Source organism: Ylistrum balloti, unplaced genomic scaffold (genome assembly GCF_031769215.1).
Source record: "Ylistrum balloti isolate Yb309-2 unplaced genomic scaffold, AGI_CSIRO_Ybal_v1 Utg370450, whole genome shotgun sequence".
In the NCBI taxonomy this organism is placed as follows: domain Eukaryota; kingdom Metazoa; phylum Mollusca; class Bivalvia; order Pectinida; family Pectinidae; genus Ylistrum; species Ylistrum balloti.
Window position 1 is genome coordinate 242,582 of NW_026782299.1, and position 72,089 is coordinate 314,670.

General features: G+C 34.7%; 3 protein-coding genes across 3 annotated transcripts; 2 read left to right on the forward strand and 1 right to left on the reverse strand.

Moving 5' to 3' along the window:
- The first annotated feature begins 2,144 nt into the window (after positions 1-2,144).
- On the forward strand, positions 2,145-12,233 carry LOC132555018 (DNA polymerase beta-like). Its single transcript, XM_060219350.1, has 13 exons — positions 2,145-2,251; positions 3,184-3,308; positions 3,746-3,820; positions 4,812-4,870; positions 5,244-5,293; positions 6,072-6,123; positions 6,584-6,638; positions 8,150-8,222; positions 8,495-8,565; positions 9,315-9,401; positions 9,789-9,853; positions 10,445-10,584; positions 11,793-12,233. The coding sequence occupies exons 1-13, from the start codon at positions 2,188-2,190 to the stop codon at positions 11,885-11,887; spliced, it is 1,011 nt and encodes a 336-aa protein (XP_060075333.1). The 5' UTR covers positions 2,145-2,187; the 3' UTR covers positions 11,888-12,233.
- Positions 12,234-14,355: 2,122 nt separating this feature from the next.
- LOC132554921 (UBX domain-containing protein 8-like) lies at positions 14,356-40,792 on the reverse strand. Its single transcript, XM_060219251.1, has 7 exons — positions 40,478-40,792; positions 39,425-39,553; positions 39,086-39,171; positions 33,592-33,711; positions 20,795-20,926; positions 19,811-19,927; positions 14,356-16,191 (listed from the first exon to the last, which is right to left on the reverse strand). Exons 1-7 carry the CDS (start codon positions 40,539-40,541, stop codon positions 16,018-16,020), a joined length of 822 nt encoding a protein of 273 aa, XP_060075234.1. The 5' UTR covers positions 40,542-40,792; the 3' UTR covers positions 14,356-16,017.
- A 172-nt stretch (positions 40,793-40,964) lies between these two features.
- LOC132554917 (S-adenosylmethionine synthase-like) lies at positions 40,965-47,424 on the forward strand. The gene is made up of 7 exons (XM_060219246.1): positions 40,965-41,128; positions 43,100-43,300; positions 43,659-43,771; positions 43,904-44,047; positions 44,616-44,834; positions 45,125-45,307; positions 46,086-47,424. The coding sequence occupies exons 1-7, from the start codon at positions 40,993-40,995 to the stop codon at positions 46,326-46,328; spliced, it is 1,239 nt and encodes a 412-aa protein (XP_060075229.1). The 5' UTR covers positions 40,965-40,992; the 3' UTR covers positions 46,329-47,424.
- Positions 47,425-72,089: the final 24,665 nt, after the last annotated feature.

Here is a 72,089-nt window from a genome sequence, read left to right on the forward strand (position 1 = left end):
ATCACATTCCGAGATAAGGGTATCTTACTACTTAACTGTGTGATAAAGATGCATGCATCAAGCTTCCTAACGGGAATTTACCAGATCTTTATATAACGATGTCGATAATACTTCCCTTATCGCAGTAACCTTACAAGGTGTCTCAAGAAAGTTATGGAACCTTTCGCGGTGTCATTGTCGAAATCTTATTTTCTTGCGTGATTTTTTTTGCAATAAATTCTTTTCTTTTCATTTGGTTCACGATCGTTTTAAAATATCGAGTCAGGGTTGGGATGTTGTTTCCACGTCTGTATTTACGTTTTTATTATCATTTTAGCTAATTCTCGCTTCCCACCCCCCACCCCCCACCCTACGTCACCCTTTCCCTCCATTCTCGACCCCCATCGGCTAGCAAGCTTATCTCTATACATTTGTGTACTGACAGAGAGAAAACAAAGGGCAATAACTCAGAAAATCAGAACGCCTCTCGCTTATCCCACTCTAGTCTTAATTTCATTCACCAAATAAATCTCCGAGGTTGATGAAATTCCATAATTACATGTAATAAGGTGTCAGTTAAATGTAATTACGCTACTCATTTCAACTTTAAATGATCAGCGTAACCACAATTAACATAGCCGACACATGCAATGTCAGAGACATAATTGGTAAAAAGTATACATTTGTACACCAATCGTAAATGACTGATGGTTATCCCGTCACATGCTCGATAACCCCTATACCTTCACATTCTACGTATACTATCAAATCTGGACTTTAAAAAAAGGTCATTCTATTTCACCTTTAGACACACTGATAATGTCTTATTTTTAAAAATTCACGATATCCATCGTATATATCTACCCGAAATGGAAATCAAGGACATGACACACTCTACTTCACTAGCCGTTACGATGATCTTTTCCAACAACAAAACCATCAGGGAAAGATTGTAACCAACTTGATACGGTGTCATTCCGATTTCCTAATTGTAAATGTTCAATTCCTAGAATATGGTGTTTATAATTAGCAGTTGATTCAATCTTCAAGGCCCAACTGTTTCCAATATCACTTAAGTGAACAAATTTAATGGTTTATACTTTAAGAGAAAAAAGGATTATATGTTAAAACGGCTTGCCATAGGTTCTGTTGTTATTAATCTTACTCTCATTTGGGAACGTGACGCTACCCTAAATGGATCAATTCTCAAATACTTGACGCAGAATTTATATTTTGCAATACATGTACAAGTGAATATAACTACACAAGAAACGAGGTATTCATAAATTAATTTGACATGACGCAGAATTCATATTTTCTAATACAAGTGAATATAACTATTCTTTGCTTATCATATCTATTTGAAATTGAAAAAAAAAAGATAATAAGTGCACTTTGGGAAATGGTGCCATGCAACATAACAAATATTTCATCATGTTTTTAAATAATGATAAGTGTTTATAAAATTGAAATTTTTGATAGATAAATGTCTGAGATTAATGAAAAAGTTATAAAGTGAAGAAATATGTTAAAGACTGTGTCATTTATTTCTGTAAATAAAAACTGAATATAAGAAGTGTTCATCTTGGATACCTGTATCTGTTGAAACGCATTGCTGAACCTTGCATGCCTTTCTGTGTTATTTTATAGACGCGCGCTGCTGACAAGTAACCAAAGCATGAAATGAAAGCAGAAGAAATATGTTCGTGAAATGTCAAGAAAAAAGCAAAATTAAAACACTTCTTGATTTCTTTTTCTTTCTTTTTTTTGTTTTTTGTTTTTTTTTTTTTTGTTTTTTAGAATTTTTTTCAAAAAGTGTTCCAATTTGGGTTGCGTCACTTGTATATGTAACATTATTTTTTTGGATTGTCCAAGTGTAGGAGGCGAGAATATTATTCAACAGATTCATTTATTTAATAAATTGGTTATTATTATTTCTATTATTTTCTTTTATTAGTTGTCTTATTTTCCTTCTCAGAGGTCTCCGTATTAATCTTTCTTTTGTTCAAATTTTGCCCTCGTTTTATCAAATTGGCGTATTACTGCAACAGGACATGAATCCGTGTTCCGTTGTCTTCTTTGGTTTGATTGAACCGGAAGTAGTTCACTCATAATAAACAAATGCTAGCGTCTGCACATCGTGGCTGGGCTTGTACATTTGTGTTCTCTAAGGTTTGCCTTCCGCTGAGGGTAAATCCGGTTGTCGCTATGAGTAAGAGGAAAGCTCCAACTTCAGACAATGTCAACTCGGAATTCTGCGACTTTTTGATGGGTACTTTAACGTTGAAAATATCAAGATTCGGATATCATCAATTATCCAAGCCGAAAGAGATTATCTCCCCTCCTTCAAAAGCTTACTGACAACAGTTCGACTAACCCTCCCCATATACCAACTTCTTTCGCAGCGGACTCGCTCCTTTTTCACTGTAACACAAACAATCACGAAGAAAGCTTTTGTATTTGGTAATAAGGTGCTAGTAGGCGAGTCGGAGTATAATTATATACGACATCTATGTCTATGGAAAACGATTGTAATTCTATAAAACGATAACGGTTTTAGTTTACTAATGGGTTTGAAATAAAGGTAAGGTACAGTGATTGTGCCTCTCCCAGGTGTAAATTTTCATGCTATTGATATTGTCACAAAGTTACACTTTAATTGTAGTTGAATTTAATTATGCAGACGTGTTTTTTACTCTCAACTCCTATATTTTACACAATGTTCTTTGTTGTATTGTAAGCTTCAGTCTTGTTCATATTTGTATATATTATTTGTGAACGTAAATTCCTATTGCTGAATACAGCTGGTAAAGTACACATATAAGTCTCCTGTTCCTTTTCTCCAATTGATTTAGGGTTTATTTATCAAATGCCATGAGCTCACATCATGAGCCCAAAACAAATAAATGTTGACAAAGCTAGCAATGATTGTCACAACATATTCTCCTTGGCTACCTTGAGACCCATGCAAGTCATGCAAAATATGGTTATGGCCTATTGTTTACAAATTTGAAGTCTTTCAGTCGTGTCAATCAATGAATTTGTCATGCTTGAAATGTAGCTTTTGATTTAGAATTGTGATAATGGGATTTAATTCTACTGTATTTTCAAATTTGCATGGATATATTGTGATTATATGCCGTCTCACTGTCAACGTGTATCAGGCAATGAACATATACATATAATTTCCATTTACTTTTACAGAATTGGCAAACTATGAAAAGAATGTCAATCGTGCGATGCACAAATACAATGCCTACAGGAAAGCAGCAGGTGTTCTAGCTAAGCATCCAGTCCGCATCAACACTGGAGAAGAGGCAAAAAAGCTGGTAAGCATCAAGCTAATCAGTATGTATGTATGCAGCATGAAAACACTAATCAGAGCAGTCAACATTTCTTTCATTCTTCAATAAATTCAAGGACCAAGGTTGTGTCAGACACCTATCACTAAATAAATGAGTTACAACTACAAGAACTAGATAAGTTGCAATACTGTTATCCTAACATTTGCAGTTTTAGATTTCTGTATTTTCTCAGCAACAATCTATGCCGTTCAGATTTTTTATATTCAGCAACATCAACATTTAGCAATAATTGCAGTTTAAAAAACCACCACAAATCATTTCTTTTGCCAGGATGATGAGTAATTTCACTCAAAGGTCTCTTTCTGAAAATGTAGCAAATTATAGCAAAGCAATACCTGAGTATCTCAATGAAGAAAACATATATGAATGCTTCCATAATTTGTTTTCAAACTTTTTTTCAGGATGGAATTGGAGATAAAATTTCAAAAAAGATTGATGAATTTGTACGAACAGGAAAGCTTGTCAAGTTAGAAAAGGTATTTTACACCAGGTTTACACATCACTGCTGATCAGAGCTTTTGAATATCTAGTGATCAGGTCTAGAGCTAGCACTCGGCCATTGATCAGGGCATTTAATCAACAAATGGTAAGAGCCTTTGATCAGCCAGTGGTCAGACATTTGATCAGCCAGTGGTCAGACCTTTTGTCAGCCAGTGGTCAGACCTTTGATCAGCCAGTGGTCGGACCTTTGATCAGTCAATGGTCAGACCTTTGATCAGCAAGTGGTCAGATCTTTGATCAGCCAGTGGTCAGACCTTTGAATATTGAATAGCGAGTGATCAGAGCTGTTGATCAGATAGTGATCATAGCTATTGAATAGCCAGAAATAAGAACTATTGATCAGCCAATATATAGCGACCTTTAGATGATATTCTTTCTGTCACAAAATGATTTAACAGCTGTACACACTTATATCAGATGTTAGGGCTCAGCTTTTTTGAAATAATTGATTCAGCAAAGGGAATGCTTTGGCAAGACATTTTTATTGCATTAATACATGGAAATACATGAAAGTAATCTACTCGTCTGACAGACTAGTTGCTAATGAAAATTGATATCCATCTATCAAATCCACTTGTCATGATGAGCGGACAAGTACTTTTACCAGTTTCGTTGAGAACTTGTGAGAAATAGACATTGATATGTGCTTATTGATTTAAGTATGAAATGTTTCAAATCTATACAACCAGTGAAGAGAATGGGTGGGTTTTTTTATGTACATTTTTTCTGAAGTTTCTTAAAAAACACTGCCCCCTAGAGAAGCATAATTGATGCACAGAAAGTATGTTATACAACATATCTTCATACTATTAACTTACAAAAAATTCTCTAATTGATGTACTTAATGTCAGTACAATATATCTCTGAGTGATTACGACTGAAAATATTGATTTCTTTTACAAAAGTACGATAGAACTCTAAATTCTATCCCCAATGAAAACCTGATTGATATTTATAATTTTGCAGATCCGAGCCGATGACACCAGTGTGGCCATCAATGCCTTAACTAAAGTGACTGGTATAGGGTAAACACTGCCTATTTGTAACCTATCTCTGGCATTATAGAGACCATGATGATGTATGACTATGTCTCGCTACATAAATTGTATAAAATGAACATTGATTATATTATACATATATAACTTGATCTACATTTAAAGAGTCTCAACATCACATGTACAAATGTTTGTAGGACATTGAAGTATTTTGAACTAGCTTTCACTTCACATAGGTTTCTCATGAGACAAACTTTAATTATTTCTAATTATTCATATATATACCTCTCCAATCATATGTGATGTTGGTTTATTGTTTTATAACAGCAGTAAATGTGAGTCATCCAATTTCATTTGTTGTGACCACAGAAGTATGTATATATCAATGTTCTTACCTTCACAGGCCTGCTGCAGCCCAGAAACTAGTACAGGAGGGCATTATGACCGTGGAAGGTAGGAATGACTTTTCAGAATTAATATTGTACATCTGCTAAAGTAACATTAATGATCACCGGCAACAATATTTTGCAGGTCTCAATATATTGACTTAGATATCACCTGGGTAGTACTCTGAATCAATTTATGTAGTTGTAGCCAAGTGCATTAGGCTACAAATAAGCATGATTACCTCCTCACACATTTTCCTGTGATGTTCGATAATCTTTGGAAACCAAAATAGAAAAATTCTGCTATTGCACCTGTTAGCCGCTACTAACTGGCGTTATCACAATGGAAGTCTCTTATGATATGACATTTTTATAACCAATGTTATTTCAATAGTGATGGCACCCTTTGTTGCTTAGGGGTATTATAAAACTAGTGAAAACTCGGCTTCTTAAATACAAAAGGATATTGAAAGTTTGTGAAACCAAACAGGTCTTAGATAAACAAACTAGTAACAAATCAATTGGATGGTCCCTTCATTATATGCCCAACGTATTAATTGGAAGATGATTTAAGTACCTGCTGACATCCCTTTCATGTCATACCTGGGTGAACACCTGGACACAGGTATGTGTTCAAGGACAGGTCCAGACATAGACCATGTTGCAAAGCAGGACAAGAGAGTGGAAGGTGTATCATTACTACAAAACTAAATGTTAATATTTCATATATCAGAATATGAGATAACAAGAGTTATTCATTCTCAAATTCAAACAGAATAGTTACATATATATTCTTCACAGTGTTTATATAATGAATCATTGTATTGTTTGGGGTTATATTTCAGATCTACGGAAGCATACCGACAAACTCAATCATCACCAGCAGATTGGTCTCAAGTGAGTGTGATATTCCAGTCCTCAGCTAGTGTGGTCATTAAACAGTTGAACAGATATTACATGTACTTAGTTGTTTTGCTAGAATCGAAAGGGTTTGGATGGGGGTGGGCACATTATATCAAATTAAATAGAGGAGAATAATAGGTTTAGGAAATAACACTTGTTGATATTTCTCCTGAAATAAGGTGTACATGGGATTATTATGCTTTACTGTAAGTATACCAAATGTAATTCTGCACTTTCTGTACATGTTGTACTCAACAAAGGAGATATAAATTATGGTCAAAATAGGCAGAGATGTTGGAAAGTGTATAAGTTTATTAAAAAGCTTTGCTGCCTGTTGGTTTAAGTCTTATTTGTAAGATAAAATCTGTGTACTAATTAGGCAGATTTCTGTATGTATTTGTGACGACCACGCTACAGATTTTGTGTTCAGTCATTTTCTTTTTTTCTTTTTCAGATATTATGAAGATTTTGAAAAAAGAATTCCCAGACATGAAGTCATTCAATTAAGGGTAAAAGTTTTTTTATTGTTGACTTTTGGTGTTGTAAACGAATTTAGGAGTCCTCTCATATATATCTATCTTGAACTTCTCAACACTCTCTTGTATACTCTGATGAGAAAGCCCTTCATGTATATTCTGGTGGAATAGTCACACATCCTGTATTTCACAACACCCTCCTGTATGTCTCTGGTATGAGAGTCCCACATCCTGTATTTCGCAACACTCTCCTGTATTTCTCTGGTATGAAAGTCCCACATCCTGTATTTCACAACACCCTCCTGTATGTCTCTGGTATGAGAGTCCCACATCCTGTATTTCACAACACCCTCCTGTATGTCTCTGGTATGAGAGTCCCACATCCTGTATTTCACAACACCCTCCTGTATGTCTCTGGTATGAGAGTCCCACATCCTGTATTTCACAACACCCTCCTGTATGTCTCTGGTATGAGTGTCCCACATCCTGTATTTCACAACACCCTCCTGTATGTCTCTGGTATGAGAGTCCCACATCCTGTATTTCACAACACCCTCCTGTATGTCTCTGGTATGAGAGTCCCACAGTGCCCTTTAGTATACATATTGAGAAAGTCTCTCATTCACTGATCATTATCTTTCTTATGAGAGCCCTACATTCTGTTTATCACAATACCCTTCTGTATATCTGGTATATGCCTCACATCCTGTATCTCTCTGGTACCATCCAGTGTATCTGGTGAGGGAGCCCTATATCCTGTATTTCACGGAAACCTCCTATATATCTGGTATAAGCCTCACATCCTGTATCTCTCTGGTACCCTCCAGTGTATCTGGCGAGAAAGTCCCATATTCTGTATTTTACAACACTTTCCTGTATGTCTATGGTATGGGAGTCCCACATCATGTACTTCACTTCACTCTCCTGTATGTCTCTGGCATGAAAGTCCCACATCGGTATTCACAGCATCCTCCTGTGTTTCTGCTGAGAGAGCCCCTATTCTGTACTTTACAACTTCCCTCTTGTATTTAACAAAGTAAAGCTGATTTTATTAGGCCCATGAACACCTCCATGTACTCCCAAATACTATCCCATTATTCTGTATATCTTCTGTTAAATTTAGTTTTGATGTATTGTCATGCATACCTAAGATGTATGAGAAATAAAGAATGGTTCAATGATTGTAACAGAAATATGAAACTCATAAGAGTACTATACTAGAAGGAGATTTTCCTGAGTTTATTGTATGGTAGGCATGATCCAGGACTATCATTTCTCAAAAGGGCATGAGAGTTAAAGACATAACTCAACATTCAGATCAAACAGTTGCTGTATATCGGCAAACTTTTGTATTGGTATAATTGTTGTTTTATCTTGTTTCTTCTTTTAATTACAAATTAAGCATCTCTTAAAAATTGTAAACAAAATAATCCAATTTGACATAGATATACATGTGTAAATGAAATAATGATAAAAAATACTTTTCATCACTCAGACATTCTAATATAAACCTAAGTACTTATAGTAAAGTTTCTCACCCCTAGGATGTTGCTGTTAAGGAGATAAAACAACTGGACAGTGAATACACATGTGATGTATGTGGCAGTTTCCGTCGAGGTATTGTATCCTTACTTTTCTCCGAGTAACTTCATCTTTCCTTTGTGATGATAATTGTATTATATCATTTAACAATAATCTTTATACATTTTATGTAGGGTTAACATGTTTGGAAAAAAAAGTAATAAATTGAATATTGGAAGTGGTTCAAGAGTCATTGAAAGAGATTGGAACAATCTCTATTATAAAAGCTTTTGATGTTATTGATAAATGTATTTTAGTATTGTGTCGGATTGTATTTAAACCTGGGGGTTACTTCCCTTTGTGTGCAGGTGCAGCATCCAGTGGTGATATAGATATTTTGATGACTCATCCTTCATTCACTTCAGAATCTGGGAAAAAGGTACGTAGTTAATGCAACCAAGCAGTCCAGGATATCTGGGAAAAAGGTACGTAGTTAATGCAACCAAGCAGTCCAGGATATCTGGGAAAAAGGTACGTAGTTAATGCAACCAAGCAGTCCAGGATATCTGGGAAAAAGGTACGTAGTTAATGCAACCAAGCAGTCCAGGATATCTGGGAAAAAGGTACGTAGTTAATGCAACCAAGCAGTCCAGGATATCTGGGAAAAAGGTACGAAGTTAATGCAACCAAGCAGTCCAGGATATCTGGGAAAAAGGTACGTAGTTAATGCAACCAAGCAGTCCAGGATATCTGGGAAAAAGGTACGTAGTTAATGCAACCAAGCAGTCCAGGATATCTGGGAAAAAGGTACGTAGTTAATGCAACCAAGCAGTCCAGGATATCTGGGAAAAAGGTACGTAGTTAATGCAACCAAGCAGTCCAGGATATCTGGGAAAAAGGTACGTAGTTAATGCAACCAAGCAGTCCAGGATATCTGGGAAAAAGGTACGTAGTTAATGCAACCAAGCAGTCCAGGATATCTGCATATTTTCTTTTAAAAAAAAAGTCCATGTCATCTTTAAAAAGTCAATTAAATACGAGTTATAGCTGTGGAAAAAGTGTTATATACTCTGTGTATTTTTCACATAGTACAGTGATAATTGAAGGTCACTCTGGCCTTGATTTTTGATAAAATATTCTCATTTGAAACATATGTATCATTTATGTGTCTTATCTACCCATTAACAGCCCAAGTTGTTAGCCCAGGTAGTGGAAAAGCTGGAAGCTTGTGGACTTGTGACAGACAGACTTTCATTGGGAGATGTTAAGTTCATGGTATTAATATTTACAAGTTTTTATTTTCTTATTTCATTTTCCATGCAACTGAATATTGCACTATCAAACAGTTTTCTAATAGAATAAATTAGTTATCTTTAATTTAATAATCTTTGTAATCATAAGATAAATGATGTTTGTTTTGTTTTTGGGTCTAACAGTTTGTACTGTGTAGATCGACAATTGAACATGGAACTTGATTTCAGCTGGATTATAAAAAGCCATAAGTTATTAAATTATTGACTACTTTTTAAACTTTTTACAGTAATCAGATGGAAATTAACAAAAAAAGGTTGTATTTAGTATATAGACATTATCATATTCAATGTTTAGATGCACATGACCTAAAATCATCAAGTCATTACCACCAATGCTTGTATTTATTAGGGTGTGTGCCAGCTTGGGGACACCGACAGCCAGAAAGACCGAGCCTTCCAACGGATTGATATCAGGTCAGTATATCATATGGCACCTTGTCTTCAGATTGATATCTTGTCTGTTACATGACTTCCACCATTTTGTTCCTTTCAATAGACTTTTAAGTTGATTGATACATTTAAACCACTTTATACAGTAGCAATTCTGGCAAAGCATACTTCTTTCTTTGGATCATAGATCTCAATAAGTGTATAAAGAGTAAGATTGATGACTATTTCTGGAGAGATCTTGGATAGTTTGTATAGTATATGTGTGGCAGGACAAAACTGACCACTTACCAAACTTTACAATACTGACATGACCTTAACAGAACAATAGGATGCTATAATATATATGTAAAGATAATATATATAACAGGATAATTAGGAATACAAGAATGTTTAGAAAACATTAATATTGATCCTGTCACATGTACACTTTGTCAGTACTAGTGGTATTCAGGTTCTAGATGTGGTACAAGGGAGGCAATTAAGATTTTAATTTCACAAGATCCAAAATTGTGATCTTTGGAAGCACCTAGCTCTTAATTTCAAAACTTGATCACAGTTCAATTGTTCTCTGATAATTTACAAACGTCAGTTAATATGTAAATTTTCTGTTGACAGGTTAATACCAAATGATCAGTACTACTGTGCATTGATCTACTTCACTGGCAGTGACCAGTTCAACAAAAATATGAGAGCACATGCATTAGAGCAGGGCTTCACTCTCAACGAATACTGTTTGAGGCCACTTGGTAGTACAGGTAAGATAAGTATTGTTCAGGTGTACACATTCTGTACTGTCTGAGGCCTCTTGGTAGTACAGGTAAGATAAGTATTGTTCAGGTGTACATATTCTGTACTGTCTGAGGCCTCTTGGTAGTACAGCTAAGATAAGTATTGTTCAGGGGTACATATTCTGTACTGTCTGAGGCCTCTTGGTAGTACAGGTAAGATACGTATTGTTCAGGAGTACATATTCTGTACTGTCTGAGGCCACTTGGTAGTACAGGTAAGATAAGTATTGTTCAGGAGTACATATTCTGTACTGTCTGAGGCCTCTTGGTAGTACAGGTAAGATAAGTATTGTTCAGGAGTACATATTCTGTACTGTTTGAGGCCACTTGGTAGTACAGGTAAGATAAGTATTGTTCAGGAGTACATATTCTGTACTGTCTGAGGCCTCTTGGTAGTACAGGTAAGATACGTATTGTTCAGGTGTACATATTCTGTACTGTCTGAGGCCTCTTGGTAGTACAGGTAAGATAAGTATTGTTCAGGAGTACATATTCTGTACTGTCTGAGGCCTCTTGGTAGTACAGGTAAGATAAGTATTGTTCAGGGGTACATATTCTGTACTGTTTGAGGCCACTTGGTAGTACAGGTAAGATAAGTATTGTTCAGGAGTACATATTCTGTGCTGTCTGAGGCCTCTTGGTAGTACAGCTAAGATAAGTATTGTTCAGGGGTACACATTCTGTACTGTCTGACGTCTCTTGGTAGTACAGCTAAGATAAGTATTGTTCAGGGGTACACATTCTGTACTGTCTGACGTCTCTTGGTAGTACAGGTAAGATAAGTATTGTTCAGGTGTACATATTCTGTACTGTCTGAGGCCTCTTGGTAGTACAGGTAAGATAAGTATTGTTCAGGGGTACATATTCTGTACTGTCTGAGGCCTCTTGGTAGTACAGCTAAGGTAAGTATTGTTCAGGGGTACATATTCTGTACTGTCTTATTGTTCAGGGGTACAGATTCTGTATTGTAGGTATTTTACCTCATGGAGGATATCAGTACATGGATTAAAACCTTTGTTATTATATTTTTTTCAAATTCCTGCTTGTTTGTGTTTTTGGTTGTGCACTGTATACAACAGAAAAGAAACAGAATCTTGTTGACTTGTGTAAGACTTATGAAAATGTAGCAGTGATTTTGATGTGATGTACTAATTGTAAATGTGATGATTTGACAGGTACTCCAGGAGAACCTCTTCCTGTATCTTCTGAAGAAGATATCTTTGATTACCTTGGAATGGAGTTTAAAAACCCAGAAGAGAGAAATCTGTAGACTGAAGGGGAGATTTATCAGCTGAGGATATTTAATTTTTTGGACAGTACATGTAGTTAGTCATTACCAGTAGTTCATCTCAAGGATATCAATGTATTGTTTGTGTTTTGTTGTTGTGTTATAATGTAAAATGTAAATATTCATTGATAAATTTTTATCATGCTATTTCTTACTCAACATCATACTTTTTTTACAATTTTGTAAGGGGGTAAATGAGATTGAAACTATGGTTTATTGAAGGTGTATTTAGATGTATGTCAGCGATTTGATATAAAGTATAACATTGTTTACATCATTTCAATCATCTTAATTCAACTTTGTCCAATAAATGTATGAATATTTTCTATTTTATAGCATTCTATTTTCATTTAGTTTAACATGAAGTTTATCTATCAATGCTTACTTTTTAAAGCAGTCAATGCAAGTTAAAAAGAATTCATTTTGAGATTTAAAGAAAAAAGTTTTGGTTTCCTAAATTCTTCAGAGATGTCCCAAATGCTAATGATATCTTCTGGTCATTGTATCAAAGGAAGTGGTTGACATTTTAGTCCAAGCCTTGCTTAGAAACGAGTATGGGCATCTCGGGGTACAAAAGGCTTGCAACCTGTCAAACCTGTTATTATTTCAAAATTAACCCCCTGAAGTGAATCTCATCTGTATATTACATGATTACACATATGTCTGACCCAAAAGAGTGCACTCACTTGAGGACTTTGAAGTTGTGTGAAGATGATTACTACTTCTCAGCTATCCAAATCTAAAAGAAAATATAAAACTGAAAACACACCAAACTCCCTGCAGTCCATCACATATATCCTGTGCTCTAGACAAGGCCATTTTACAATGTCACTGAAGCGCTTGAAAAATGCTGTATATTAAAGAATTATTATTTGTTTATCTCGGTCATGTAAATGCTTGATTAGTAAAACCTGTGCAAAGTGGTGACCTGTTGTAGATGGTCTAAAATTTGACGAGTTAACTCTTTTTCTTAAGGAAATAACTTGAAATAGTAAAGCTTATTACTCATGAATATGTCTGTTGTCTGGAAAACAAGATAGGGTTTGCTGTAGTTATTGCTTTGTTGATATACTGTGTGTTTTTTCCTCAAAACCGCACCACTCAAAGTATGTATAAAGTATATATATATATATGAATTTCTGTCATATGGCTAATAGCGTATCTGTTATAGATACATGTTCAACATCCATTTCAAGGTTATTTAGTCACTGAAGAAAAAAATGGAAACAAGTAAATAATCTCATGCAAGGTACCTATTCGTCGCATTGTGCCGTCATTGAAACAATGATAACTGGTTTGACAGGACACATTTCCAAGCAAGGCTTGGACTAAAATGTCTGCCACTTCCTTAGATACAATGATTGGAAAATATCGTTAGCATAGAGGGGGAGGTCTTGAAAGCCTTCCCAAAAAAATTGTTTTTCTCTTAACATGGAATTTTTTTAACTGGGATTGTCAACTTTGAGAGATGTTTAGGAGATGTAAGACAGATAATGTTTGATGGTGATGATTGCCTCAATAACCAACTCTGTTCACTGCATGTTATATGTATTTACACAAATACATTTTACAAGTTAAACCAGATTCCATCCTTTTACATGTAAAACCAGATTCCATCCTTTTACATGTAAAACCAGATTCCGTCCTTTTACATGTAAAACCAGATTCCGTCCTTTTACATGTAAAACCAGATTCCATCCTTTACGTTTCACACTGATCAGTGACCATTCTAAGACAGTTGCTCACAGGTATAATAATGTGCATGATTTTCAACTTCTGATATACCACAATGTTATTACAAGTATGGAAAATGAAAAGTCAGCAGATAGTATTTTTTGTATATCCATTTGTTTCCATTGTAACAGAAAAGTAGCAAAAATGAAATCTTGCCCTGGTCAATAGCAAAGGCACTAGTCTATTTTTTGTAATGTTTTGTTGAGCTCATTTGAAAAGAAAATCATAGATCTTGAAATATGGACATTTTTGCAAAAAAAAACCAAACTACTACTAGTAACCTCAGAATTCATCCAGTTACAGGTGGCTTGAACTACATTTCAAAAATATTTTTACATTATGATGCATTGTGTATCATGGGGTCGCGATAGTTGGTAAAGAGTTGGCCTATGTGACCTCAGGTGTAGATTCCAGGTACATGGTTAGATGTTCCATACCCTTAGCTGTTATATTTCTCACATAGTTGAGAAACAGATGCCATGTTACAGCATCCTGTATGTTGTTCAGTTAAGTAGCCATCAACTTCTACCAGGGGACCCCACCTCCAAAGGACCCTGGGTGTTGACCAGTGTTAAACCAAGCAAACAAACATCATATACTAGATTGTTCAAATATTAGCTTGCACTTTATCTTTACTACTATAATAGCTGTAGATATGCTGGGACAGCACTGAGGATCCGTAGTCAATATTTCATAAACAAAAAACAAAATTGTATTTAATTTTAATGACAAAACCAGACATAAATTTAATATCAAACTTAATTAATATCATCAACATTTAGAAAGTGAAACAGAGGTAAATGAGATATAATTTAGTTGTATATGAAATAAAGCAGCATAAATAATTATATAACTACAGCACAACATCATTTTTAATGATATATGTACTGTATCAATAACAAGTTCTACAACTATATCATCTCCATATCAACCAGTAACAGGAGTAGATCTATAATATCTAACAAAATAGCCCTGAAACCTGAACATTAATTGTTTGTTTAAATTATCCAATGGCAGTTGATCTCATTTTCAAAGTGACAGTCCTACATTTCTTTTCAAGTCAAAGAAATTTAAGATTAGAATGATTTTAAAGTATAAAACTTAATGACATGAAGAAGAGGTGTCAACAAATTAAGCCTATCACTACAAATAGCAAAGCACCATGAAAAAACAGGAGGCTCATGGGCCTTAATGGTCATCTGACTACAAAAACATTCCGCAGGAAGAAGGGCTAATTTTTTCTACTTTGAATGAAATCTTACTGAGAAGATGTTTCCATGATGCAGTTGATAGTTTTGATGAGGAGTAGGTAACTGTAACAAGTGTTACCTATTTTTGACAGTAAATCTGGAGCTCAATCCTAAAGGTAAAAGACACTAGAAATAGGTGTTGTACAGGAAAATCAGGATTGCGCAATCATGTTTTAACATGGCCATCCTGGCTGCCATATCAAAGTTTTGACAAGGTTGACAAACAACAACACTTTGTTGGCTAACTTTCCTTAACATTCCCACCAATGTTTAGCTCAATGGCACCAGCGGAACAGGAGAAAACATTTTTGAAAGATGGTGGCCATGGCATCAAAATGGCCACGCTGGATGCCGTATCAACGTTTTGACAAGGTCGAAAAATAACAGGTCAGATGATAAGTACATGCTGACCACTGGACCAAGAGAAGTCAAGTCCTTACCGTCAGTATATTACAGCTTCTAACTCTAGGCAATATGAGTAAATAAGTATAACTGACCCCTGGACCAAGACCAGTCATCTGATATCTTAATAACTCACTCTGTGTTTTTAAATATAAGTTAAAGTTTCCTGTTACCAAATTTTGTAGCTCTGCTACCATAATGACTTCAGATCAGGTATGAGGATTGTAACATATCTAACACTTAACTTATCAATTTTCAGTTCAAGTGCACTGTATACATAAGTTCCCCACTACTGACCTTGTCAATTACAGCTGTAAGTCGCACACTGTATTACACTAGTACTGTTACTTACCTCTTTTACCTCTTCAATTCTTGATGTAAGTCACACTTTGACACCCTAGTACCCCTAAAGACCTCATCAATTACAGCAGTAAGTCATAAATTATAATCCTCTAGTACCCCTACTGACTTCATCAATTACAGCAGTAAGTCACAAATTATAATACTCTAGTACCCCTACTGACTTCATCAATTACAGCAGTAAGTCACAAATTATAATACTCTAGTACCCCTACTGACTTCATCAATTACAGCAGTAAGTCACAAATTATAATACTCTAGTACCCCTACTGACCTCATCAATTACAGCTGTAAGTCACAAATTATAATCCTGTAGTACCCCTACTGACCTCATACATAATGCATACAACTCACACTTTCATATAATCATTCATCAGAGTCCCAGTCTTTCTCTTCAACATTTAGTGTTATCCTAGTCTTGATTCCCATGTCTGCGAGAGTTACTTCCCTTTGGTCTGACAAGGACTGACGTGGGTAGGTTGTTACTAGTGTGTATTTCTTCTGGTGGAAGCCGATGTAAGTCATGTAGTCCAGTACATGCTGTAAAAATGTAAAGACAATTATGTTACGGCTGGTAAACAATACAATAATACACAGCATATCTTTGTTATAGATAAAGGAATAATTGAACACAATTTTGTGTTAAAGTCTGAACTGTGAAAACAATGCTGGGTTGTATGTAATGAAAGCATCTGCTGAAGATGACATGGATAACTTTGTTGAATTATAGGTACAACAGGAACTGTCTGATATTATGTAGAAGATCTGTCACATATTGACAATTATTCAACTGATGCCATCATATGGCCGACACATTCTATAAACACAAGTATAAGTTGTAGATATGTTAACCTAATTGTTTATACATGCTCACTCATGTTACTTAATTGTATGTTAAAACATGTTGAAATAATGTCTAACTCATACATAGCCTACAACAATGTTTTACGGAGGATCAGGAAAGAATGGTGAAGGATGTATAGTCCTCATTATGGAGTGCTTCTCCTGTCTCCTGTACACAGCACAATGTTAAATCAATGAAGTCCTCCTGTCTCCTGTACACAGCACAATGTTAAATCAATGAAGTCCTCCTGTCTCTATTAGTACACAGCACAATGTTAAATCAATGAAGTCCTCCTGTCTCTATTAGTACACAGCACAATGTCAAATCAATGAAGTCCTCCTGTCTCTATTAGTACACAGCACAATGTCAAATCGATGAAGTCCTCCTGTCTCTATTAGTACACAGCACAATGTTAAATCAATGAAGTCCTGTCTCTATTAGTACACAGCACAATGTCAAATCAATGAAGTCCTCCTGTCTCTATTAGTACACAGCACAATGTCAAATCGATGAAGTCCTCCTGTCTCTATTAGTACACAGCACAATGTCAAATCAATGAAGTCCTCCTGTCTCTATTAGTACACAGCACAATGTCAAATCAATGAAGTCCTCCTGTCTCTATTAGTACACAGCACAATGTCAAATCAATGAAGTCCTCCTGTCTCTATTAGTACACAGCACAATGTTAAATCAATGAAGTCCTCCTAACACTGGAGGACAGTTAGAAGGCATTTGTCTCAGCCTTACTGGATTCTCCATCTCTTGGATAACATTGACTACTGATGGGTTCCTCATGTGAACCCCATGTGATGAAGCTCCCCTTAACACTGCCTATTAGCCATTATACTGTAGCTGTTTAGTAAGTTCTGTGGTCATCCAGAACACATTTTAGATTCATTCTAGAATAGTAATATGTATACGTTCCACTTGTTTTGAATACAATGTGTATGGAAAAGAAATTAAAATGCTACTTTCTGCATATTAAGTTATCATATGTCGCCATAAATTCTGCAAATCAGTAATGTGTGACAGGGCCTTACTCTTACTGAATCTGTCTTAAGAGATCTGATAAACTAACCCATGACTTTTAATTCCACATCCTGTTGGATTAGATTGATGCAAATGTACGAGTACAGAGAAAAATAGAATACTGACGAGTGTCCTAACAGCAACTGAACCCAAGTCTCCACTGTCATAATCCATATCTATCGATTCTGACGAGTGTCTTAACAGCAACTGAACTGGAGTCTCCACTGTCATAATCCATATCTATCAATTTTGATGAGTGTCTTAACAGCAACTGAACCGAAGTCTCCACTGTCATAACCTATATCTATCAACTCGGTCAGAAAAGCATGCTCGGTCAGTTGAGACCATTTTTAACATCATATGTTCCTTTTCATTAGCTGAGTGACGGAGACTATATTTAGCACTTTAAAAGACTCACAAACCTGCTTCTTTGATCAGCGAAGTGAAAGATACCATAAATTGCTATCCATAATGACTCCAAGCTCCTTTATCATGAGTAGTGGGGGTCCTAAAGGAGCATATTACATTTTGAATAGGATTTCATTTCAATATGGTCAGCATTCATATCAATAGGTTTGTCAACATTCATTTTGGGTTATGATGTTTGAAAGTTTGTGATCACTATTTCACAAGAGCTACTATCTAGAGTCTATGTAGTGCTTGCCATGTTTCAAGTATGAGTATGATCCAATGCTACAGTTGAAACTTGTTGTCTCAAAATCACTTGAGTCGAAATTCAGTTTGAGTCGAAATAATTTTCAAGTCCCAATTTTTTTCCTTCTATCTCTTTGTAACTTTAGTTCGGATGACTCGAATTTCATTGAGTCGAAGTGATTTTTCAGTCCCTTCAGTTGTAAAGCAAGAAGTACGGTCTTTTTGATGAAATCTGATTTCCACAATTCCGAGAGAAACTAGTTTTAAGCTTGTTTACCAAAGGATTGTGATCGTGACTTTGTTATCAAAAGCAAATTTTTATTTCGTTTTATTGTCATTCAGTAAAATATATGATGTATATGTGCTTGGTCAGTAAGGGTATTGTGAGTACAAATGCATTTGATTAGAGTTGTTGGATAGCATCGTAGCTCGATAATTACCAGGTTTAAATGTTAGTGTCATAGTCAAGGGATCCAATCCAGAGATTAATGTATTTCAATATATATATATATATATATATATATACAAAATTCAATTTTTTTCATGTACCCATTTTTCAACTCTCTTAAATATATAAACTTACCACATTTATAAGATTGCTTACATTTTCTTGACATTATTTCCAAAAAATAAAAGAATAAAAAAACAGACGAGCCCTATGTTTATCAAGGATCTAAATTCATTGCTGTTCTCATATAATCTAAACAGAAACAATTCTTAGACATTTGGGAGTGGAATTGGGCAAAATATAGGATGGTCCTGCAAAGTCCTGTATAATGACATATTGCACGATCAACAGAAATTGATAAATTTTGACCTATGAATTGTAAATGTTGTTGACGGGTCAGGAAGCATGATATACACTACAGCCATACTGCTGTATATTGACCTGCGTCCACCAACAGATGTCCTTACTTGTCTTGGGACAACTGTACTTCTGACCACCATTTTATGTTATGTAGACTATATCTTGGTGTATAAATAGACATGTAGATACACAATGATCTTTATCTCTAGCACGGTCATATACTAGGAACAGTTCATGGTTCCAGTTAGTCACCTTCACCTCACTTCAGCAGTTTTCAATATTTACATGTGTATTTTGCTGTCTCATTCATTTCATTGAAATTTTCATTTAATTTCATAGTGTATTGCATCCAATTTAAGATAATTAGTAATTTTTATCATAATGACATTGCATTGTTTGAGTGTAAGGACTGGCTCAACAGCTGGAGAACCTATTTCAGCGCTCTCATTATTCCTGATCTAAAACTGCAACATTGCATTTCCTAACATCACCTAACATCAGCATAGACAGTATTCGGGTTATCACTGAATAACATTTCAATATTCAAGAAATGTAAAGTAACATTTATGCATCTTTCACATTTAAGTAAAGACACAAGAATGTGTTTTTTGTACAATGTAACGCTGCCTGACGTCAGAGTTGATGCTATTTTTGAGCTTTGTACAATAATTATGGAATTTCATCTGCTGATTTCTAAGTCTAACTTCAGGGGATAGGTGGTCATAAACTTGGCCAATAAAAATTGATTGTTTCAAGCATCATTTTATTCTATAATAATAATCCTGATATGTAAGCTGAATTATTTAAATATAAATATCATTTACCTGTATGGTATCAATATGTTTGAATCTTCTCTGTCGTATATCTCCAAGTGGCGTACGCAACATCACCAATACACAGTTTTGAGCTCCATCTGGTGGTTCATCTGGGAGTTGAATCTTCTACAATTTACAGTTATAAAATCAAGAAATAAAGTATGACAAAGATGAAAGTGTGACTCTACAATTTCTCTGGGCATGTTACAAGTAAATATTTACCATTTTATGGCATTCCTAGAATGTAACCTTACCAAAGACATTACCACTGATGAACAGATAACGATGTAGGAATATTGAAGAAATATAAACAGATTGATGGTTTCTCTCTTATAACAAGATGAGAACTGAAAATGATAAAGCTGACAAGCTAACATCAAATTTGCCGTTATTCTGTTGGCATTCATATGCCAATGATTGCCAACTGAAATCGGTTCAATAAGTAGTGGTGACATCTCAAAACAGGACTTAAAGAGAACAAGGGTCTTGCAAAACTCACCACGCTCTTGGGTAATGAAGTTGAAATCTTTTTGAGAAGGATAGATGGAAGCCCATCAACTTCGTTGAGCAGGTTATAATCATGATATTTCTTCACATGAATATTTCATTCATAGGTTTGTAATTTGGAAAGTATTTGAGATATATGTGAAAAATATGAAATGATTTTTATGTCTAGATCTCTGGACTTATCCAATCCCAACAGTCATCTTTTAAACACTAAACCTCTCCAACTGAATTCCAGACTGCCTTTTAACCAATAAAGCTGGGATTTTTTGTTTTTAACTTAATTTACCGTATTTCACTCCTACAACCTTAAGTGGGTCAAGGTCAAATACCTGAGAATACTTGACAGCCAGTCTTCAGCATATTTTGGCCAAATATAGTGGCTCTTTGCCCCTTGTTTATTCATGTGATGGTGACATTGGATGGATTCTATTGAAAACATTAACTTACCATGTAATTCTTCTGAATAGATTCCTTAACTTTTTGTACCTTTTTCTTGCGTCTCTGTAGTTCCTGCCTAGCTGCCTGCAGTACCTCTTCATTAATACTCTCTCGTATAATACGATGACGGGCAGCTCGTTCTGTAGGACATTCTTCTTCAGTATCGAGTTTTATTTCTCCCTGAAAAACATCACATATACTTCTGCTCCATTATCAAAAGTATTTTTTAACAATTCATCTAGATTTTTTTTTTATTCTACATATCTAAAATGACAACAAAAAAAAAGAAAAGAAAAGAAAAACACTAAATTTTTTTTTTTTTTTAATTTTGCGTGAAGGTTCCCTTTGATTTAGATCTGAGATGTATCATAATGCCAAAATGGCTGACAGGTTACCATCTTGGAGTAGACAATTCAACTTTGTTATACTGCTATTTCTAGGAGAGAGCTGGATGGTTTAGGTCACACAATGCTTGTTGAAATAACAGGTAAAGTGCCATAATATAAGAAATACCCTCATTAATATAACAACAGGTCACAAATTAATGTGATATTGCCATACTATTTTCCCAACCGTCTCTGTGATTAAAGTAAGCCAAGTGTCAAGACTACTCTTTACAATGTACTTATTTGGCAATGCATACTGTAGTTACAAATGTACCGCTATAACAATCACAAACTGTATAAAACTGATACAACAGGAAAACATCCGGGGTAATGATTGGGCAGCAGTCATTATGACTACACATAGTGTCTAGATCCACCGGATGTACACCAGAACTCCCCATGTGGCGACAAAACTTTCCAGACTATCAGAGAAATATTACTAGCAATAGGACTATTCCATTCCCAAACTGTACATGTTGTCGATAGCTCATCAGAAAAAATATGGAAAACTACATTACTTTTCGGTATTACCACTCTGGTCAATAGTCTGATAGACTGTCTTAGTTTGAAAGACAATTTCAGAAACAGCAAATACAAAACTTGCATGGAATCTATCAAAATCAAATTCAATAATGTGTGCAAAAATCTGGGAAGATGCATGCCCCAATCTCACTTTGGAAAATAAATACTTACGGTTTAACATAGAATCATGTCAAATACTAGAAGGCCAAGAGCATGAATTGCTGTGGACAAGGATTTTCTAAAAATAGTAACAGTGACCTTGACCATGTAACCCTGCATTTTGAACAGAAGTTGCTAAAGCACTGAAACTGCTTTTCTAAAATACCTTATTATTACAATCACTAAGTCTCTAATGACTGTCAATCTACAACTCTGAGGGCCAAAAATATCCACTTTAAATGTCCTTCAATGACTTGTTATGAACCAACAAAACAGCCTACTCCCCAACATAACAAGCCTACTCCCCAAAATAACAAGCCTACTCACCCCCAACATAACAAGCCTACTCCCCAACATAACATTTACCTCAGACTTACAGATCTTTCTTAATATCTAATATTATGACAGATTCTATTTCCAATGCAATTTTTTTCCAATTCAGATCAAAATCTTGTATCTTGTAACTTATCACTGCAATATCATTGAAAATGTTTTCCAGTCCTAGTCATTCAGCTTAATTTCTGACACATTTTCACAATAAAGATGGTCGTTTAATTAAAGCAATGTTCGTCATGGTGATGTCATGTTTGCATACCATATGTACAAGTGGCACACTGAAGTAAAATATACTGGGACAGGAAACGTTGCAGAATCAGGTATATTGTTTGTTTGCTAGAGTTATATTACCCTTGAATAGCCAGGGTAATTATAAGATGGGATCTTCTTGCGCACCTAACCACGCACCTCACATCTTCACTTGAGGATAGGGAGGTCAACAGTATAAGAATTTAAACCTGTATATACTATATTGTTACATGCCATACCAATGAACCTGTCCATCGGCAATATTGGGCTACATAGGACAATATTAACATGAAATGTATCAACATATCAGTATTTAGAGTGTTTTTTGAAGAAACACTTCTCTGTTCATGATTCTTGATGATAGAAATGACATGTTGTTTACGCTGCCCCTTTACAATGGTTAAGTGCTGCGTAATCTTTTAGGACTTTAGTATAACAAGCATACTGATTGTTCAAGGAATACATCGTCCCCAAAAATAGAAACAGTAACCTTGACCTTTACCCAACAACCCTGAAACTCAACTTTGTCCCAGATAATTTGATGCTTTATAAGTGTATGATGCTTGATGAAAATCTTTCAAGAATGAAGTTGCTAGAATACTGACAATGATATTTAAATAATTATGTACCCCCAACTTTGAAATTCTGACATGTTCTTCTAATCACCTGAGTAATTACAATGGTAATCTCACCAGAGGTACAATGACACCTTGTACAATGTAAGATGTTTATAAGTAAATGTATGTCACCTGTGATAAGGATAAAATAATCTGTAAACACATTGAATGTAGGTCACCTTTGATAATCTGAAGTGATAACCTACTGTAGTAGGGCTGAGGGCTATCCTATAAGAAAGTGCATCATACTATTTCTCAATCTTGAGTACCTGTTACTGTAACAGATTAATCATTGTAATTGTTACATCTGCCGATATGATGAATGGAAAGTGATTTTTCTTGGTTTCTGCAGTAACATGAAAACTTTCAGAAGTTGAGGTGAGATTTACAGCAGACCAGAAATGTGATTGAATTAAACAATTATGCAAATACATAAAGTGCATTAAAACAATATTTCTGAATATAAGAAATATATACGAATGTAATGAAACATGAATAGCAATTACTGCTATTGTAAAACTGAAACCATACCTTGCAAAAAAACAAAACAAAACAAAAATAAAAAGCAAAAAAAAAAATTAGATCCTTTACCTGACAACTGAAGAATGAAAGTACTGACCTAAAATGTTCTCATAAATTATCTCAAAAACACAGTGAAGAATTTCACATCAAGGTGTTCATTTTTCTTAAATAAAGATAAATATCCCATTAAAATTGTAACTCTGAGTCCTTCTCAGGATGATTATATCAGGAATTCTATAGTTTTCAAAAGACATTGAACAATAAATCATAATGTTAGTGAACTATATATATTATAATTAACTAATAATTACCTACAAGAGATCCCTCATAGATATTGGGGCTCACCATGGGTTCTATGTATGACTGATCTTTTTTCTACTTTTCCCTTCTTTCCTCTTTATCACTTAACAACAAGGGAATCATACATATGAAATTTAAGAAAGAACTTTCTCTGAAATAGCAATAACAAACTTCATACAACAAAATTAAAAGATGGTCTCTCGTCAGCCATTTTATCACTTTGAACAGAACTGAATGGGCACAACTCATGACCAAGGGGAACATACATATTAACTTTGAAAAATATGATTTTATTACTTCAAGGAAAAGCAACAATTTAGCTGTCAACATCCAAGATGGTTGCCTGTCAACCATTTTGATTCACTGATCAATTTCAAAATTAAAAGTGCACAACTGGGGACAATAGGGAACATATACATAAAGTTTGATAAAGGAGAAAAAAAGCACTTATAATGATACTTTACAGGTAAATGATGAACCATGGATGAAGGGTGATTTGAACAGCCAACAATTATAAAGATACTTTACAGATAAATGATGAACCATGAATGAAGGGTGATGTGAACAGCCAACAATTATAAAGATACACTACAGATAAATGATGAACCATGGATGAAGGGTGATTTGAACAGCCAACAATTATAAAGATACACTACAGATAAATGATGAATCATGGATGAAGGGTGATTTGAACAGCCAACAATTATAAAGATACACTACAGATAAATGATGAACCATGGATGAAGGGTGATTTGAACAGCCAACAATTATAAAGATACACTACAGATAAATGATGAATCATGGATGAAGGGTGATTTGAACAGCCAACAATTATAAAGATACACTACAGATAAATGATGAACCATGGATGAAGGGTGATTTGAACAGCCAACAATTATAAAGATACACTACAGATAAATGATGAACCATGGATGAAGGGTGATTTGAACAGCCAACAATTATAAAGGTACTTTACAGATAAATGATGAAAGGGTGATTTGAACAGCCCACAAACTGTTATACAGGAACTGATAGACCTAATATACAGTATTACGTCACTGCTGTTTAGCAAGTCAGTCATTCGGCCAGTTTTTACATTACCTTTGTTCTGAATTCTGATTTATTTCTATATAAGAACTTTAACATTCAACTTCATCTTTATGAATCCTACATGATAAACAGGATTAAAAGCTGTGAGTATCCTCTGTTCAGGCCAGTCTTTACAACAACCCATACGGTAGGCATAGCTACACGTCCACAGCATGGTGACTTTTCCGACTGGTCTAAAAAATGTTACATTATCCAGTTGCCTGTAGAAATGTAGAATCTATATGTTGGCAATTTGAAAGAAAATGTTTGAGGAAGGGCGAACACCTCCATTAACTACTGACACGTAAACTGTATACCATAATTACAAGAGTTTCTCATTATATGCAAACAAACTGTATTTGGTCCGAAGATAAATACACAATTGGTGTTTGTGAGTGACGAAGAAACATTGAAGTAAGATGAGACATGTCAGCTAAACATGTAGTTTATTACAAAAACATACCTATATCTTGATTTTTAAAAATTTTTGTTTCATTTTTATACAGTTGTATTACAACAATGTTTAGGTTCTATTTATAAATCTGATTCCCCCGTTTACACCTGTAACTGGGATTGGTCTCCAATCTGATCTTAACTTTATTTCATATCATGATGCCCTAAGCCCAAGATATTCATGTACAAAAATCTTATCCAGGGTCAAAATTGGCATCCATCTTTTAATTCAAATTTCACAACACAATTTACATACACTACTTTCACTATAGAAAACGCCTATCTCCCTGTAGTGTCAAACATGTAGCATGATACAAAAGAATGCGTTCAACACAGTAAACAAGCTTTAGTGTGAGACGGTAACATTTAAGCTGTTGTTGGGACTCCAGGTAAAAAAAAAACCTGTGTAGTTATAAATGGAAAACCTGTTATAATCCTTATGAGAAATATGATGAAATCAACAAAACAGCTGTGTAGTACTCCATATATATACATATTACCAAAGATAAGCTGCAATTGGTATTTAAAATGTCATATGCAGAAATGTGATGATTTTGTTACGAGATGATGAAATCCAAATAATGAATGGCCTTTTGTGAAGTCATAGTTAACATCTATCAAATTAATTCAGACAACTACAAGACAAGAGCTTCAATGAGATTCAGGCCAAAAATTGTGCATTCTTTTACTAACAAATTATTTATAAACAGTTAACAGGGAAATTGTGTAATGCTTTCACAACTTATGTACTGTTGTGTGACATATAAAACTAAAACCTTGAATCTACTGATAGTTACTTTACAGACTTAATAATGAGTCATTTATTAAAGGCATCAATATGATTTAATCAATCCATCATAAATATGTAACAATAACAAGATATCTATTTTTTAATTCATTGGTTTTCCTGCAGGTAGATCCTAAACAGCTGCTGATTGAACTAGCATGATATACCAAGTGATTTTTAACACACCGATTTAGGGTGTGTCACAGCAACAGATTTCTGATTCGTTGAAAAGGATCTTTAGATAAACTTTGTCAAGGTGAAGGGCACAACTTGTCTGGTTCACCTACCTACCTGTACAAGATAGGTGTGCCAAAATGCAGGGTGATGATTGGTTAGAAATTGACAAATGTAGTCATATCAGGTTATACGTAAATATATCTACACTGAGAAAGCTTAACCAGTGGTAAACACACGTAAGGATATTTCAAATTCCTGTTGATTGTTTTTGTTGACTGTTTAATTAGTTAATGAACTATGCAACATTCAGATCAAATGAAATGTAAATTAAATCAATGTCCATAAAAACTGGTCACTGTACAACTTCAAACACTTAATGTTTCTCGCCTATATTTAGGAGAAATACTTGAATGACATTTCCCTTATATAATGCTACCACGAAGCAGCGAAACTTGTCAGTTAATAACATCAGTCATGTGACTATTATGGGGATGGCTACATACACTAGCCAAAATGGTTGTTCAATCAATCATACTTTAGGTAACAAATATCCCCAATTAGAAAAAGTGTAATAAATGTGTACAAAAAAGGGTAAAACAACAGAAGAAAATGTAGCCATTGAGCTTTGTTGACATGGCATTTATAGTGAGTGTAAATGACACAGCTTTGCAGGCCATTACGCCTTCTTTGTTGCAAGATATTACATCACCCACTTATGAGCTCATTTTTTTGGTGTCAAGAAATCTGACTTCTGTAAAGTTTAACAAAAAATTAATGGAATGAACCCATCATTGTGTTCTGGTTTCTGACATGACACAAATAGAGCAATGAGTAATTAAGTGTAACTTCATTCAATGATCAGATTGAAGATCATGAGTAAAATACCAGATCAATGATAAAAATATCACTAATGAGAAATGGACTGTTGACTGTAAAAATGAATTCTCTAAGCAGCAGTACAATGATCCAGGTGGATAGGCACTGTGTAGTCATTCAATCGTCTCCAAGATTGTACGCTTAATTAGTTTTGAAAAGGTATACATATGCAAAGCACGTTTGAAATTTGATGCAGATAATCGTAACACTAACTCCCCTTGACATGTTATTTATAATAAATCCAACAGAAAAAATCACCTGTGTCACCAAATATAGCATACCTAACAGAATTGCTCCAACAAAGAAAAAAATAGGTAAATGTGTTAATGTAACACAGGGAATTTCATAAAAGTAGAACAAAATACTAAGTTTTATTCAGAATGCCAGACCTAAGCTGACAAGTTATTTCCTGGGATACTATGATCGGTATACAACCAGGACAAAACAATTACTCTAGTTAAATAGCCAGCATCAGTCACATTTGTTAATGTCTTAATTACAATGACATACACTGATAAACTGAATAAATGTTCTGCCCCACAAAGTGGTATCAATTTAATGATAGTGTTCACCGAGTTCTGTCAACGACAGGTCACCTAGTTATTCTACTTAGAATGACATAAAGACAAACAACTCTTTGTTTCCAAACATGCTGACTCATGTTACCAGAAATTGCTGAACACATTAACAAATAACACATTGTGATCCAATAACACACATGTGACTCCAATAAACACAGCTTTTACACCCCAATAACACAATCAAAACTCCAATAACACACATGCTGAACTTTTAATCCAATAACACATCATAGCTGAACTTATACACTCCAATAACACAAATGTTCATAAACACATGTGGAATTTAACACTCCAATAACACATTATAACACAACATTGGTGAACTTTACACTCCAATAACACATCATAGCTGAACTTTTACACTCCAATAACACATCATAGGTGAACTTTTACACTCCAATAACACATGATAGCTGAACTTATACACTCCAATAACACATCATAGGTGAACTTTTACACTCCAATAACACATCAAAGCTGAACTTATACTCTCCAATAACACATCATAGCTGAACTTTAACACTCCAATAACACAATAACACATCATAGGTGAACTTTTACACTCCAATAACACATCATAGCTGAACTTATACACTCCAATAACACATCATAGGTGAACTTTTACACTCCAATAACACATCATAGCTGAACTTATACACTCCAATAACACATCATAGGTGAACTTTTACACTCCAATAACACATCATAGCTGAACTTATACACTCCAATAACACATCATAGGTGAACTTTTACACTCCAATAACACATCATAGCTGAACTTATACACTCCAATAACACATCATAGGTGAACTTTTACACTCCAATAACACATCATAGCTGAACTTTAACACTCCAATAACACATCATAGGTGAACTTTTACACTCCAATAACACATCATAGCTGAACTTATACACTCCAATAACACATCATAGGTGAACTTTTACACTCCAATAACACATCATAGGTGAACTTTTACACTCCAATAACACATCATAGCTGAACTTATACACTCCAATAACACATCATAGGTGAACTTTTACACTCCAATAACACATCAAAGCTGAACTTATACTCTCCAATAACACATCATAGCTGAACTTTAACACTCCAATAACACAATAACACATCATAGGTGAACTTTTACACTCCAATAACACATCATAGGTGAACTTTTACACTCCAATAACACATCATAGCTGAACTTTTACACTCCAATAACACATCATAGGTGAACATTTACACTCCAATAACACATCATAGTTGATCTTTACACTCCAATAACACATCATAGTTGATCTTTTACACTCCAATAACACATCATAGCTGAACTTTAACACTCCAATAACACATCATAGGTGAACTTTTACACTCCAATTGCACATCATAGGTGAACATTTACACTCCAATAACACATCATAGCTGAACTTTTACACTCCAATGACACATCATAGGTGAACATTTACACTCCAATAACACATCATAGCTGAACTTATACACTCCAATAACACATCATAGCTGAACTTTTACACTCCAATAACACATCATAGCTGAACTTATACACTCCAATAACACATCATAGGTGAACTTTTACACTCCAATAACACATCATAGTTGAACTCTTACACTCCAATAACACATCATAGCTGAACTGTTTTCACCAATAACAAAGGTTTGGTGTGAATTTTTCCTTGAAGCATTGTTTGTGATTGCCTTACCTTAAGTTCGGAGTCAGGTGAGGTTAATTGGCCCATTTACCATCATAACCGATTTTAATACAGCAATCATTTGTGATTGACCAAGTTTTATGCCAGATGAGGTTAGTTTGGTCTGTGTTCAAATATAATTGATGTGAAGACATGGATCATTTTTGCATGAATGCTTCATCAAAATACCATTTTTTCAACTTTTTGAAAGACATGATAATTATTCTCAAGAAGATCTTGCCATTCAGAAATCATTTATGGAACAAACCTTTTCATTGTAAGTAAATTTTCTTTATCATTTGCTTTTTCCTTCTAAAGATATTGCAAGCTAAGAGAGGCTGAATGCATTTTAAAATCAAACTACACTCATAGGTCATACTTTTTAGAAATGTTTCCTTTGATTCAACTTTATTGAATAGTTCATAACAGTGAACTACTTTTTTTATCAGAGATATGTATACAAACAGAGCACAGAACAATAGTTTTTAAACAACAAAAAATATGAAAATAACTCAAGCTTTGTTGAATGTTTAACTAGAAAGCTAAATATAGATGATACAACACATAATATTATGATTCCAAACAATCATATTCATCGTCACACATTACCTATTCATTCTTTTTCAGTACTTTTAACAATGAATTAATTTTTACAATGAGAGTACTACAAGCCTACAAGCCAATATCAGTCCCCTAAATCCAGTCAAATGTGATCAAAGGGCCAAACTGTTTACTGTGTTTATATCAATAAAATATTCTGAATGGAATACCCAAGATGGTTGCCTGTCAGACATTTTGTTTTGCTGATCAGTCCTGAAATCAAGTGCACAACAAAGGCAAATCTGAGAAAGATCCACCAAGTACTTCTCTAGAAAAAGTGATAACTTTTGTTTTTGAAAACCAAGATAACCACCTAATAGCCTTTTTGTTTATCACATCAGTCCCAAAATCAAAAGGGCACAACTCTGAATCAAGGGAAACCTACATATGATATTTGAGAAACATCAATTCTGTACTCCTCAAGAAATAGCATTTTAACAAATTTTCATATCTAAGATGACTGCTATCTAAAAATCGAAGGTACACATCAAGTGCCCAAGGGCAACTTATATACAGTATTTGAGAAAGATCCATTCTGTAATTCTCAAGAAATAGAGATAACAAATTTTCATAATCAAAATCCAAGATGGCTGCCTATCAACCATTTTAATTTGAGGGTTTTTCAAGTAAACCCAATCTTCATGATGTAATAATTACCATAACTTTAGTATACAAATACGGTACTTGCACCTATCTTTGTAGTCCAAAAACAAAAGATTAGAAAATCCCACCCTCCCTACATTTCAACAAAGACACAGAATGATCTCCCTTCCTCTTTCCTTTTTGTCTGATGGCTGACATGTTTCAGTTTTTTGCTTAGTTGGCGTTGTATATACACATCTGCCCTTTATTTACGTTTATTTGGTGTGCTTTATTGTTTTTGTGCTAATTTTCAGCTGCTTCCTTCCTCCACATGTCCGAGTGGAGTGCTGCGTGATTCACCAATGCGGTTTTACCGTTGGCTTTTTTGTTTGTTTTGTCAGCCATGTTTTCAGCTTTTGGCCTTTTGCTAGCATCATTTATGCTGCTTTTTCTTCCTCATAGCTCATAGATCCATTCAGCTTAATAAGAAACAGTCAGATGGAGGATCATGCAACAAGTGCAATAAAATAATCATTGCCAACCAGGGATTTCATATTTCATTCCAAGCTTAGGTTCTATATAGTCAAACATAACAAACCTTACAGGCTTGTATCACTATCTTTTTCATATGACCTTAAAAAATAGGCCTGAGTGATGCCCCCTCAGGAATATTCAGAAAAACAAACAGATGATGAGTCTGAGTACTAGCCGGTATACATAAAAATCTATGCAGTATCAGAAACTGAACTGTGTCCAGGTTTAAACAATGCAAATTTATCAGGTACCTGTATCAGGTTCTCCTGACTCACAATTTTAATGAACAAATTAATATAAACTACATGTCTGAAAGAAGTACCAAATTGTGTAGGCTTACGGTCAAAATTCAGAGTGACGACATCCGTCTCTTTTCTAGTTACATAGTTATTTGGCAAGGTGGGGATTAAATCTGCATTATCATTTGGTAATGTTTTATTCCTTAGTCATTCTAGATACACCTGCATTGTTCATCTAAGTATTGCAACTATTACAGCAGGTAAGCTGTGAGTTGTTATCACCAGGAACCGTGGTAAATACCTAAGAACTGAGTTGTTTAAAACAGGATCCAAATTCATGGCACATCCCCTTACAGAGTAAGTACAAAAACGAAATCCCTGTTAGTCAACATGCCTATGTGACTTCAATAAAGAATGATAAAGAAACAAAAAATGTTAAATAAGGATCTGAAATGAGAGATATTTCAGAGATTGGATATTAGAGAACAAGCTAAAAAGTAAACAACGGGTCAGTGGTATGGTTAGATGTTTTGGTTATTTGAAAATTCTATATTTACGTGGGTTAACCTCCAGTGACCTTGAAATTGAGTTAAAGTCATTTATCTGAATATGATACTGACTCAATTTCTTGACTCATTGCTGCTAAATTATTCAGAAGTATTTGTTCAAAGAATTAAGTGTACACCAGATGCATCAATATGACATTAATATTTGCCCTTCATGCATGTGGGTTAAGTGTTAACTGTGGAAGTTCATGTAATCATGAAAGGAATAAAGAGATGATGGGACAATATCCATCTGACAGATATCTGTCTTTTGATACAGGTTTCTTACAGGTGTTTAAAAAAATTCTTAATATCATCCTTAGTCAAACTTGGGTTTTACTGCCTTAACATATTAAAATATTTCAAAATTCATATTTCTGGTTTCATAGGACATAAAGTACAACTTGTTGACAGACATATGACAACCATTATCTGTCAGGTTTACACCATACTCCATTCGTTAACTCACATCAATAGGAACAGTCAACTGTATATAGCCACCAGGGGGAACAGGGTGAGGCAATAAATAAAGCTGAGTTTAATTAGGACAGGTAAAGCCTTCAATAGGCAGGTATATAAATAAATGTTGTTAATTCCACAATAACAACGCCAGCCATTGCTTTAGTTGTGATCACTTAATACAATCATTTATGCAACATTTTCCATACTTATCCGATCAAGTCATAAAACATTCAATTTTTCAGTGTATGTATACCAACAAGCTCAATGTAGACATAGGAGATCAACCTCATCCATTTCAAAGTGATAATAGTAAGTTTTATCCGGTACTCCAAATAGGTATGAAACATGCCTGTTTGTTCCAAGCTTAAACCTTCAACCATAAAGAATAAAGAGACTCATTATCAATAAGAAAGAGTCGTTTGAAAGGTCGATATTGGTCTATCTCTGTATCTCTGCCCAAAGTGGGGCCAAACCTCTTAAACAAAGGATGGTCTTGTTCACATTTCCTTAAAAACCTTTACTTAGTATGGAAGGAGATTTTGATAGAAAAGACAATCAAATTACTGATATATCATAATAATGAAGCATCGTTATAGGTTGATGATAGGCTGCTACAGACAAAGGCCTTACCACAATACTTATGTCAAAATTCAACAGACATTATAAAATACAGGACCACTATCAACAAGTCCTTTTTTTGAAATCTTATCAACGACAGGATAACTGAAATCAAGTTCAATTTGTCTCATTTAATGGCAGCTTAACTGAATTTGTATGAACTAGAATAAGAGAATGACATACATAAACAGGTGATTTCCCCAGTAAGATAGAACAACAGCTGCAAACAATAGCAGATTAACTGCATTCATAATGAATTCATGGAGATAATAAATTCTTATTGAGTTCTGTAAGATTTATTATATAGATTCAATTTATCTGTTAATGTATATTTGATCCAAATTTTTACAACGATATCAAAACAGAATATATAATACAAAAACAATTCTATATGCCTTAATAACATGTATGTTTTTAGACCAGATTAGGATACATTAGTTGAATTGGATTCATGGGAAATGGGAATATTCTGAAAAAGTTGTGAAACAATATAAACATATCACTTACCCCTAGGACTTGTCCTTCCCCTTTCCAGGCAGGACCCATAAATTTGTAGTACTCTTCTTCTTTTCGTTGTTTCTTAGCTTCTTCTCTAGGTCTGAGGATACGATCTTTGTAATTTTCAGCCTACAGATAAAAGTTTGTGCATCTTAAGAAAAAAAAAAACCAAGATAAGTAGGAGATATGTCCCCCCTCTCCCCCTCCCCCTACTCCACTTCCTGGTTCTATTTCTACATATATTATACATAAGGTTTTTATTATATTTCATAAGTAAAGAGGTCAAGTGTGAACCTTGACCTTAAAGCTTGACCAATAAGTACCAAAATTTAATCACATGTAGAACTTTACAGTGTGATATTACGGTGTGAATATGAACTTAATTTTCTGGAAGGTCATGAAATATCTTGTACAACGTGTTTCATGGTGACCTTTATGTCTTCACATATACAAGACTTAAAGCTATAACACTGTATAAATGTTTGTTGGAAAATATTAACTTATTTTACATGAGGGACTTTCAAAGCTTATCAGATTTAAGTCATTCATGCGGATCTCAAACTGTATAGACCTTCACACCAGCAACCTTCTCATGAATACCATCACCAATGGACTTCGGGATCATTCATAAATACTTAAACCCTATAAACACGATAGTTGGAACTCAAATTTCCCTTATACAACTGAACAAGTGAGCTGAATTATTGTAACACGTTAACTTAAGAACAAAATTTTCACAATTATAACATGAAAACTTTGCCATCAAACTGTATTTTCAAGATATCTTTTAGTTTCATTTTGATATGTCATTTATAAACATCATAATTATTATCATTTATTTGTGTGAAATAATGTTTTTGTTAATAAAAGAGGAACTCTGTTTAAACATCTTGATGATGAGTATGACATGACTTTATCACTCAATGTTATAGGTGTATAGCACAAATCTCCTGGTAAGATTCTTTCATAACTTTCTACAACTGATCTTAGTGAATGTAAATCAATTCTACTGTAGAACTGTCTACCACAGAAAATTGTACTAGTAGATCACTACCCAGAGAGGTTACTAAGTAATAGTATGCGAATTCTGAAATAAAATTTCAAAAGAAAGTGTAATCTCACTCAAGAGGTATGGTACAAGAAATGGTGCAATATTATCCAGTTTTAAAACAGGAAGCTAGTAGTGTGCATCTGCCAACCCCCAACTTACCAGCTCTATTTCTATACTGATCAAGCTAAAAGTCAATTCTCTCTAACTAGAAACTATAAGATGACCATATTCCTATGTACAATTTAAACCTGCCACACAAAATCCCCTCCATCCCCCTTATATATGATTTTGCTAATGAATGCCACATCAACCAAGGTTCTCTAGGTCCAATGAAGTCTCTCATTGTCTGATAGCACTAAGTGGTCTACAGCATGAAATGAAAAAGCCTTAACTTTGGATCAAACCTGCTCATCACCATTTCAATCAAGCTAAAGCAAGTCCTACTGGCACAAATCTTAGAAGGCATATGTATTTTTGTCGAAACATTTTAATCTAGCAACATAACATTATCTTCTAATGCAAACTGTAAAAACAGTTTTTCTAACAATTTGAAACATTTATACAAAACAAATCACAAATAAGTTCATAAAAATAAGATAAAAAACTTTTCTCTGATATCTTCACAAAGTAATATACTTAGGTAAAATGTTCTTTATCATCTATCATTATGGAAGAGTTTTTATCTTACTTTCATATTGATCTTTCTCAGCACTCAATGACAAAAACTAAATCAAACATTTCTTCAACAAAAATTCAAAATCCCACAAAAAAACATGTTCCAGTGAATATAATGATAGTACTTAATCATAGTTATTCACTCTGATATGTAACTATTAATTACAAGGAAAAATATTCAAAGGAATATCATATAAATTTTCAATGGGTTTGTGGAAAATACCATGTGACTGAAGGTTTGCTTTGTTTGCCTGTAAACAGCCAGGGTCATACAACAGGCCTGTCACATGATTTCCAGAGCATAAGGGTAAAGTATCTTTCTCAATGACATAACAATGAAGTATATACATGTGTAGTCAGTACATACAACCAGTATATCAACACCTAATAGTTCCCAAGAGACATACTGAAGATATGGATTGACCAGCTCATGCATGCCATTGTTAAATCTAAACTGGTTTTCAGATAATTAATACATATATATGTGCAATTATACAATGCTTGAAGCAAGGAATGTTATAACTACATTTAAAAAATGCTTTTTGATGTAAAAATAATTTTCTATAAATGTGAAATGAAAGTAATACATGAAAAGAAAATTTCATTCAGTGATAAAGAATTTTAATGAGATATAGATTCGGCTCAGAGATTGAGCACTTGTATGCCAAGAATTTGATGTTTTACATTTTTGTTTCATGAACAAATGTAAACAAATGATGTATTATCCTCACATGGAATGACTTTCTAAATAATCTTTTTTCTTTATAGACTCTGTGCAAGCTTTTAAGTTTTCAAGGTAGAAGTTCAGAAACGTCTTCCACTAAATAAAAATGATTTTAATTACTAGTTAGTAACTGTGGATAACTTCTTTAAAAATTTGTGAATGAAAAAGCATTCATACACACCCAATAATTATATTTGCAAGTCACATATCAATCCCAGTGGTATAGAACATCCTGTTAGAATAACGGGATGTGTTGACTGTCACTTTATCATTTGTATACGTAAATATCCAGGATGTTTCTACTTGAGTAACACAGGATAGTACAGATATTCAATCAGCTATTTACTGTTGCAATCCTTTAGGCTGTAAAAAATATGTTATCTTACATGTCTCATCATTTGTATGAACCTTGACAATGATTTTTAAATCAAGAGACACCAAGGCCTGTATAACTCCTCTTTTCTTACATTGCCCGGTTTACTGGGTTTATACATCACCCCCATGAAAGGGCAGGGGGGCTACATGTATTTTAAAAGTAGTACTTTGAACTTGTGTACTTAAATCCTACAAACATTGATAAAGTGAAATTATCGGTAACTAATCTCTCCTGGCATGATAAGTACCCAGGTAGAGAGATATGTAGTGTAATAATAACACACTGATATAGATATGTTGTAAGCAATGATAGCATTTGTATCAGGTAGATTTACTGAGCATCCTACACATTATGTGATGAAAAATACTTCTCAAACTCCAATTCAATGCAACTAAAGCAAAATATGAACAAAATAAAGTCTTACAAGGAGAACACTGACACAATACAAGTAAAAGAAGACAAGGTATACATTGGAAATGTCTCCTCTTCATCAACCAAAGCCACCAAGTAATCTTGGTCAATGAAATTATATGAGTCACATTTCCAAATGAGAAAAAGGTGAACAATGATAGAACCACAATACTAATGAGAGTCAAACACATCATACATTTGAAAAACAACAGGCCAGAAAAGTACAGGAAGACAGGGCCAGTCAAAGGAATCCATTAAAAAACACCAAATCAATGGACTCTTTGCACTGGTTGGAAAGGTCGACATGTGCCATATTTGGCAGTTGTGGGTGAAGGCTACTGATAAACAGTTGAATGTATGAGACCACAAACCCATAATCCTCTCTGATAGTAAACAATTAACATCCTGAAAAAATGTATCAAAACTGAAAAACATACTGTAATGACAGATCAAAAGCCTGGAAAACTATTGTGGGCTAAAAATAGTAACTGTAATGTGTCATGGTATCTATGTTTTATAAAGGTAATTCTGACAAAAATCACTTTCAAATAAACTTTAAAAGCAGTGTTGTCTTAAGGATAACATAAACAGCTGTGAAGAGGTCATTCCTCTATGAAATGTGAAGGTCATATATAAACTTGGAAATCATTTCCAGAGATAAGATAACTTGGTCAGAAACATTTAGCCACGTGTCAGCCTGATAAGATTAAAACTGTCACTTACTGAAAACAGAATTGAAATTCTTTTTAAAGACTGATGCTTTGTCATTGATTACTACAATTGATACACTAATTACAACTACACAGGATTTGTCTGATGAATGTGACAGTGAAATCATCACTACACTTATCTATTGACCACCCGAAAACAATATTAAAAAATATATGACACAAGTTTTATTGACAATTACTAGATAATTTGTTTACAGTTTATACCCATAGTGCATTAAAAACCGTATAAAAGATCAAATAAAATTTTAAGCAAACACTTAATTCAATATCTGAAATTTGAAATGGCAGCCATATTGAATTTGTATTGAATGATATTCATTACTATAACAAGCCATACCAGTTCTTCAGCAGAAGTTACCTAAAAAAGTTTTGATAACTTGCCCATGATATTATTGAAGATCACTTTCATTTTTCATGTTTCAAATTGAAATTTCTTTGTAAAATATTAAATCCACATTTCATAAAAACAGTTCTAGTAATTGTTTAACCAACAAAGCACAGAAATGTGGCATTGTCTCTGAATCTACTATATTTTCCGGGTTATAAACTGTGGCTTTTTCCCTTGGTGATTGGACATGCGACTTATGTGTGGAACAAATAAAAAAAAATCACTAAAATCCAGCCCTGCAGGTTATTCTCCAGTGCAGTTTATATTTCTGAAAATATGGTAAAAGAATTTGTCATGATCTGAAGACATTCTTAATATTGTTAAAAACAACTGTTTACTTCTGTTTCTGAAAGGTGTGGAATGGCTGCTGACAATGTGGTCTTCCTAATGGATGAGTGAAGAAATTAATTGGCCTACTGCAATTACAGTTACTTGGACTAGCAGGGGTTGCATATTAATTAAGAACAGTGATAAAAACTAAAAAAGACAGGAATGTGAACATGTGACAATGATATAGGTATTGCAGGTAAATAATTAAGTACTGAAAGGGCATCCAACCAGGAAAATTGTATTCGTTTGAAATTTTTGTGGCCATAACTATGAAAATTTTAAAGTAATCTCACAAGTCATTTGACAAATACATAGTACCTTCACATCAATGAATGTAGGTATCAGATTGTACTCCCCAGTGATCCCCATCAAGATGCTAGGCACATAGTTGTCATTTTAATCTAAAGAAACATAGTAAATTAAGCTAAAAATTATACCGATGGATGGTAGGATACTTTTCTCTAAAAAAACTTGGTCAAGTTTGTGATGGATTGAAACTGTAAGCATGAAATGAATAAGAGCGAAATTCCCCATAAATACAGAGAGACCTCTTGGCTGTGTTTCTCTTAATTATGACATCACATCTGGTCCATGGCAGAGTTTCGGTCTGATTAGCTGTCTATAGACAGGTGAAAATGGACAGACACAATCATCAATAAAATATAAAGCTTTACTACTAATTTTAGTTGGGATTTCAACTTGTTTATCTCACAAAATGAGATCTTTTAAATATAACAATGCACTCAGAATGATCTCTAAAAACTAATATCTTTGTCACAAAGAAGCACAAAAAAGATCTCTAAACACAAATATTTACCTTCTGCAAATGATCCTGTTGTATTTGGGATCTAGCATCATCCTTTAGAACTTTTAGCTTTGAAAGTTTATCTTCCTCATTTTCATCTGTAAAGAAGTATAGATATAAGACAAACTAGCTGTAATCCATTTCAAATATGTATATTGTTATGATTTTAGATTTGTATTTCAAGAATTGTCATCAGTCTTTTTCAGTTAGTAACCAAGTACCGGTAATGGAGAACTGATAAATTAAGTAATCACCATTTCTCACTATGAAAGTGTTGTCTTCATTCTGATTTGAACATTTGTTTGTTCTGATCTGTTCCATTAATAACAATCCATTTAAAAGGACACTTACTCTCAGTTGGTGACGTCATCCATCTCTTGAACCATATTGACATTCTTGACCAAAGACATTGGATTAAGAAAGTCACAATTCCTAAAGCTATGAGACTTTTAATCACGGTCTTAAATAATGTAGCAGGATCTGAAACAAAAAGCATGGCAAATATCAATCACTAAAATTCCAGTTCCCAGACACCTGGAACAATAAAATACACATTTTTACTTGTGTTTAGTATGCTTCATCAGCATAGCTCTCATGTCAAAGTTCTCCCAAAGCTAAAATCAAGTGAGAATATCATTAGAAATGACTAGTACATTCCTCTATTTTGAGTTCATATATAGACAATGAAAGATTCAAGAGCTGATAATGAATATTGTGTAACAGAGAGGAGTAATGAAAAACACCTACGATTGCTGGAGTTCAAACTAGCAACCCTTCAATCTCTAGCAAGACACTCCACCACTCGACTAAACAGGAAATTCCCACTAGCTGATGCTAGTAAGGTGACCTCTACAGTGAACTTCTACACTACTCCCTCCTTCACAAAATCTTCAACCCCAAAGGCAACCACCCATGTTCAATATTTCCAAGGAAGCATCTCAGTCTTATATACAAAAACATGTAACTTCTACTCTTAGAGTGGTCAGTGGCACCAAATGTAATAGGAAGTACATTGTAGTCATGAAAAACATTATGCCCCGAGCTAGGTTCAGACTAGGGACTCTTTGCACTCTAACTGGATACTCTACAGTTCAACTAAAGGGAAATTCCCACTCACTGATGCCAGTAAGGTGGCTTGTACACTGAACTTCTACATTTGTACTTCTACAGTGTATCTCTGATTATGTATTGTAAGAATGATAGGGCGTTTTTGTAGTACACTCTACTAAGCGATATTTATTTTGTTGTGTTTTGGCCGAATTTTTTTTATATTTTACCACTGCCATGAAAGTAAAATCATCTATATTACAATTATAGGAGTTACCAATGGTCTCAAGAAAGACAACTCCTTGACTTAGGGTCACATGTATTGACAGGTGGAAGAAACACAATCGTTTGTCTAACCTGTTCGGAAATAAATCAAACATCCAAATGCTGACATGCCAATAATTAATATCCCGTAAGCCATATCGAATTAGTTCTCGTTAGTGTCACCTCCGATGAAATGACGTGTCTGTTTTTTGTTATTGGCTATCAAATCGTTTCTAAGAAAAATAGTCGTCTGCTGTTGTAGGCCTGTCTGAAGGTTCGGCATACAGTGGTTGTTCGGTCTGTGATTCTGACCATATCATCTTTTTATAAACAAAGTAACTAATGAATACGTCAATTTGTTTGTTTATAAATATAAACAATAAAACGTTCATACATTTTAACCCAAAATTTACACTAAAATGTGAATTTCCCTTCCGGAAGTCAATAGTCTACGCATACGGAACTCTCCAGACGTGGAGGTGCAGATTATAGAATCCAATGAAAATCCGAGCTTGGTGTCATGTGCTCTGAAAAAGTAGATAAAAGGCGATGGCTCTATGAAATCTGCCTCTTTTCCACAAGGTAACAAGCAGAGTAGGGGACCAGACATGTCAACTACAACAACGAACGGCCTCAATGGCAGCCATTATCAAGAATATAACCACCATTACGCTGAAGAATGCAGCCAGGACGATATTGGCACATTCCTTTTTACATCAGAATCTGTGGGAGAGGGACACCCAGGTATTTCTTTATTTAATTGTTTTTCGATTCCCATTTCTGTTGTGCTCAACGCTCTCGCACCCACAGCACGTGTTTGGATATGTTTACATGTTTTTATATAGGATTGATTGCGTCACCGATCTACAAATCTATTCAGTTGAATGTATATGATATCCTTATTAACAACAAGGAGCTTTCCTCTTTGTCTAACTCAAATTATTAAGCATTATTAAGCGTTCATACTAGATCGATATCGGGTCATTTGTAGAAACGCAACTGTCATGATCATTTGTTATGCTGGATTCCCTGAGCCGTGTCGGGAGTGACCAGGGTGGTCGGCTTGGCTGACTAGTTGAAACAAGTATGAATGGAAAATTCTTTGAAAATTGGTTGCATTTAACAAGTAAAAACTGAATTTCGACAAAGAAGGTTGCAGTATATCAATTACAGCTTTTTTGATCTCTGTTTTGAGAAATTTCTGTGTATTTTCATAAAACATCACCGTTAATTTTGATTTTAACCAAGTAGACGTTATTACATAATTTGGCCATGTTGCTTTGACGGGGGCTCCATATTGACATTTTTAATATTGCATTTATTTTATTGAAATGTTCAGATTTCGTCAATTTCATTTTTCCTTCTTTTGAAATTGTACGCCAATTTTGTGACTAAGCTGTTTTTGTTCCACATTAATGTTCTTAATGGTTTCTTTCATGGCTGAGGTTTACACCAATTTTCTTCAACTTAATGTCATAGAAACTGAATGCTTTTATCAAAAATCAAATACTATCTTGACAAAATTAGGTACACCCTGTAAAACATTGTAGATCGGCTGGTCCCGATGATGTCTGAGAGATTATCAGGGATATATAGGTATAAATGATACAGTTTATCATGCTAATGTTGAGTTAAAGCAATCAAATCTGTTAAACGTATAAATTTGGAATTTGATGAAATCAAAATTTGTGGTCAAGACTTTCCTCAAAAATGAACAACCATACGTTAACCATTAGGATGTATAAACTGGTTGTTGAGGTGTTGTTATCATCAAAAGGTGTTTCTTTATCTGTTATTATTGTTCACTGTAATCCTTGAAGCTTGAAGCTCTACTATGGAGAAAATCAAGATGTGACATAAAATGATGTCAAAATAGTGTTTTTATTCATGTGTCTTGTAATAAAAGTGGTTAAACAGGTCAGCTGTATGTGTTAACTTCAACCTAAAAGCCTAGTTTGATGCCTTTAGCAGATGACTTTTATAATTAAGAAATTTAATTGTCGACCAAGAACCAAATAGAGAGGCATGAGGTTAAGCATTTAATTTTCTAAATTGTGGGATTTTGCAATGCGTTTCGTTTTCAGAATCCAAAACAAGTTTCCATTTTCAATCAGAAATTTGCCTATATTTCCCAGGTGCACCCCTTATTTTCCCAGTCAGCATTATGTATGAAGCTTTTAATGATTTCTGCATTAGAAGTGGAAGAATGTTTTTAATAGAGTCTATTTGATATACAAGTATGATAACTTTTGGCATGCCAGTGGAGTTTAAATGTTGGCTTGTCTTTTGCTGGGTGAATGAACAAATGCACCCATGCATGATGAATGAAGTAATTAAAGCTGAGGTTTTTATTGAGTTGTGATGTTTTGTCATTTGATATAAATATACATTACTGATATTACTTTCCAAATTTGATGACAATTTTTAGAGGGATTGATGCTCTTACTACCTAGCAAAATTTGTGCATCTAGGTAGAATTTCACTATATATTTAACCAAGGCCTTTCAATATCCAAAGATGTGATTTTTATATTGACCATGATCAGGACCACAATGTTCTGAATAAGGTTCATATGGCAACAATATACATGATTACGCTATACAACAGTTCATTCATCATGATTTTTTGCCTTTACTGAGCTACCTATTAATAATTTCTACAAAGAAAACATTGATATTGGTTGTAGATGTTCAGTTATCCTCTTTATTTTTTCAGACAAGATCTGTGATCAAGTAAGTGATGCTGTGTTAGACGCTCACCTGAAACAAGATCCAAATGCAAAAGTAGCCTGCGAATCTGTGGCCAAGACTGGCATGATCTTGTTGGCTGGAGAAATCACTTCAAATGCAAATGTTGACTATCAGAAGGTTGTCCGAGATACAATCAAACAAATAGGATATGATGACTCGTCAAAAGGTAATTTACCATCTGTCTTGTCACAAAATAAGAGCTGAAGTAACTATTTGTTATAAGTGCTATAGAACAGGGCTGATTGCTTGAACAGTTGTTCAGAGTAATAATTAGAATATTCAGAAATCAGTCAAGGTAGCAATTAAGAAATAGAGGAATAGGTCTCAATTTAGACTCGGGTGATAGAAAATTGTCCGGCTAATTTACATGTTCATCATAAATAACTGAATTGTGACAAGGCATTTTGAATTGAGGATACAAATTTGGACAGCACTATTTACTTGAAATATGTCTTGTACAGATGATTGTAGGATACTTTTAATGATGACCAAGAATCTTACATTGTCATATGATTGGATTTCAGGTTTTGACTTTAAGACTTGTAATGTCCTTGTGGCTTTGGAGCAGCAGAGCCCAGATATTGCACAGGGTGTCCATGAGAACAGAGACGATGATGATATTGGAGCTGGTGACCAGGTAATTTTTCCCTTCTGAACAATTTCCACCATGTAGTAACCACATTATCTATGTGTCTGTACAGCTATAAATTTTAAAGAATTGAATGTTAAGTGTGCTCTCCATTGTAAAGTTGCGTTTTTTGTTTCGCAGGGTCTTATGTTTGGATATGCTACAGATGAAACTGACGAGTGTATGCCACTCACTGTTGTGTTGTCACATCAGCTTAATGCTAAAATTGCCCAACTCAGAAGGGATGGAACATTTTCATGGGCAAGACCAGATTCCAAGACGCAGGTATTTGGACTTTCTTAATGATGATGAAAATGTTGGATACTATCTAGTACTGGGCTTATATGAAGTGATAAGTCTGGGTTTAACCATATCCCTTCCAATACATGTGTTTACAAATCTATCACTACAGTAGAAAGATAAATAAAAGGTTGATGTAATGATATGGTTTGAGAACATTTTGGATATGTCCTATTTCTAGCTTACTAGCATTGCAGAATATCACCATGCAAATTTTTTGGTAACTGTAGTTTCCAAATTAAATCTTGAATTATTTAAAAAAACAAATATAGTACAAAGATCAAAAAGTAAGAGAGAACCTTGTATTGATTCATGTATTCATCTCTAACAGATATATATACATATATAAATTGAGATACTAGGCAGTGGAAATTTACAATAGAATTAGTTTTATGTTTACAAATATAGTAGGATGAAACAATACACTGATATACCTTGATTAGAAGGTACATCAAAACAAGATGATGCTGATTGTTAGGTAACTATTGGTTTGATGTTTTCAGCTATTTTTTAAAAAGATTTCCCATCAATATTCTTACATTTTATCCATCAGGTGACTGTGGAATACAAATATGTCAAAGGAGCCTGTGTACCTATTCGAGTACACACTGTTGTTATCTCCCTTCAACATGACGAAGTCATCGCCCTGGAAGATATGAGAAAACAACTTCTAGAAAAGGTTGTGAATGTAGTGATTCCCGAGAAATACAGAGACGACAAAACAGTGTTCCATATTCAGCCTTCTGGAAAGTTCATCATCGGTGGACCACAGGTAATTCACTTCTAAAAGTCAACTGTTGTTTTATATAGAAAAATTTATTGCGTCATAAACATTATATAATACTTTGAAAAAAAAAAATTGTTTAATATTAACATACATCAAATCTTGTGACTTTATCATACATGGTCTAGACAGGGAAGTGTTGATATTTTTGATGAGAAGGATACTCCCGAGTTATAATAACCATTGTATCTAAATGTGGCCTTCTCCTATGTAGATAATGAATCTTGCCAACTACTGTCTTGTTGAGTGTAAAATTCTAATGGCTATACCACATTTAGGGAGATGCTGGTCTGACGGGGAGGAAGATTATTGTGGATACTTATGGTGGCTGGGGAGCCCATGGAGGTGGTGCCTTCTCTGGAAAGGACTTCTCAAAGGTGGACCGGTCAGCAGCATATGCCAGTCGCTGGGTAGCCAAGTCCCTGGTCAAGGCAGGTCTCTGTAAGAGAGTCTTAGTTCAGGTGAGTCAACTCAAATCTCACTGTGGGAAGATGGTGACATGGGTAACTAGCTCAAATCTCATTTTGGGAGATCATGATTCTGTAACAGCCACTCATTTCGGGAAGGTGATGACAATTCAAAAGTCACTAAAATGTCATTATGGGAAGATGATGGCTTCAAGTCACTCAAAGGTCTTTCGGGGAAGGTGATGACATTGAAAATAGTTGTATTTAACCATTCATCAGAAGGGCCATTTCAATATCAAATCACAAAGTATAGATTAGATGTGTGATAAAGCTGACAATCCATGACCTGTTTATAATTTCCTGGATCAACAGAGATAATTTCTCAAAGGGCATCAGCTGTGATAGCAATACTCTGACTACACAAGTGATTTTTTCCAGATATTGTCGCAAAAAAACACTCGGTAAACCCTTGATAATTGTTATATTAAAGCTTTCAGTTAACATTCAAACATTTTTGTTAGGGAACTTGAAATTTATCACACAATATATGCCAGTAATATGTAAGTGGAGAGGATCATAAGTGTTTTCCTCTCCATATTATCTGTGCATGTAAACTAACCAATTGAACATTGTGCAGCTGAAGTTTTACTTCACTGCCCATTTATAATATGATAATATCCTCCGGAAAATCATCTTTTTATTTTGTCCAGGGGATTATTATATCTATGTGATATGACCGTGACCTATATGTTTTTGGTTGAGGTAGATCATACATCTTATAATTTTCTAGTTTGTACTTGTATTAACAGCAAAATGTTATTTTGATGTGTAGGTATCCTACGCCATAGGAATTGCAAAGCCTTTATCCATCACTGTATTCAGTTATGGGACATCTGCACTGTCGGAAGCCCAGCTACTCCAAGTTGTGCATGACAATTTTGACCTGCGACCTGGACACATTGTAAAGGAACTAAATCTTCGAGCACCTATCTACCAGAAAACTGCTTGCTATGGACATTTTGGTCGTCCAGAATTCAGCTGGGAAGTGCCCAAAAAATTAGTTTTGAAAAAATAAAACGCTGTTAAAAGAATTAAGTATGAATGCAAGAGATATGTAAAATTAACCAGAGATTATTCAGAGAGCAACTAGCCCTAAAATATATATGTAGATGTTGCTAAAATCCAGAGTATGCTCTGTGTGAGGGTGGGTTTTTTGCATGTATGCGTGTGTGTGATCCTTTTTATGATGAGAACAACCCAGGGGAAGGCCACAGTAGTTAAAAGGCTAGTCTGACCCAGTTTGATTCTAAAGGTCCATATATATGGAACAAGTTTGATCCTTTCCACTCGAAACTGCATAGTACTGAAACACCATCGCAGTTTTGTCAATTGAAGAGATGGAGTCCATGGCGGCATCTTTCATCCTTCAAATATGTGTCCATACACAAAGAGCTTAAGGATATTTTTCGAGATATTTGAACTTATTTTTGTCAAGCTCGGCTCAGATTTCGCCCTTTAATTATTGCAAATGTGTTTTTTCTTCTCGATTTTTATATACACATTTGTCTCGTGTTTATAAAAATTTTAACGGAAAAGAGCACTATTTATAAACACTCGGGCAAAAATCCCCAATAGTAAGAAGCCGTTATGATTATTTATATTTGCATAAATGTATTTGCTTTGTATTGATTAGAGATGAATGAGATATTTTTTTTTACCTTGGATTAAATGGAATATGATTGTGAATCCTTTTAATGTAATTTTTATTGTTGTTATTTGTTTGATTTCATTTTTATCATTGCCCATGACTTGTAAGAATTTTTTAATGGATTTCTGCCATTTTCTCCTGCAAGTGTAAATGCTTTTGTGTTGTATAAAAGAAATTGTCATGTACATTGTAGTGATATACACAGATATTCTACAGAATGGTGTGTGCAATTTAAGGGAAAAAATTGGTTTCCTTATCTGGCATTGATCTTGCCTGATAACAGTTGTAATTGATGATCCATCATCAGAAATCAGCACTCGCATCTTATTCACAGAAACAATCTCGAAACATTGACAGTTTATTGTTATGTAATTCTGTATTAAGGTTTGAATTAGAAAACCAGTTTACACTGTAGAAGTCAAGTGTATGTGAGGGAACAACTAAATAAATTGTTGAAATATTACTCTATTGATTGTTTTTCCTTCATCAGAAAACATGTGTAGCTTAACTCATTAGAATTGTCATAAACAGTGCCTCCACAGGCGTTTATTTACTATGACAAATGGTCGTTAGTGGTTGTCATATATTGCAAATCTTAATGGAAATCTACACCTAATCATTGGCATTCTCTATAATGATGTCCACTCCTGCTTTAGACAAAATGGCCTCTTAGACAGGAAAGTTAATATTTTCAAATTTGATCGGCTGAAACATCTAGACAAATCTGAGAACGCATTTTCATTCCCGTGGCAACATGTAAATGCCTTCGAGTAGTTATAAACAAAGGGGCATAATTCCATAGAAATAGTCCAAATGAAGGAAGAGTTGTCCACACAGACATAGCATAAGGGGCATAACTCTTCGCACAAGATGCAGAATATTGAATACAAAATCTAGGAGTCTAGTCGGGACTAAAAATGCAATAAAAATAGACAGTCAAAGGAAAATCAAATGGAATATAGTATTCCCTCACTTAAACCTCCCGTATACAAGTTGGAATGTAGTGTAATAAATACCGAGGCTCTTCAGACGTCAGACATCCACAACATGGAGAGGAAGAGGGACCAAGCTCACTGCTGTAGTACATAATGTGAACATAGAATATTACATCATGTAAAATGCTTTCAAAGACTAAAGCTTAACTACCAACTCAAAATGGGTTTCTAAAGGACTCCAAATTACCTAACCCAGGTGATTACACAAATGGATTTTGACACATCACCAATGCGACCTGATATACAGCAGTGATTAGTCCTAGAGATGATTGGTGCAATTAACAGGGTATTTATATCGAGGTGAAGCGTTACTTGTTTACATACGCGTTATTGAACCCGAATGTAAATAAAGATTTTGGATTATCTCCCTTAGACTATACAAACGTTTTTGTAAGATTGGTTCTTCAGTTCGTTTATTTTGACACAACCACTGGTAGTTAACAAAAAAAGATTGATCTAATTCAAGCATTCATATAGAAATAAAAGTATTGTTGAAAACTAGCCAATGAAGATAAACCACGATCTTTCCGGTTTATGAGATCAAAACTTTCGTCATTTTAATTAGTTAAATACTCAATGATGAATTACATTAATACTTCAAAATGTTGCTGTTTCGCTTTTTGAAATCGACGTGACCACAAGAGCTGCACAGTCGCCACTATTGGTCCCTCCCAGCATTATAGATTAGGAGAGCAGATTCTATTCGTTCTAACAGGTTTCCCAACTCTATGAAAGTGAAGATTCTACTAGTCTCTCCAGGAAGATAGACTACTGATCTCCCTAACCCTACGGGAATGAAGATTCTGTTTGCTGAAAAAGGCTACGATAGCGATTTAGTCTTCCTAAGGCTACGGTATGAAAGATTCTCCAAATATGTTCACGGTAGTGAAAATCCTACTAGTTTGCTAACTCTACTGTAGCGAATATTCTACCATTGTCCCTAGCTCTACAAATCCTACTAGTTTGCTAACTCTACTGTAGCGAATATTCTTCCAGTGTCCCTAGCTCTACAAATTCTACTAGTTTGCTAACTCTACTGTAGTGAATATTCTTCCATTGTCCCTAGCTCTACAAATTCTACTAGTTTGCTAACTCTACTGTAGTGAATATTCTTCCAGTGTCCCTAGCTCTACAAATTCTACTAGTTTGCTAACTCTACTGTAGTGAATATTTTTCCAGTGTCCCTAGCTCTACAAATTCTACTAGTTTGCTAACTCTACTGTAGTGAATATTCTTCCAGTGTCCCTAGCTCTACAAATTCTACTAGTTTGCTAACTCTACTGTAGTGTATATTCTTCCAGTGTCCTTAGCTCTACAATAGAAAATATTCTGCAAGGGGAAATAAAGTTTGATGATGATGATACCCCTAACTCTACAGTGTGGACTATTCTACTAGTCTCTCTAACTCTATGATACCGTTGATTGTAATTTGTCTTTGAAAGGCTTCGATAGGAAAGATTTTAAATGTCTACCTAACCCTTCAGTAGGGAGGAATCTAGTCTCTCGAACTCTATGGTAGGGGAAATTCTGAAAATCTCCTTACTTAGATAATACTAGTCTCGCTATGGGTCAAAACATTACATAACAAAGCTAGTGCTACAATTAATCAGGGTGGGAAGCTGTCTTCTTTTTTTTAAATAAAAAGGGGCTGTCGACAAGAGGACCCAATCGCCCCTTATATCTTTATTTTGTGTGCAGAAATATTGGCAATTAAACTAAGAAATAATGAGAAAATTAAGGGTATTGATGTTGATGGTTGTCCTATACTTCTGTCACAGTATGCAGATGACACTTCACTGGCACTTGATGGGTCAGAAAGGTCACTGAGGGAATCGATTACAGAGCTTAACTTTTATGCAAATATATCGGGATTGAAAAATAATATCTCGAAAACTCAAGTGGTGTGGGTTGGCAGCAAAAAATTCAGCACAGACCAATTTCATCCTGAACTTAATTTACAATGGGTTAGAGATCACTTCACTCTTCTTGGAATTGAATTTTATGCTAACCTACATCGGATGCCTAAACTTAACTTTGACAAAAAACTTATAAAACTTAAATCACTAATTAATTCCTGGAAAAGACTATCATTAACCCCAACTGATAAAATAAATGTAATTAAATCACTTTTAGTTTCACAATTTAACCATCTATTTATCTCACTGCCAAACCCTGATGACAAGTTTTTCTCTAAATCAAACTCACTGCTATATGAATTTCTTTGGAACAGTAAAACAGATAAAGTAAGAAGAGATGTTGTTACCCAGGATTACATTGATGGTGGTTTAAAAATGGTTAACGTTAGAACCTTTATAGATTCTCTGAAGCTGGGGTGGGTCAGGAGACTTTTTCAATCAACTTCGATGTAGCAAGTAATTTTAAAAACATATTTAAACTTAGACCTTATGGCCAATTGTGGTACTGATTACATACAACGCTGTCAAAATAAATGTAAAAATATGTGCTGGTCTGATGTTTTTAAAGCATATAAAAATCTACACTATGCTTATAACTTAAGAACAGACAAAAATGAAGTTTTCCTGAAAACCCCTATATGGTTTAACAATCAAATAACTGTTGACAAGAAATCAATTTTTATTAAAGACTGGTTTAGAAAGGACGTCGTTGTTGTGAATGATCTAATAAAAGATATTAATTCTGGAACATTCTATACTTTTCAGGAATTCACTCATACATACCATATACAAACTAATTTCCTTCAATAACATATTGTTCTAAAGGCTGTGAAGCATTTTAACCCTGAGCCAGAGTTTCCTAAAATAAAATTAGAATATCCTTTTATCCCCTTGAACTTGGAACATTTCTTTAAACAGCTCAAAGGTTCAAAATATTTCTATAGCATTTTAATAAAGAGCAAGGTTATTCTTTCAGGTCAGAAAAAATGGAATGAAGTCTTTGATTTTGATGATTCTAAATGGCACCAAATTTTAAGTTACCCTTTCTGATAACAACAAATACAAAGTTCCAATAGTTCCAGTTTAGAATTAATCATCACATTCTTACAACTAATTCTTTTGTTTTTAAAACTCGATAAGCTATATCGCCGTTATGTATTCTTTGCAACTCTGAGATTGAAACTATACCTCATATTTTATGGGAATGCAATGACGTTCAAAATCTTCTTAGTAGCTTGGAAGTTCCATTAGATGCACTTATTATCCCATTTAACTTCAATAAAGAATCCTGCTTATTTGGTTTCTTAACACAAAAATTGAATAATAAAATTGATAATGAAATACTAATTCTTATTAAGCATTATATATATAAAATACGTTGTTTTCATAACTCCCTTAATATTAATGCCTTAGTAAATACAATCAAAGATTATTACAATGTGCAAAGAGTTATTGCAATAAGCAAGGGAGATAACTCCAAGGAAAAGTTTGATAAATATTGGAAAAATGGGAAAAACTTATTGCATTATAAATTATTCTTTACTTGTTTCCCCTGCTTTGAATAGTTAGCCGAATCCAGTTAATCCTATGTTTATCTTCATATAATATTAACAGTTATCCATCCCTCCTATCTTTATCCTTCACCCCTCCCTCTCGCTAATCTCCCCACCCCACCCCACCCACCCCCCCACCTTCTCTTTCTCTCCCTCTCCCTATCTCTCTCATAAGTCACAGCACAGTTGTATGAAAATGTTTGTAAAGTATTTCTGTAAGTAAGTATACATGTAAAAGGTATGAATGTCTTCTGGTTATGGCTGAAGTATGAATGCAAGGTGATACATTTTTGACTCAATGGGTATGTAAGATATACATTTTACATATACATGTACATTCACTATTCTCCTATAGATCTATATATATGTTTTATTAATAACCCAATACTGTTCAGAGGATGCATGGTCTCATACTAAGTACATATATTATTGTTTTAATCAGTACTAGTGGTGGTTTGTGTTGTATGTGTGACATTTGGCTCATATACAAGTGTGTATGTACACACATAAGCTGTATGTGTGGTTAGTATCATATGTGTGATATATTCAATACCAGTGTGCACTTGGGTTGTCTGTTGGTATGTGTGTGGTGAAAGAATTATCTGCTTTGTATGTGAAGAATATAAGGTCAACAAATTTGCTGTAGTTTGAAGATTTATGATGTACAATGTATTGTTATGTGTTTGTGATGATAAAACTGAATAAAAAATAAAATATTAAAAAAAAGATACTAGTCTCGCTAACTCTATGGCAGGAGAAATTCTGAAAATCTCCTTAACACTATGAGAGCAGTAGATTCCACTTTTCGTCCTAACTAGTTAACTAGTTTCCTAACTCTGCGAAAGTGGAGAATCTACTAGTCACTCTACAATAGGAGATATTCTGCAAGTCTCCCTATACCTACGGCAGAGAGAGCTTCTACTAGTCTTCTTATCTCAACGGATACAAATAATCTATTGGTCTCCGTAGCTCCCTGTCATGGAAAATTCTACTAGTCTCTAAGACAACGACAGGGAAGATTCTATTTGTTCCTGACTTTACGGGATAGAAGAAGCTTTGTGTCCCTCTTACGATACGGCATTGAAGAAAACCCCTCTAATACTATCGCATTATCGCAAGGGAAAATCTATCTGTCTTCATAACTAGGAAGATTCTACTACTTTCTGTCTTTTCTCGTTTTTCTGTCTCTAGACAGAGTACAATGAAATAATAAATCATGATGTGACGATTGACTTTCGATGTTTTGTATCCGTATATATATATATGTGTGTGTGTGTGTGTGTGTGTGTGTGTGTGTGTGTGTGTGTGTTTGTGTTCTGTAGTGTAAGTATTCGTTTTTTATGATATATGTAACCCTAGTAAAACACTAGACACTAAAATATTACTGCTTGGCATTAGAGAACATCTCCTTACCTCCATCGGTTGAGTGTCAGACTACCGAGTCAGAGTACCCGGTTTCGAACCCTAGATGAGACAATGAAGTAATTTATATGTCAACCGTTGTGACAAGGTTCTTAAATGTCGCGGTAATTACTCGTACATCCTTCCCTGTATTATAACTTTGTGACCCCCTTCAAACATTGTAGCTCTGTTGGAGAATACTTTTAAAACGTTGATTAATTTGACCCTAGAAAGTCGAAGTACTTTCCGGAGTTGCGATTATACTCTTCTAATTTCCGTTTTCATAAATATTCATGGAAATATTCATTTTGTTCATGTCTTAAATGACCTCAATACAGTTTAAATCGTGCGTTTACTTTCACCTCTTTTTAATATTTTTCCGATCCTGTAGAAGCCGGATTTTATACAGCAGCGTTATATTTATATCCCAGTATTGGTGGAATAGACCCTAGCTACTTACTTCGCTGAGTATAGCGTAACGACTTTCCTAGTAGAAGGATAATGAAATAACTAGATAATAGTTATGTTGTATACCAGATATTATAACACACGAGAAAAATTCATATTTACCTTGCTGCATTATCTAAAAAGACCCACCTAACACAATACTGATTTTTTTTTAATGTCACGATATCAAAGTGTTTGACGTACTCCATGTTTGGTCGTGTGTTTCTGTCATCCTCGATACTCAAGGGGTTACGATTACTAGAGCGAAAGTGATTGTAACCCGTGGAGTATCGAAAGTGATTGTAACCCGTGGAGTATCGAACGTGATTGTAACCCGTGGAGTATCGAAAGTGATTGTAACCCGTGGAGTATCGAACGTGATTGTAACCCGTGGAGTATCGAAAGTGATTGTAACCCGTGGAGTATCGAAAGTGATTGTAACCCGTGGAGTATCGAACGTGATTGTAACCCGCGGAGTATCGAAAGTGATTGTAACCCGTGGAGTATCGAAAGTGATCGTAACCCGTGGAGTATCGAACGTGATTGTAACCCGTGGAGTATCGAAAGTGATTGTAACCCGTGGACTATTGAGGATGTTTTTCCGCTATTAGGGAAGTGATGTTGTTGTCGTTGTTTTTTTCTGATGAAACATACGTAAAACAAGCCGAACTTCACCATACAACTCAGATGATAACACCGCCAACAAATTAACTTTTAATCTTGTATACTGTTGCCATATATTACATCAAGGACTCGTATTTTCCAGTTCGTGGTTATTTAGTAATGGGACATAACTCTTACAGTCTTAGTGGTTTACCTGTCTCTTCGATAACTTTCCCTGTTCTACTGTTCCCAAATCGTTCGCATTAAAGAGATAGAAATTAGATACTATAACATAAGATCCCGAGCCTGTCAGCACCAATTTCAGAAGTTATAACAATTTCTAAAATAGTTTCTCTATTTAGAGATGAGACCGTGAATAAAGCCACCGATTTCCTGTGTCTAAACATTACTCCACTCTGCTGTCCATTCTACTATCTATCTGTCATGTTTACATCTTAACCCCACAAAACCATTTAATCAATAGAAGTGATATCTATGTAAGATTTACCTTTACTTCCATCACTTGTGGTATATCCGTCAGTTGTTCAGAATGTAATCCTAAATAAAAGAGAAAAGCTCCTCTCTGAAGATCCAACACCTCCATGAAGATCGGGATAGGTTTGTCTTTTTATTTTCGGATGACGATCCAATGTTTGTAGTTCGATCCATACTCGGGACATGTTTGAATTTCTTTGGAAATTGAAATCACAGATCGTTTCCCTGTTCTTTAGTTCGGATGGTATCCTTTGACAATTCAGTTCAGTCCAGTTCTTTCATTTCCTTAAACACACATACTGATGGATAGCCGAACAGTTAAAGCATTACTGAACACCATGTCGACGTATTTAAGAATACAATTGATATACGCTACATACAATTACACCAGGAAATGGAACGATACAGTAAGTCTGGGTATTTTCAGTTGTAGTACGACTATATATATTAACGTTTGAGATCATTGTATAGGGGACATTTAATAATGATATGTGACTTATCTCCAGCTTCTTCTTTGTCTTGTACAATCTGTTACTACCTACCACATCCAACAGTTAATCATAAGAAGGTAGTCCGAATGGTGTTTTTAAACAATGACACTAAAGGTTTACACATTAAACAACAATATGATGATAACCAACGTAAAGTTACCAGCGATATCTCCTGTACATGTTTATCATAAAATACTTGTTTAATAACATTATATGCAAATTTATCATAACAGTTTGATGTCAATAGGTAGTGCAGACATATTTTCCGCGTATAATTTTAAAACGAAGAGTTTTAACATTATTTAAAGGAATGAACTCCCAAGGGCAGGTTTAAAGATACATTGTCATTATTTTGCTGCGAAATCCATAACTTTAAAATACAAAGTTTTCTAACATATCAGTGTAATATCCCAAACTCATAATACACCTAATCATTACATTTTTCATAACATCCATTTTACAAAAAAATTGGTATGAAGCTTTTCACTTCTGGTATTGTGTGAAAATCCCAAATTGCCGAATCGAAATTAAGCATACTTTTTAATATAAGCATAAAGACACCCCAGAACATTGGGTTAAAGTAAACAAATAAACACTTTATTTGGAACAGAGATAGAATTTTTCTTATGAACATATACCGTCATCCCATGTTAAAATGCTGGCGTTTTCATTGATTTTCAATTCGATTTTTCACGGTGTATTCAAACATGCATCCCAGAGTAGTTATATAAATTTCAGGCTCTCTCATGTCAAATCGACCCACTGAATTACGAACGCTCAAAACAATGTCAAGATTGATTTTATAAATTTTATTGAATTCTGACATTTTACATTAAAATTGTTCTTCAGGTTCAAAATAGTGTATGAACGTGTCCTTTGACCCTCCACTCACGCGCACGTTTCTCGCGATACTTCTACGTGGAAACGGGTGAAAATTATAGCATGCCGCTGCCTCGGACACACAACTTCCTACACAGAGACCAACATAGGGACTTGCTAGTTTGTCCTTAGTCTAGTTCGGCTCTATTTCCATTTGGTAAGGCTGCTGATTTCCCCTCGGAATTTTATCGTTGTTTATATCATATTAAGAAAAAGTGACATGCGTCATTATATCATGTGGTTTATGCTATACTCTTCACCTATAAGTAACCAAATTATTCGTTAGCGACATCTAGGGCCACATCGTGTCACTTTTACTTCACCGTGATGCAATCTGTCATTTTGCTAATTTCATGTCTGCGTGTAAATATAAGATGTTCTACAAAGATTAAAGTCTATGGTATGAAGAACGGGTTAAGGCTTCCGAGCGCGACTGCCTCCCGTGACTGACTATAACACTGTGTTCTCTGTCATACCTGCGAGGCTTGTTACGTACAAAGGCAGTGGTCGCTCACCGCTAAGCTTTAGTCTCACGGGTCAGCATGGGTAGAGAGACAGCCCTGGTCCAGAGAGGCTTGACCATCACTGTGGTCATCTTACACCTGTGCTAGCTCTACCTGTTGATTAGACTACCTGTGTATATAAAGTTACGCGACTTGGATTATGTATACAGTCGCACACGTGCACACGATAGCTGTGTTTGATGTTGATGTTTTATTTTAAAAAAAGTGAGTGCCGCGTGAACACGGAAAATGATGACTGGGATTATATTCAGTGTGTGACACCGTGTTCATAGCGATTTTACATGGAAAAGGTTTACATTTGATGTTCTACAACAGTTATCATTTTTTACTCTGATGGTAAAGACGAAATGATACCACCAGGGTAGCCTATTAATGTGGTGAATTTCCTTACTGTGTTATTTGTGTGACTTGAATGAAATTATTAAAGGAAAATTGACAGAAATCAGTAATGTGGTTTAATGTAAATTGTAAGACTAAACAAAATTGATTGAAAATGTGGAGGATTAAATGTGTTTATTCTAAGGAGAGAAGATTGAATTTTTCATTAATATGTGTGGTACTAATATGGAGTTCAGTGATGCATGAACTTGGAGGTAAGTTATTGTCTATACACACAGATTTTAGTGTTTAATTCCCTTATATTACCCATAACTGTTAAATGAATACCTTTTTCACAATGTTCTTGTGGCATTAATGTCTGAAATATGATAGGATTGTCATTACGTACACAGTACACCATAACCTACAGACATGCAGTGTAGTACATGGGCCTTGTGTGACCTCATTCTGTATTCAGGTGTTCTTTAATAAAGCCTAGGTCATTCATAAATTTGAATTATGACCGCATTAATAAGACAACGATGTTTAGTTGCACATTATGTTTAGTTACACAGTTTATTCACAGCTGTCCATTCCATCTAAAGTTTGAAGCATGTAGAAGAGTAGCAGAGAGGATTTGACTTAACAATACCTGATCAATTTGGATGGGATACAAAAATGTCGTAATTAATACTAAATAAGAATAGCAAACGAAATTTGTACCTGTCATTAACTAAATCTTTCTTACACAAGTCTAGAAAAACATTAAAGAAAACTTATGAGAAATAAAAAATTCTTCACAAAAAATGCACAAGAACTATAATGAGCAAATGAACATGTTCTTGCCAAATTTCCTCCAAGCCAAGGTATTCATCAAAGTCTATTTTAGTTTTACAGATTTGACACAGACATTTCATTTCATGCAGCTTAGCATTTCTTTTGTTCTGTTTCCTGTTCTCTGTCTGTAATTTACCTGTGCACAATGTTGAAATGCATTTTAAAAAAGGATCCTTCAAATCAACTAGCATGCTACAAACATCAAACATCGACTTCATATTGAATGTTCTTTCAAGTACATCTTTATTGTCACTAGCTTTGTAGAGACGCAAGATTGTTACATTAATGTGCCCATTAAAAAACATTTAAAGAAGAGAAAAAATCTTGGTTGAAAGCTAAGACCCCCGTAGTTGTCATCAGTGGCTCCGTTGCCGTCAGACCTTCGACTAAATCATTGAAATTATTGTCCTAATTATAGTAGTGTAGAGAAGGGATAAAAGAGAATTTTGGCACTGACATTGAAAATGACTTGGTGACATTTTGGAGTTTTTTTTGAGTGTACAAAAATGAGAAGGATTCCTTTATTTCTACATATCATACACTAAATGGTGATTTCTCCTCCCAGACTCCAGTTTTTGGGGCAGGAATGCTGTCTGACAGATTCTTTGTCCTCACATAATAGAAAGAAGATTTGTTTGATCAATATTTCTTGTACAGATATAAAACAGATAATCACACCTGCATATTTTACCTGTAAGGATAAATACCTGAAGTGCAGGTGTTGTGTGTTGTAACCTTTTCTTATACACTGAAGTTTGTGTACGGTAAATGACCACCAATGATGACAGACTGAGACTGTTTATTCCATGGTAAAACAAAGCTTCTTTTGTTGATACCATAGACTGTGTTGCAGGCAGTTACGGGTAATTATTGTGAAGAGCATACACCTAACATGATAATTATTTTGTATTGTTCAATACAAACGAATATTTGACAAATTATGTGGATATTTGCTGGAGTTTTTGCAGTGTGATCAGATGAGACCACTTGTGTGATCATTATCCTGGGTATTTAATCACAGTTGGTAATATATCTATATACATCTATTGACAGTAGATACATGTATATGTAAATGCAGGTGTAACACCACTAACCTCTCCATTCTCCCACACCAGTACCCAGGTATGTTATTGTATACACTCAGGAGACACTTGATCATTCCTAATAACTGGTTGAAACACACAGCTACTAGGTCACATCTAAGTACAATGTTAGCTATAGAAATGCCTCTCTTGAGCAAATTAATGTTTTAGTTGTTGCAACTCGCAACAAAAATTAAACTTTGTGTATCTTGTATAATGAAATCGTCTTCATTGCCTGTACTTAGGAGCTGAAAAAAGCTGGGAAGGCAGGTTTATAGCCAAATCTTAGTGCCAACACAATCTCTCTCCTGTGAGAGTAATTCCTTAGACAAAACAGCCAGGTGTAAGAATACAGAGACGGTTTAATACTGAGCAGGTTTGTTGCAGCCTTGGTACATCAGATTTACTGGTGTAAATCCTTCTTTGTATTTACTGGTACCAAGTCCTGTATGAATAACAGAATGTTGTAACACTGTACTCCATTCAATACCTTCTGAATAAAAAGATAATATAGATATTTGTAGGTATTAATTACTTAAGGTATAAAGTGCACTGGACAGTTGAGATGAACTCTGTTTCACACTGTTTTTCTAATACAGATCCGACAGAGAGTAGTAGATACTTAATAAACAGAATATATAGATATTTAACTGGAGACAAGACTAAATAGATAAGTTTAGATAATAGTGGGTAAATGTTTTTAAAAATTTCATGTCTTGTGGTCTTAATTAATACAGCCATATATGGTAATCATGTTTATACCATATTTTAACTTTGATATCAATTTCCAATAGTCACTATAACAAAATCTTTACATCGATGTTATAGGGCTCGATTTATGTTGTACATAACATTTCTACCTTAATGGAGGGTTGGATGGTTTTATAAAGGTCAGATAACTGCTGAAGTCAACTTAATCTCTGGTAATTGGGCTTTAAAACATAAATATGGAAGGATTGTCAAGGTATATATTTGTTTTGGAAAGAACATCTTCACATAAGGAAAGTTCAGTCTATAGCTACCAACTGTCAAAGACTATCAGATAATGGGGAAATGTGGAAATCACAACTAAATATGATGATGATGATAATGATGATGATGAAGATGATAAAAGCTGTCCTAGTGAAAGGTATTGGCTAAAAAATAAAAAACAGACAGACACAAATACAAGCAAATGTTGTTGGTGTCCTAGAGAAACATGCTAGGTTGAAAATGAAGGAAGCTCTCGTGATTCCAACAAGATAGTAATGTTCGGGGAAAAAAATGCCAGAAGCCAATTTACTCTGTCAAAAATTATTGAAATCAAAATGCTGCTAAAGAAAGTTCATGCCAAAAGGAGCGTACCTAGTATTAAAAACACCCCCATACAAAAGTATGTATGACAAACAATGCCAAACCATGACATGGCCCTTCAGAATTATGATAATACAGTATGTTCCAACATCAGTCATTATTATAATCATACCGTATCTAAGGTTTTCTCATATTTCACAGAACTCTCCTTTGCCTTTAGTCTGTACAATTTGAGCAAAATCTTGATACTATGCTGTCAAAATTTTGCTGAGAAGCCATGACTTGTCATATCAATTCATAAAATGTTGTAATGTGATATTAACTGTCAGCCGAGGCAGATATTACTCTGTATTTCTATAGTGATAAGCATGTCTGTTTGAATGAAACTGTCTGAAAATAAATTGATGTTTGATTTAATTTCAATTGATGTTTTTAAAAAGGCTGATATTTCAAAAAAAAAAAAAAAAAATGACATGGCTATCAGGGAATGAGAGAGCAACTCGAGTCTACGTCTACAACTGCATGGATGTGGTTTTCATTTTCTGATGTTTTTTCCAGCTATATAAGGTGACATTTATTTGAAGTAATTGTGGACCGTTTTAGAAATACGTGTATGTTATACATGCATTGATGCAAGATCATTGTATACATGTAATATGAGGTTTGATGTATTGGGTTGGTAGCTCCCATCCTACTATCTACAGTGTTTCTGTACATAATATTAGACTTTGTAGACACGAGGAAAGTCAGGAGACAAATTTATTTAGATAACAGGAAAGATGACACTCAAGCTAAATTTCAAATATTTTTCGTTTGAAAATTTAATTAGATTTGTGTACTTGATAAACACTTCAATATGATACAGTTACAGTATCGTCTTTATATGTATAACCATTACAAATTGGATATCAATGGACGATTCTGGTACACCAATTCTAAATTAGTGTAAACATCTTGTATAATGTGAACCTGCTTTGTATCAAAATTTATTCAATTTTACAATACCCATATATTTATACGTTAATAATTCATGATTATAAAATTTAACATATTTTTAATTAATGTTCCTTTTTTCTGCAGGGGAATGTCTGTTTGAAGGAAAGCTGTACATGGTAAGTAAATACTAGTTACAGAATGACAGCTGATATCAATTAATATGGGAAAAGGTATAGTATTCAATCATACTGTCACCTAATAAAATTACAGGTGGAAAGGGTCGTCACTATTATTATCGATGATTGTATATTAAACATTCCTTGATCTGGAAGGCCTGACTAGGGTTAGGGTATTAACCATTTTATACTGTTGTATGAAGCGAGGAAGCGGCCCCTATGAGAACAGATATGTGGGTTTAATAGTATTGGCGAAAATGAAAAGTTGTTCTCCATACAATTCAGGCCCTGTGTAAATAAAGATTTCAATTTCTTTTCCTCCGGTAGGAATAAAGAAATTTTAACTTAGTTTGATAAACTTATCTGTTATATTGTACAAGCTGTATCTGTAGTCTTGTTTTTGTAATTATCAGAATCACATTTATGAAGCATTCAATAGTTTGAACTTATCAATTATAACTAATTCTCCAAAGTTAAAACAAGTAAACAGTGAATAACAGGAAATTTTGGGCAATTAAGTAATGGCTTATATTCGAGAAATTACTGTATGTGACTGCACTTGACGCTTGTTGACTGTGGAAACTAGAGTTTTCTATCTGTTATGAGCAGAGTATTTGTTCCTATGGGAATACATTGTGGTATCCTCGGTTGTATGTTATGTAGACAATGCTTACTTACTATAAGGCTAGTCTAGCTGATACAGATGTCACAAGTGACAAGCTTCTTCATACTGAAGATACGAAAATTGTCTTGACAACTGCAGTAACCTCCCTGTAGCACCTGTGATCTTTACTGGGATTTGGCAGACATGTTTGTCAGAAACAGAAAGTGTCACTGTGTTGGAGTGGTGGTTATTGTCGGGAGTGTCAAGAGGTACTGTGATGAACAGGACTGAGACATATATATGTGTATAACTATCATGGAATAGTGTTGAGACATCACTATTACTAAATGGTGTTTAAACACAGTTGCCATTGAATTAAATTAAATCAAATTGTAAAAAAATTGAAAATATTTCTTTTTCAAATATATATCTTAAAATTTGATTTTAAGATGAGATTTGTAAGTGAAATAAATAAGGTATTTTATAAGATAATAAAATTAATAAAAACAGAGGATGTTTACATAATTTATAATGATATCGTAATTTTTCCCTCTTTTGGACTAAACAGTTATTTATAGTCACAGGGACAAGTTAGACAGGTGAACATAAAATTTCCCCTCAGGTCCTTGCATAATGGAGGAACGTTTGATTCAAAATTAATACCCCTGGGGAGAGTATCTGTTGTTGAGAAACTGTTCATTAAGATGATAAAAGTCTCTTTTACAATAGACAGACTCTAAAGAAAGATAAGTAAGAGGTTGTACTATTGTGGTAAAGATCTCCTAGGGTTTTAGAGTGCTATTATTACATAAAAGTCTACACACTCCAGCTATACAACTCATCACATTCTCCTTATATCTTAATCAAGCTGTGTATATCACGAAATATCTGTCAGAAAGGAAAAAGGATTCTATTGTGTGAATTTTGTCAATAGTCACAACACACACTGAAAAGCCTCTGCTTCCCTTCTTCAGAAATAGTCTTAAAATAAGTCAACTAACCACATCTATTTGGTAGGTATACTGACCTACTACAGTGGTTTGAAAGTTGTACTAAATGACCACAGGGGTAAAGTAGGTTCACAAAATGACAACAGGGGTTAGGTAGGTGTTCTGACTTAACACACGGGTTTGGTAGGTGTACTGACTTAACACAGGGGTTTGGTAGGCAAGTGACTTAACACAGGGGTTTGGTAGGCAAGTGAGTTACCACAGGGGTTTGGTAGGTGAGTGACTTAACACAGGGGTTTGGTAGGCGAGTGAGTTACCACAGGGGTTTGGTAGGCGAGTGACTTACCACAGGGGTTTGGTAGGCGAGTGACTTACCACAAGGGTTTGGTAGGCGGGTGACTTACCACAAGGGTTTGGTAGGCGAGTGACTTAACACGGGGGTTTGGTAGGCGAGTGACTTAACACAGGGGTTTGGTAGGTGGGTGACTTACCACATAGGTTTGGTAGGCGAGTGACTTACCACAGGGGTTTGGTAGGCGGGTGACTTACCACAGGGGTTTGGTAGGTGTACTGACTTAACACAGGGGTTTGGTAGGCAAGTGACTTAACACAGGGGTTTGGTAGGCGAGTGACTTAACACAGGGATTTGGTAGGCGAGTGACTTAACACAGGGGTTTGGTAGGTGAGTGAGTTACCACAGGGGTTTGGTAGGCGAGTGACTTACCACAGGGGTTTGGTAGGCGAGTGACTTAACACAGGGGTTTGGTAGGCGAGTGACTTAACACAGGGGTTTGGTAGGTGGGTGACTTACCACATAGGTTTGGTAGGCGGGTGACTTACCACAGGGGTTTGGTAGGCGGGTGAGTTACCACAGGGGTTTGGTAGGTGAGTGACTTAACACAGGGGTTTGGTAGGCGAGTGAGTTACCACAGGGGTTTGGTAGGCGAGTGACTTACCACAGGGGTTTGGTAGGCGAGTGACTTACCACAAGGGTTTGGTAGGCGGGTGACTTACCACAAGGGTTTGGTAGGCGAGTGACTTAACACAGGGGTTTGGTAGGCGAGTGACTTAACACAGGGGTTTGGTAGGTGGGTGACTTACCACATAGGTTTGGTAGGCGGGTGACTTACCACAGGGGTTTGGTAGGCGGGTGACTTACCACAGGGGTTTGGTAGGTGTACTGACTTAACACAGGGGTTTGGTAGGCAAGTGACTTAACACAGGGGTTTGGTAGGCGAGTGACTTAACACAGGGGTTTGGTAGGCGAGTGACTTAACACAGGGGTTTGGTAGGCGAGTGAGTTACCACAGGGGTTTGGTAGGCGGGTGACTTACCACAAGGGTTTGGTAGGTGAGTGACTTACCACAGGGGTTTGGTAGGCAAGTGACTTACCACAGGGGTTTGGTAGGCTGGTGACTTACCACAGGGGTTTGGTAGGCGAGTGACTTACCACAGGGGTTTGGTAGGCGAGTGACTTACCACAGGGGTTTGGTAGGTGAGTGACTTACCACAAGGGTTTGGTAGGCGAGTGACTTACCACAAGGGTTTGGTAGGCGGGTGACTTACCACAAGGGTTTGGTAGGCGGGTGACTTACCACAAGGGTTTGGTAGGCGAGTGACTTTAGTAGGTGTATATTGATTGATTATACCATTTTGTGACCATGTTGATACAATGATAATTCCTAGCACCAGCCTGGTCATTGATAAATGATGATGTCAACAGTCGTATTCACAGTTGACATGTCATCTGTGTTTAGTAGAGCTTAATTGTGGCAATGTTATAAATATGTAAAAACATATATGAGAAAATGGCATATGGTTTTGAGAATGTTTATTTTGATAAGTTACAAATTCCTGAGTGGTGTTTCTTGTAGGTTGCCTAAGTTTAGGCTAGACACCATTTCCCTGATAGATACCGTACTGATTACTGATGATAGATTTTATAGCAGTCTGACTCCCTGACAGAGATAAGATAGCAGACTTCCAATATCTGGCACCCTTGAACACCTATGTAGAAAAAGTGTGTGTACATCATCATAATTTTCTCACTTATTATAAACACCATCCTTTGTCGGAAAAAAATCTATGTTAATACCTTCTGGACGAACAAGGAGCATTTTGTTGTTTCTCTGGGGGAAGTCCTGCACAACAGGTCACATAGTATTATTACAAATGGTAGTCACAGTATATAGCTGTAAAAAGATGGTAATTTATAAAAGGAACAGTGTCTGTTGATTTAAGTGTTGAGTACGGCGAATGTGTGGGCTTAATTTCACTTCTTTTGAAATTTCAGTGTGCTGTATGTTTTTTATTGAACATTTCAATATGTGGAAAGCTTTTACAAAAGTTCTTTGTTTACTGATGTCCAGTTTAGCTAAACAAACAGTTGTTATAAGTAAGGCCAACACCCTTATGCACTCAGTGGATTTAATCCCTTCATTACACTGTGGGTGTTATAGTCTTACCACTTAAAAACCAATTTATTACTAAAATAATAATCCTTGTGTAGCAAATCAGTCTGGTGTTTAAGGAACAAAATACAGAAAATGGTGGTATCGTATAAGATAGTAGAATGGTTTAACATAATCAAGAGATTTACACCTGATGTATCAAGGTAATTGTGTTAATGAAAGGTGTTAAACTATTGCATATTGCAGATACACCACAATAATCATGTACTACAGTTTTTAAGAATTCAAAACTTATTGTGTTCTTTTCCTTTTGAATTAAAAAGGTTTGATGGGGCTTGAAGTATAAATGACGTCAAGGAGATAGTATTAAAAATTTGATTTAAGCAATTTACAGGTTTAGTGTCTAAAACGTTCTAAAGTTAATATTTAAGATTATTTGAATAAACACAATCAAAAAAACAAATCCAGAATATGATCCATATTTTTGTTGTGTGAGATATAACATTATAACAATGTAGTCCATATTTTTGTCGTGTGAGATATAACATTATAACAATGTAGTCCATATTTTTGTTGTGTGAGATATAACATTATAACAATGTAGTCCATATTTTTGTCGTGTGAGATATAACATTATAACAATGTAGTCCATATTTTTGTTGTGTGAGATATAACATTAACAATGTAGTCCATATTTTTGTCGTGTGAGATATAACATTATAACAATGTAGTCCATATTTTTGTTGTGTGAGATATAACATTATAACAATGTAGTCCATATTTTTGTTGTGTGAGATATAACATTATAACAATGTAGTCCATATTTTTGTCGTGTGAGATATAACATTATAACAATGTAGTCCATATTTTTGTCGTGTGAGATATAACATTATAACAATGTAGTCCATATTTTTGTCGTGTGAGATATATCATTATTTGAATATAGTTCATATTTTTGTCTTCTTTGTCAGGACAGCTATATTTCAGATAATATCTTTCATGAAAATGGCTATTTTAGATTTGTTAAGAGAAGTTCTCAGCGATATCCAGATTCCCCATAGTTAATGCCCCATTAAACTTTTAACATCATTAAAACATTTATTATCAAACATATGAGGCAGTAGATTTGTACTTGGGAATGACAATAAAATATGTGTTGTGTTGAATTTTGATTCCTGACTCCTTGGATTGTTACCTTGTTGTAGCTGTGTTATCTGATTCAAGTCTAAAGGGACGATAAGAGAGGAAAAAAGATGGATGGGTTTTACTGATGTAAAGTGTGACAATTCTACAGGAAACATCCAGATAAAACTACCTAACAGTTATAAAGAATGTAGATGTAAGAGGTTACTAATGTGATAGTGTTGTAGCAGGTGTGGTATAGACCTGGCCGTTATCTACATTAGACGAAAGGTTAATCTGGGTATAGCATTCGAGTGTTCAGTTTTTACTTTTTTAGTAATGACCTCTGAAATGTGTTTAAACATCGATGAGCACAAAATTTTTTTTTGTCAAAAATGCAAAAACAAAAACAACTAACGTGGCAATATAAAATGTCCTGCCAAGTTCAATAGATTACTTCAAATTTCTCCTGGTTATATTCTGTTCCATTTATGGATAGGTCCCGTTAAAATCAAATTGAAAGTATAAAAGTAGAAATTCTAACTTTACCTTCCACATCTGATTATGAGGATTTTCAGGGGAACATGATTAGTTTCTACGCTATCAGTCATTTAAAGCACAGAATTTAGGATTCAGAAATTTATAACATGTTACATTTAAGTTGTTTACTTAACGGTTATTGGTGTTGGTAACATTCTAAGGACAACCATGTGCTTCCAAACATTTTTGAAAGTTTTTCTCAGGTCTTCATACACCTGTGTTCACACTTTTTTGACTAACACAAATGATCCAGCAGTTCATGGAATGTATTCAGGTTCATTAAATGTATTCAAGGAGACACTGATTTGCTTTGTGAAAAAACAGCAAATTTTTCAGACAAGTTTATCACTAAATTTCTGCTTGATAAAGTTTTCATGTGATTCACTCATCTTTTATACGAAAATGACAACTCTGTCAGACTAATTACCACAGAATACCTGCTCAAGTATGTAAAACATAGGTAAGAGAAATATCACGGTAAGTGGCCTAATTGTTGGTGACAGGTACATACTCTATCATGTCAATTACATGGAAACAATTGATGACATGTCTTTTATACTTGTCTGTAATATACCTAGTCTCTCTGTGACTTGGGGTGTACGGTTTCCTTTTTATGATGGGTACACAGGTGCATTTGTCTGGTTTTATGTCGCATTGCCAGAAGATTAGGATGTGAAGATTATGGGGTACATCCTCTGCTTGTCTGAGTTAGAGATTATTTTTTGCCAGTGACTTTTTTTAGAGACAATCCCCACTGCAGATGTTGTTTTAAACCTGAAAGTTCTTGATGATAAGTACTTCAGTGTTCTGATCTATCATAGATTCCTACAACTGTTAATATGTGTTTGATTTTTTCCAAAACATTATTGTTTTAAAGGTTATCTAGTTCAAAGCAGTATTTCATTAAAGTTTATCCAGTAAGTGTTCATAGCAGTATTTCACTGAAGGTTATCCAGTCAGTGTTCATAGCAGTATTTCACTGAAGGTTATCCAGTTAGTGTTCATAGCAGTATTTCACTGAAGGTTATCCAGTTAGTGTTCATAGCAGTATTTCACTGAAGGTTATCCAGTTAGTGTTCATAGCAGTATTTATTTTATCCAGTTAGTGTTCATAGCAGTATTTCATTAAAGTTTATCCAGTCAGTGTTCATAGCAGTATTTCACTGAAGGTTATCCAGTTAGTGTTCATAGCAGTATTTATTTTATCCAGTTAGTGTTCATAGCAGTATTTCATTAAAGTTTATCCAGTCAGTGTTCATAGCAGTATTTCACTGAAGGTTATCCAGTTAGTGTTCATAGCAGTATTTCATTAAAGTTTATCCAGTCAGTGTTCATAGCAGTATTTCACTGAAGGTTATCCAGTTAGTGTTCATAGCAGTATTTCACTGAAGGTTATCCAGTTAGTGTTCATAGCAGTATTTCATTAACGGTTATTCAGTGAAAGTTCATAGGAGTATTTTACTGAAGGTTATCCAGTTAATGTTCATAGCAGTATTTATTTTATCCAGTTGGTGTTCATAGCAGTATTTATTTTATCCAGTTAATGTTCATAGCAGTATTTATTTTATCCAGTTAATGTTCATAGCAGTATTTATTTTATCCAGTTAGTGTTCATAGCAGTATTTGTTTTATCCAGTTGGTGTTCATAGCAGTATTTAAGTATTTATTTTATCCAGTTAATGTTCATAGCAGTATTTATTTTATCCAGTTGGTGTTCATAGCAGTATTTATTTTATCCAGTTAATGTTCATAGCAGTATTTATTTTATCCAGTTGGTGTTCATAGCAGTATTTATTTTATCCAGTTAATGTTCATAGCAGTATTTATTTTATCCAGTTGGTGTTCATAGCAGTATTTATTTTATCCAGTTAATGTTCATAGCAGTATTTATGTTATCCAGTTAATGTTCATAGCAGTATTTATTTTATCCAGTTAATGTTCATAGCAGTATTTATTTTATCCAGTTAATGTTCATAGCAGTATTTATTTTATCCAGTTAATGTTCATAGCAGTATTTATTTTATCCATTCATAGCAGTATTTATTTTATCCAGTTAATGTTCATAGCAGTATTTATTTTATCCAGTTAATGTTCATAGCAGTATTTATTTTATCCAGTTAATGTTCATAGCAGTATTTATTTTATCCAGTTAGTGTTCATAGCAGTATTTGTTTTATCCAGTTGGTGTTCATAGCAGTATTTTTTTATTTTATCCAGTTAATGTTCATAGCAGTATTTATTTTATCCAGTTAATGTTCATAGCAGTATTTATTTTATCCAGTTAATGTTCATAGCAGTATTTATTTTATCCAGTTGGTGTTCATAGCAGTATTTATTTTATCCAGTTAATGTTCATAGCAGTATTTATTTTATCCAGTTAGTGTTCATAGCAGTATTTCATTAAAGGTTATCCAGTGAAAGTTCATAGCAGTATTTTTAAAGGTTATCCAGTCAGTGTTCATAGCAATATTTTTAAAGGTTATCCAGTCAGTGTTCTCAGCAGTGTTTTTAAAGGTTATCCAGTCAGTGTTCTCAGCAGTGTTTTTAAAGGTTATCCAGTCAGTATTCTCAGCAGTGTTTTTAAAGGTTATCCTATCCTTTTCCATGGTGTATCATATAGGTTTATCCAGTCAGTTTACTGCTTTAGCCTTTTTTTTTACTTTTTTTTTATGACACAAATACACACTTTAAACTTATTATTAACTGAATGTCTGTTGAGCAGCACCTTCCTTAGCATTAGGTATTCTGTCATCTCATACTGGATAACATATTTCAGCAGGTTATACAAATTGTTACATGTAAATAAAGCAGTTTGTGCTGAAAATAAGGTATACATGAAAATTTATTAAAAGGAGTTCTGACATCTTCTGTATTAAGATATGTTCAGGATGCCTACAGGACTGAAATGTATCACTTTGTTTTTTAACAATTCCTCCTCATAACTTTAGGGAGAAGAACTATGCTGATATAATTTGACCAGGTGTCAGGATGGTAATCAATGTTCACTTATCAATACAGTAGATGTACTTAAGATTGGGATTTCAAACATGTGAGTCACTCTAGAAATCATAAATTTTGGGGGTGTCTATTTCCTCACCATGAAACCAACTTTTGAATAAATAAAAGTTTACTTTTTACATTTGAACATCATGAATGTTTTCACTTCAGAAATAAAGATACTTAACATTTTTTTTCACACTTCTTTCATTCATAACTTTTAAATTTCGTAAGCATTCAGGCTTGACTGATGCATATTAAGAATCGCGGAGATATCTACACATCTTATCAGGGTCCCAGCTTAATGGCCGCATTAAGTTTAGTCGCGTGTAAAACAGGTGATGTTCCTTTGAAAATGAGAACACAGAATGAAAATGCAAAACATACAAGGCTGTTTCAGTTTTTCAATGAGGATATTTGGTAAGAGCAGTAAGCTGGCAGCTGATAAGTATTACACCATGATAAGAGGGCTGTGAAAACTTACCTACAATTTGAATTGCTATTCATTGAGTGGGAAAATCTGTGGTTGGGAGCCAAAACATGGTCGGTATACAAGAAGTAAAGGTCATTTTTTGTACAGAAGATATTTTTGAATTCTTAAGAATTTCATTTAAAATTCTTGGTTGTGGGTGAGTTTTTCCCTGATATGATCAGATTTGAAGTTGGTTGATAATGGTCTTGTGAAATCCACTTCCCTATCTTGTGTTAAAAATTGGCAGGTAGTAAATCCTGAGAACAGTAATGTATGTAGGTAAAGAGCTATTGAGATATCTTACAGGGTATATCATCATCCAACTAGGCATTTGTAGAGATAAGATACTGGCAGAACTAGTGTGAAAGTCACTCTGTAACATCTATATCTCCCCTTGTTGTGTGGATGTCCCCCTGTAACATCTACATCTCTCCTTGTTGTGTGGATGTCACTATGTAACATCTATATCTCTCCTTGTTGTGTGGATGTCCCCCTGTAACATTGATATCTCCCCTTGGTTTGTGAATATCACCTTGTAACATCTATATCTCCCCTTGTTGTGTGGATGTCACTATGTAACATCTATATCTCTCCTTGTTGTGTGGATGTCACTATGTAACATCTATATCTCCCCTTGTTGTGTGGATGTCACTATGTAACATCTATATCTCCCCTTGTTGTGTGAAAGTCACTCTGTAACATCTATATCTCCCCTTGGTTTGTGGATGTCACTATGTAACATCTATATCTCTCCTTGTTGTGTGAAAGTCACTCTGTAACATCTATATCTCCCCTTGTTGTGTGGATGTCACTATGTAACATCTATATCTCCCCTTGTTGTGTGGATGTCACTATGTAACATCTATATCTCTCCTTGTTGTGTGGATGTCCCCCTGTAACATCTATATCTCCCCTTGGTTTGTGAATATCACCTTGTAACATCTATATCTCCCCTTGTTGTGTGGATGTCACTATGTAACATCTATATCTCTCCTTGTTGTGTGGATGTCACTATGTAACATCTATATCTCTCCTTGTTGTGTGAAAGTCACTATGTAACATCTATATCTCTCCTTGTTGTGTGGATGTCACTATGTAACATCTATATCTCATCATATTGTGTGAATGTCACTATGTAACATCTGTATCTCTCCTTGTTGTGTGGATGTCACTATGTAACATCTATATCTCTCCTTGTTGTGTGGATGTCACTATGTAACATCTATATCTCTCCTTGTTGTGTGGATGTCACTATGTAACATCTATATCTCTCCTTGTTGTGTGGATGTCCCCCTGTAACATCTATATCTCCTCTTGGTTTGTGAATATCACCTTGTAACATCTATATCTCTCCTTGTTGTGTGGATGTCACCCTGTAACATCTATATCTCTCCTTGTTGTGTGGATGTCACTATGTAACATCTATATCTCTCCTTGTTGTGTGGATGTCACTATGTAACATCTATATCTCTCCTTGTAGTGTGGATGTTCCCCTGTAACATCTACATCTCCCACTGGTTTGTGAATATCACCTTGTAACATCTATATCTCTCCTTGTTGTGTGGATGTCCCCCTGTAACGTCTATATCTCCCCTTGTTGTGTGGATGTTCCCCTGTAACATCTATATCTCCCCTTGGTTTGTGAATATCACCTTGTAACATCTATATCTCTCCTTGTTGTGTGGATGTCCCCCTGTAACATCTATATCTCCCCTTGTTGTGTGGATGTCACTATGTAACATCTATATCTCTCCTTGTTGTGTGGATGTCACTATGTAACATCTATATCTCTCCTTGTTGTGTGGATGTCACTATGTAACATCTATATCTCTCCTTGTTGTGTGGATGTCACTATGTAACATCTATATCTCCCCTTGTTGTGTGGATGTCACTATGTAACATCTATATCTCTCCTTGTTGTGTGGATGTCACTATGTAACATCTATATCTCTCCTTGTTGTGTGGATGTCACTATGTAACATCTATATCTCTCCTTGTTGTGTAGATGTCACTATGTAACATCTATATCTCTCCTTGTTGTATGGATGTCACTATGTAACATCTATATCTCATATTGTGTGAATGT

What these genes read in the sequence shown, in the direction of transcription:
- LOC132554921 (XM_060219251.1), bottom strand. Translation starts at nt 40,541, where the DNA reads ATGGCTTACGGGATATTAATTATTGGCATGTCAGCATTTGGATGTTTG. An exon ending in GGGAAGGACAAGTCCTAGGG is followed by an intron (nt 20,927 to 33,591) that starts GTAAGTGATATG and finishes GATGTTTTTCAG; the next exon opens with GGAGAAATAAAACTCGATAC. An exon ending in AACATATTGATACCATACAG is followed by an intron (nt 16,192 to 19,810) that starts GTAAATGATATT and finishes ACATTTTTACAG; the next exon opens with CATGTACTGGACTACATGAC.
- LOC132554917 (XM_060219246.1), top strand. Translation starts at nt 40,993, where the DNA reads ATGTCAACTACAACAACGAACGGCCTCAATGGCAGCCATTATCAAGAA. An exon ending in TGTGGGAGAGGGACACCCAG is followed by an intron (nt 41,129 to 43,099) that starts GTATTTCTTTAT and finishes TTATTTTTTCAG; the next exon opens with ACAAGATCTGTGATCAAGTA. An exon ending in ATATTGGAGCTGGTGACCAG is followed by an intron (nt 43,772 to 43,903) that starts GTAATTTTTCCC and finishes TTTGTTTCGCAG; the next exon opens with GGTCTTATGTTTGGATATGC.
- LOC132555018 (XM_060219350.1), top strand. Translation starts at nt 2,188, where the DNA reads ATGAGTAAGAGGAAAGCTCCAACTTCAGACAATGTCAACTCGGAATTC. An exon ending in ACTAAAGTGACTGGTATAGG is followed by an intron (nt 4,871 to 5,243) that starts GTAAACACTGCC and finishes TTACCTTCACAG; the next exon opens with GCCTGCTGCAGCCCAGAAAC. An exon ending in ATGAAGTCATTCAATTAAGG is followed by an intron (nt 6,639 to 8,149) that starts GTAAAAGTTTTT and finishes TCTCACCCCTAG; the next exon opens with GATGTTGCTGTTAAGGAGAT.